This window comes from Zingiber officinale, chromosome 6B, assembly GCF_018446385.1.
Source record: "Zingiber officinale cultivar Zhangliang chromosome 6B, Zo_v1.1, whole genome shotgun sequence".
NCBI classification, from domain to species: Eukaryota; Viridiplantae; Streptophyta; class Magnoliopsida; order Zingiberales; family Zingiberaceae; genus Zingiber; species Zingiber officinale.
The window spans coordinates 4,873,441-4,945,529 of NC_055996.1; the positions used below are offsets into that span (position 1 = coordinate 4,873,441).

At 35.5% G+C, this 72,089-nt stretch overlaps 1 protein-coding gene and 4 long non-coding RNA genes across 7 annotated transcripts; all 5 read right to left on the reverse strand.

Annotated features, from left to right (window-relative positions):
* Window positions 1-4,666: 4,666 nt before the first annotated feature.
* LOC121991767 lies at window positions 4,667-5,515 on the reverse strand. Its single transcript, XR_006114716.1, has 2 exons — window positions 5,455-5,515; window positions 4,667-5,351 (listed from the first exon to the last, which is right to left on the reverse strand). It is a non-coding gene; the product is annotated as an uncharacterized LOC121991767 (long non-coding RNA).
* Window positions 5,516-9,369: 3,854 nt separating this feature from the next.
* On the reverse strand, window positions 9,370-27,124 carry LOC121990079 (calcium/calmodulin-dependent protein kinase type 1-like). Its single transcript, XM_042544322.1, has 9 exons — window positions 26,871-27,124; window positions 26,530-26,571; window positions 26,321-26,429; window positions 26,084-26,162; window positions 23,402-23,415; window positions 12,864-12,957; window positions 12,622-12,704; window positions 9,452-9,664; window positions 9,370-9,375 (listed from the first exon to the last, which is right to left on the reverse strand). The coding sequence occupies exons 1-9, from the start codon at window positions 26,999-27,001 to the stop codon at window positions 9,370-9,372; spliced, it is 771 nt and encodes a 256-aa protein (XP_042400256.1). The 5' UTR covers window positions 27,002-27,124.
* A 3,743-nt stretch (window positions 27,125-30,867) lies between these two features.
* Window positions 30,868-31,700, reverse strand: LOC121991762. The gene is made up of 2 exons (XR_006114712.1): window positions 31,638-31,700; window positions 30,868-31,534 (listed from the first exon to the last, which is right to left on the reverse strand). It is a non-coding gene; the product is annotated as an uncharacterized LOC121991762 (long non-coding RNA).
* Window positions 31,701-35,888: 4,188 nt separating this feature from the next.
* On the reverse strand, window positions 35,889-39,433 carry LOC121991768. Of its 3 annotated transcripts, none has more exons than XR_006114717.1 (7): window positions 38,706-39,433; window positions 37,955-38,532; window positions 37,824-37,861; window positions 37,145-37,737; window positions 36,918-37,034; window positions 36,669-36,767; window positions 35,889-35,944 (listed from the first exon to the last, which is right to left on the reverse strand). It is a non-coding gene; the product is annotated as an uncharacterized LOC121991768 (long non-coding RNA). The 3 variants fall into 3 exon arrangements; XR_006114719.1 differs by having other exon boundaries at window positions 35,912-35,944; window positions 36,679-36,767; XR_006114718.1 differs by lacking the exon at window positions 35,889-35,944 and having other exon boundaries at window positions 37,955-38,199; window positions 38,450-38,532.
* Window positions 39,434-53,746: 14,313 nt separating this feature from the next.
* On the reverse strand, window positions 53,747-54,564 carry LOC121991765. The gene is made up of 2 exons (XR_006114715.1): window positions 54,512-54,564; window positions 53,747-54,408 (listed from the first exon to the last, which is right to left on the reverse strand). It is a non-coding gene; the product is annotated as an uncharacterized LOC121991765 (long non-coding RNA).
* Between the last annotated feature and the right edge of the window lie 17,525 nt (window positions 54,565-72,089).

A 72,089-nucleotide genomic window follows, 5' to 3' on the forward strand; every position in this document is an offset into this window, starting at 1 on the left:
TTAGTGTGTTGTTCAATCGCCTTGGATTAACAATCATCTAGGTTGTAACCAAGTCAAATTGCTGAGTCTTTTCTCTTACTTTGTATTTCTGTTTTATTTTATTATTGTTGCTATTTTAGAGTTGAAAGCTTGAGGAGGGTATTTTTTATTTTTAAGGCAATTCACCCCTCCCCTCTTGCCGGCCCCGCTGCACCAACAAGTGGTATCAGAGTCAGACCGCCTCAGAAAGACTGACCACCGACTAAAGCATAAAGATCAAGACGATGGCCGGTGCAAATATTCATCCCCCGAAATTCGACGGAGACTTCGCTACATGAAAACGCCGAATGAAGGTATTTTTTAAAACATATTTTGATATTTTTTTAACAATGAAATATGGTTTTACAGTTTCAAAAGACAAAGAAGAATATTAGTGGACAAAGAAGGAGCAAGTCGTTTTCGTGGCCAACGAAAAGGCCAAGTTCCATCTGCTTAGCGTTTTGCCGCCCCAGTAGGTAAGTTGGATCAGAAGCTATAACTCCGCTAAAGACCTTTGGGGAAAATTCCTGGAGCTCCAAGAAGGCACTTTAGAAGCGAAGTTAGCAAGGCAGGGCATCCTCCGAACTCAGCTGACAAATCTCCGGATGAACAACAGCGAAAAGGTAGCAGAACTCCAAGCCAGAATAAAGGAGCTGATAACTCAATTGAACAACCTCGGAGAATTGGTAACAAACCGAGACTCGACCCGGTATGAGCTCAACGCCTTCCCAAGAACTCCAGAATGAGCGTCCTTAGTAGATGCATACTACATCTCTAAGGACTTTGAGGTAAATACGCTAGAAAATTTATTTCTACCTTCGAACTTCACGAATCTCAAATTGCAGAACCTAAACAAATAGAGAGGTCAAATCTCAATGTTGCCCTACAAGCCGAGATGGATGATCCCGACTCTGAAGCGTCAATCGATGAAACTAAAGCGGTGTTATTGGTTAGAAAGTTAAATAAGTTTTTTAAGACAAATAAATTTAGATCTTAGTCGAGAAAATACCAACGCAACAAAAGGACCGTCTGTTGCTACAATTGCAATGACGAAGGGCACAACAAGGATGACTGCTAAAAATAAAGAAAAGGGACAAGGAAAAGTCTCAAAGATCGACGTCCTCTAAACACAAGAGTCTGAAGGCTACATGGGATGAATCATCATCCTCCGAATTTGAAGTCGAAGCCTATGCTGGACTTGCTCTAACAGCAATCCATCAAGAAGAAGATGAGACAAGCTCAGAAATGAGCATAGATAAAGGGGGAGGATCATCAGAAGAAGAAAGCTACGATGAAGGGGGAGCATCAGAAATTGAGGTAAGTAAGGTATATGCTCTAACTCCCAAGCAGTCCTTTTAGCTCATTAAAGTGCTTACTAAAGATCTAGTTAAATTAGAAAATGAAAATGGCGAGTTAAAATTAAACTTAACAAAGACATGTCCTCTAGAAATGTAGGATAATCTAAAATTAAGGAATGAAAAATTGAAAATTGAAATTGAAAATTGAAATTGAAAAATTGAAAATTGATGCATGCTTTAAACTAAACAAATTTCAAAAATCAAAACTTAGAATTTATGGAAAGTTGAATTGGTACATTAGAAAACATCATGGATAACTCAGAAAAATTCTCAGAAATTATGTTCCCCCTAAGTTTTAGATTAATCTAGTATGAAGGAACCTATACTGGGTTCCAAAATCTTTTCTAGATTAAATTTTTGTAAGTTAACGCTTTCAACAAGAAAAATTAAACAACTAATTTCTTTATAAGCATTGTCTAAGAAAGTGGTTGTTGCTCCAATAACCAAGAAGGCCTAGTGTCTTACCACTGCCTGGAAGTCAAAATATTGAAATAAAATATTTAATTAACTTACTCATAAAGCATGAAAATAAAAATTAGATAATGCTTTAACAAGTTTTTTTAAACATTTTTGGAAATTTCTCAAAAATATTTTGTTTAAATTTCATAAAGGTTAGAGTTGTTCTTAACTTAGAATTTATTTTGAAAAATTTCTACCCTGTTTTTTGCTGTTACCAAAGGGGGAGAGATAGGGAACAAGTTTAGGGGGAGTTTTAAAAGAGTTAATATTTAAAAAAAATTACTTAGTGTTGTAAATTCTTTATTGTAATCTTTATGCTTAAAGTGTTAGATTAGTAATTTTCTTTAAATTACTACTTGTCTGTTTTTTTCCCTAACTTGAACCTGGGTTGATGCACATCAAAAAGGGGGAGATTGTTGTTCCCCCGCGGTTGTTTTGATGTGATCAACCAAGTTAGGTTAGGTCATGTTTGTTATTGATCCCTGTGTCTAAGTGTGCAGAAGTTTAGGAGCGCAGGAAGTCAAATGGAGAACGCAACTAGCGAGAAGGACGACACGGGAAGGAAGCCGACGGGCTCGGTGCGTCCGAAGGACGAAAGAGCTGCAAAAGAGTACACCGGTGGAAGAGAAGGACGTGCACGACGTTCGAGGGATGAGAATCCGGGATGGAAGCTTGCTTGAAGAGAAGGCCGAAAATTGGGTTCGGGTGAGCCATATTTCGGTTGGCTGCAATCACCCAAGCAATCGGAACTTCGAAAGCTAAAGAGAAGATGAAGAAATGCTGGAAAAGCAGCTAGAGGCATCCTCAACAGTCTTTGGAGGCGCCTCTGCCCTCAACAGCATTGAGGGCGCCCTCAATAGCATTGAGGGTGCCCTCAATGCGCTTGAGGACGCCCTCAACTGGGTCAATTTGGCCGTTGGCAAGCGGATAAAGTTTTATCCGCTTATCCCCTTGGAGGCGCCCTCAACCCCTTTGGAGGCGCCCTCAAGCCTCGAGATAGGATTTCCAGGAGCTATATAAAGGCCCATGGAGCTAGGAATTACTCAATCAACTCTTGTACTAATTTCCTAGCAACTCTTGAGCTCTTTAAGTGTGTAAAAGGCTTCTCCGCCATCATAGAAGGAGATTCTTAGTGTGCTTGCTGTTCTACCGCCTTGGATTAACAACCATCTAGGTTGTAACTAAGTCAAATTACTGAGTCTTTTCTCTTACTTTGTATTTCTGTTTTATTTTATTATTTTTGCTATTTTAGAGTTTAAAACTTGAGGAGAGTATTTTTTTTATTTTTAGGCAATTCACCCCTCCCCACTTGTCAGCCTCGCTGTAGCAACACAAGTATTTGGTCAATCGAGGTCACTCCTCTCCTCCAAGACTTTTTCGAGAGCAGATATCCTGGACTACTTTTTTGTGGTCCAAGGGATGGACCACTCATATTCGCGGCCATGATCCGGCTGCAATTGGTTGCGATCCCTTCCTAGGTTCACCGTCCCCACCAGGTTATAGTATGGTTCGGAGCTGGCGGCCGGAGGACGCCCGGTGGTCACCCTTGCTCGATGCCCAGCAATCTGACCACTTGTCCACACCAGTGGCCTCCGAGCGGCCTCCAGCCGCTCGCTCCGAACTAAACTATAATCTGGTGGGGACAGTGAACCCAGAAATGGATCGCAACCAATTGCGGCCGAATCGCGACCACGATCCGACCGCAAATATGAGTGGTCCTTCCCTTAGACTCCAAAAAGTTATCCAGGAGATCCTGCCTCGACTTTTTCACCACATAGGGTTAATTATCTAGGATTTTCATCAAGCATCTTACTACCTTTTGACTTAATTGGACTTTTCATCATTTAGGATTCATTCCTCCGGGATTTTCGTCAAGCATCTGATCACCATTGACTTGTTTGGACATTTCTCTTAGAGTTCACTTCTATTGGAGCCCCACCTCCTTCGTTCAAGGCCACTATTCCACCCATATGGCTTGATTTGGATTATAACTCTAATACCACTTGTTAAAACAAAGAATTTACAGATCTCAGTAGTATAATATTATCTACTTTAAGCCTAAGTCTTTATAGATTTATTTTTGGACTCTATCTCAAAAAATATCATATCAATAAAAATATCTTTCATGTTATAAATTTATCATCTTTTTTATATATTTCTAATATAAAATTTTGATTTGATTGTATTCCCAATACTTTATTCCTTTAGCATTTTTTTTCAACAATATGCTTAACTATTATAGCACGAAACCTTGTGTCCCCACGGAAATATCTAATTGGCTAGAGGGTGACAGACTTACTATAATGAGATTAGGGATCAATTTTTGACGGACGCATATCATCGGAGAAAAAAACTCCTCCCATCCCCTATCCACTTAGATGGTCAATTATAAACTGATTCTATAATTTATCTCCCGTTATGTAATCTGAGATTAAACTATGAGTAATATTTGAGATGAATATAATCATCTATAATATAAAAGTGAAAGTAGTTAATTTATAAGTCTTCGAACATTCCTCCATTAATATTTTATGCTTAAAAAAAAACCTCAGTAAATTATGTAATAACAAGAAGAATACAACTACCTTTCTTCCTGTCATTTGTCTCTTGGACCAATTCTTTCCATAAATCTCGTTGATACAAATTTGTATATGGGTCTATTTCTGTCATTTGTAGAATCCTTATTTCACCCTAAGAAAAAATCTAAAATATTATAAATTGATGTAAGGTTGTTGAAATTAGAATGATCTGACATTTAATTAATCAAAAACCTGGGATGAAATAATGATGTTGATTGTTTATGATCTCTTTCACAGAGTTGACTCGACCCATTTGCAAAATAAAATAGTCCACGTACAAATATTACATTAACCAATAGTCAAGGAAATTACAACGACTTTAAGATAGAAACACAAATAATAAACTAATTAATTACAAACCCTACCAACAAACAACATATATAATATATGTTTACTTTTACAAATCCAAATTGCATGCAACTTCTACGTACTGAAACTACTCTTTCTACTGTCTCTCAAATCCCATGCAACTTCTTCAATGTCCTCCTTTAATTTATTACTTGCATTCCCTTTATATCTCCTGTAGTTATGTGAGCGGGAGCAGGAGCAGGAGCGGGAGAGGGAGCGGAGGGGAGGGGTTGGGAGGGGGAGGGGGAGGGGGAGGGGGAGGGGAGGGGGTGGCAGGGGGAGGGGGTTTGATTATAGATTCTTAACTGATTATATGTTAAGAGTCTCCATTCTCTCCAATTGCCACATATGGTTTTGATATGAAAGAGTTTATTGAATACAATGACTCGACCTTGACTAATATCAACTGCATAGTCTTTGAAAATTTCCTGATATTCAGCTTCTAAATCAAATGTATTACTCATGTTAGATACTTTGATTTAGGTGTTGAATTCGCAACCAATGAATTCACTTTATCAGCGGCTCTGATGGCATTTAATTTGGTCCACGATGATCTTGTTCTGATATCACGGTGACCTATCCCGAAGCTCTGTTCATTATATTTCAACATAATATAGTAGTAGTTAAAGAAAAACAAGCTAGTAGAGAAGTACTTAACTGTTCTCTGAATACATACTTAAAAGCTGACTTACTTGTAGGATGAGATTTGATGATCTGTGGATCCTTTTGGGATTGTTGGGGCTACTCCTTTCTCTGGATATTTGCCTTCTTTTATAGCTGAGAGGCCGAGACTCAATTATTGGAGTCTTACGTAAGTGCTTACGTTTTGTTCTCTTCATTAATGAAGTCATCACCAATTCGTTGGCTGACGTCAAAAAGAAACTAGAGGATGTCAATTCGTATGTATCGGATCAGATTGGATCGAGTAGAATTTTTTTAACCAAATCTGAATCGGATCTGAACTTAAATTTAACCTGAAACTTTTAAATTCTAATCTGAATCCGACCAACCTAAATCCAACCCGGATAATCTGAAAATTCAATTCAAAACGACTTTATTTTTTTTACTATTTTTCTTATAATTCTTCACTTTTATCCCAATAATCCATCATTACCATACTAACATTGATATTAATATACATTAAAAAATCTTAATTTTCAAAATCAAATTCGATTTAACCATAAAAATCAAATAAACCCTATATTTGGAACAATCTGGGTAAATCCGAATCCGATTTGACCCAACTCAAAAATTTTCAACCCGAAAATCTTCTAACCCAAATCCAAAAATGCCTTATCCGAATTTGATTTTTTTCGAATGGATTCGAATTGGATCGTCGGAACAAATTCATTTTTGACACCCCTAAAGAAAACATAACTTCAAAACTGATTTCTAAGACCGAAATAAAATTGATTTTAGATTTATATTATTTTAATAAAATATAATATTTTAAAAAACTTAAGACAGAATTTAAAATATAATTTGAATTAGTATGACTTTGTTTGAAAAAATCAGTTTAAAATATAATGAAATTTTAAGGTAAAAAAAATTATTTCAAATTTATATAAATTAGAGATAAAATTTCTATGAAATATAATAAAATTGTACTACTTTTTTTGTTAAAAATATCATTTAAAATATAATAAAAATTTTTAGACAAAAAAAAATCGGTCAATAAATTAAGAAAATTAAAGACCTATTTGATACAACTTTATAATTTTATTTTAATATTAATAAAATATATAAATTTTTAAAAAGTACTATTGTAAAATATATAGAGGGAAAATTATATATGAATTAAAAATATATAAATTTATATTATTTTTATCAAAACAAATTGTGTTTAATGAATTTTTATATATTTTTTAATATTAAGTTGTAAAATGATTCAACTTATTGTAAAGAATAATAAAACCTAAAATATAATTTAACATCAAATCCATAATACATTTGATTTTTTTTCTTCTTTTTCATGCATGCATTTCCATGCTTCATTTGGCCCTGCCCGCCGCGACCTCATTTGGGCTAAAGATTTCCACCACTCCACGCCCTCCTCTAGCTTTGCTATCTCTACCTACTTTGCTGTCTCTGGACTCATCTCTATCTACTCTAAGATAGTGTTTGGTTAAATGATGGGAATGATTATGGGTATATGTTTGATAGTAAGGTAAAATGAGAATGAGAATGAGAATGGAAATAAAACCCACCTAGTTATATGCGTTTTGTTGATTTCCATAAATCTAAAAATCATTCCAAATTGTCATTCCCAAACCCACAATCCAAACACTATCTTTTACTATCATTCCATTCCCTCATTCCTAAACCCATCAACCAAACACCCCTAAGTGTGTTGTTAAAGCCTGCTCTGTCTTCCTCTCTGATCTATTCAATGCCGCTAGGGGCGAATGCAACGGGTGGCAGGCCTGGGCTGTAGCCTAGGCCTGATTTCGCCCATTCTCTACTAAGTAATATAGTAAAAAAAATTATTATGCCCTGGCCTGATTCGTTAACCTACCTGCCACCCCTTACATCTGTGATCTGCCCATGTTGGCACGACGAGGTACACCGGCAATACACAAGATCTTCTCTTTTCCCCCTTTGATCTCCTCTTTTCCCATACGCGACAGCTCTTTCTCTGTTCTTCGCATGACACCACATTTCTTTCTCACGTCGCAAGCCGCCGCTCGCACAAGATCTTTTGTGTTTTCCAGCAACGAAACGAAGCCACCATTCATCTTTTAGGCTTGTGTATGCCCTAATCCTCTATTGTTTCTCCCTCTTTGTCTAACAATTAGGATAAGGGTTCTATGATAGAATTCTAGGTTTTCCATATCTTATTTCTATTTTGTTTTTTTGTCTAGTATTAAGAATGGTAATATGGTATGTATATCAGTATTTGAGTAGTATTATACAGAAAAATTATGTAAACATTAGAGGGCTATTAGGCGAACCTTCAGGAATTCTACCCAATCCTATAAATATCAAATTACCTACATTATATAATGAATAATGATCAAGGATATTTCCTCATAGCTGTTGTATCTCAAGCAGGTACTGGATACTCTAAAACTAAGCTAGTTTCACTCAGAAATTCAAATGAAATTGTCAAATTGACACTGTGAGTTTCGAAGTTTTTTTATTATTCTCATCTGATTTAGGAATTAGAACTTCATTTCTAAATTAATAAGCATGGTTAGAGATTGTTTCTGTACATGGGTAATACAAATCTATAGATTATATTTAATTGTTTATTCCTAATTAGATGGATATTTGTAGAATTTAGAATTAATGATGTAAGACTATTTAGTATTTACAGAATTATCAAAAAAATTTCTTGAAGCTTCAATCTTCTTAAAATTGTATTAGTTATTTCTAATTTTGTTTGAGATTATGTAATTATTAACAATATAATTAGTTTGCTTATTAGGGGTTCTTTTTGCATATTCAAAATGGAAAATCATCAACCTGTTATGAAAAAGGGGAAAACTTTGTTATCTTTTTTTCAAACAAAAAAAGACCAATCTGAAGGTCCCGCAATTCCTAATGATGTCCCCCCCTTTGGTAGCACATCTTCTAAATTCATAGAGTCTTCACCTTCAAATCTTGTCACAGAACTATCTGTTTCTATTGAACGTGATCCGGAAAAGAGGAAACAAATATGTGAAAATCTAATAAATGAACGAGACCAAGTTCGACGATCTTACCTAAATGTTGGACCATATCAACCGAAACTTTTAACATATCAACGAACACAATTTGGTAAGCAGACACGTAGATTCCAAGAACATTGGTATAATAAGTTTTGGTGGTTGGAATACTCTTCTTCAACAGATAAGACCTATTGCTTTTATTGCTTTCTTTTTCTTACCAATCCTACTCAACCAAATCTTTCATCATTGGCCATCGATGGATTTAACAGTTGGAAGAGGGTATGTAATGGAGATAAATGTGCATTTCTTACTCATGTTGGTACCTCATCTTCATCACATCATAATACATCTTAGAAAAGGGTCGAAGGTTTAATGAAACCATCTCAGTATATTGACAAAGTAATGCTTGCTATATCGAGTGAGGAAGTTAAAAAAAATCATCTATGTCTTAAGACACAATTACAAGTGTTCGGTGGCTTACACTTCAAGGTTATTCTTTCAAGGGGCATAACGAATCATCTAAGTAATTGAATCGAGGGAATTTTCTTGAAATGTTGGTTGCTTTTGGACGTCTTAATAAAGAAGTTGGGGATGTATTGAGTAGTGCTGCAAGAAATAATATATGTTGGTACCCCAAGGTAATTTTGATGTGATCAAATAAGTTATGTTAGGTCATGTTGTATTTAAGCCTGTGTCTTAGTATGGAAGAACTTATGAGCATAGGAAGTTGAGCAAAAGATGCAGCTAGCGAGAAGGACGACATGGGAGAGAGTTGACGGGCTCGGCGCATCTGAGGGACGAGGTGTTGTGGAAGAGTACACCGACGGGCGAGAAGGAAGCGTGCGGTGTTTCCATGGAGCGAGAAGTTGGAGTGGAAGATTGCTAAGGTCACCTTGATAATTGTGTCAAGATGAGATCATTTATGTAATGATCAGAGTAATTGAACTCACCATTTGCTTAAGGCTAGAATGGAATTCATATGTTGAATTCAGGATTAGACATTAGGTATGTCTAGATCAAAATCTGTTTTAGGTTTGACTAGAGAATCCCATAATTCTTTGGCGTTGTCGTAGGGGCCGACTTGATTCAATTCCTCCATTGTAAGCCTGCACTGAATGGTGCTGATCGCCTTGTAGTTCAGTTGCACCTTCTTGATCATTGGGGGAGTCCAATCTTCAGGTTCAAGAGGTGTTCCATCTTTCGTCGGGGGAGTGTAGCCTTTCAGGATTGTGAACCAAAGCTCGATGTTGGACTTCAAATAACACTCCATTCTATTCTTCCAATAACTGAAATTTTCTCCTTTGAATAGTGGAGGTCGAACAGTGTTGTATCCTTCTTGGTAAGAGTTCGACATCTTTGCAAGAAAAAATTAAAAGAGAAATGTTTCCAAGAATTTTGTCTTGGGATTAGTAGTGCTTGAAAAATAGAGATAAAAAATATTCTAAAAGAAAAGAAAAAAGAAAGAGTTTTAAAATGCTTTGAAAAACGGTTAAGAAATTCAGAGCTAACGAGCCTCTGATACCAATTTATAGATTGAATGCGAGCGATAGAGGGGGGGTGAATATCACTTCTTTTAAAACTTTTCTTTTACTTTGTAAATCAGAATCGTACAACGGAAATAAGAAAAGGGACAAAGTCGTTTTACTTCATTCGGAGCCTAGCTCGACTCCTACTCGAAGGCCCGCGGTCCTTGACCGCACCAATGGGCAATCACTAAAACTCTTCTTTCCAAAATCCTTTGGAAAGAAGCAGATCGTACAAGTACAAGGATAAAAGATAGTAACAACCCTACTATCTTTTAAGAATTTAAGAATAATTCAAAATATACCGACAATTGTACGCGTAGGTTGAAGCTCGGTCGACACTTCCGGACGGAGTATCTTTGCAGAGCTGATGACTTGTAGCACAATTCGTACACAGAGAGAAGATTTTGAGATGATCAGAAGTTCTGTATAGCCTCAGTCTGCGAGCCTCATTATATAGGTGTACTGGTGGTTCGGTCAATCGATCCCACTGTTCGGTCGACCGATTCCACTGTTCGGTCGACCAAACCAGCTCCCATTCTTCCCAGGCTAGAGTCTGACGCTGGCTCGATATCTGGCATTAATTGACCTTTAAGGGTTCGGTCGACCAATCCATCTCTTCGATCGACCGATCATCTTCCTTCCCTCACTACAACAAAAACCCTCATAGACATCGATTTTCCACCGGTGTCTATTTCATTTTCGACCGATGTCTATGAAGCCGATGTTAAAAGTCTACCATTTTAGACATTGGGTTAAAACCGGTGTAGTATCACTTAACGACACCGGTCTTCGAATCGGTTATTAACCGGTGTAGTATCACTTAACGACACCGTTTCATCAACGGTGTAAAATCGATGTAATATTGTATGTTAATAACACCAGTTTTGGCAGCGGTAAATGACCGATGTAATATTAGTTAATAACACCGGTTTTGCAGCGGTGGAAAACCGATGTAATATGTATATTTTTTAACAGCACAAATTTGATTTCCGAAACAATGAAAAACTGACAATAATAAAAAAAATACACAAATATTCACAAATTATACAAATATTTTTCATTCAACAATATCCATAAAATACACAAATATTCACAAATTATATAAATAATCTTCTTACAAGAGTATCCATAAAATACCCAAACATTCTTTTTACATCAAAAGCTAGCTAATAGATATCAAAATCAAGGTAGAACATTCTTTTAACACATCAAGGTAGAACCGCACTTCAAATGTAATCTAGCATGCATTCAGCCCACTCGAACCGCACTTCATCAATTTCAACTCTGGAGTACTTGAGATTTGTAAACTGTAAAAACACATAAATCCACCATATGTTAAATAACTAAAATAAATGTGTACATGTATCAAATAAAATAGAATACTGAGTTTTTAAAGGCTGCTGTGGAAGATAACGAATATAACATAGAATCTAAAACTTTCATATATGACACTTAGTATATGCTGCTTAAAATATAACATAGATAATTTGCTCCTTCTAATTCAAGTGTACAGATTGATAAGAACCGACAGCATCATACAACAACTTACTAGGCATGATAATGGTTGAACAAAGAAATATAACTACACAACAAATCCAGTGAAGGAAGCATGAAGAACAAAGGTACCTCTGATGAAGAGATATACTATTTATTGTACTACCTCTGATGTCATCTTGGTATCCTGAATATCCTGCACTAATCCCCCTATTTTCTCTGATTTCTGCTACCAACCACAGCAGCAAGGAATGCGGCAAGAAGGCAGCTGCCTCCTTAGTTCAGCACCCAAAACAGCAAGTTAGAGCTTCCTTTTGGGTCCATTCAATCCTCTAGTAAGTAGAAACTATTTTCCCTTTGGTTTATGATGGATTTGGAGTGTCTTGACCTAAGATATAATCCTCTTGTAGCCCTCTATATTAAAGGCCAGCATACATGGAATATTCAGCATGTTCTTCTGAAGTCATAACAGGGTAGGTAAACTTTACTTGTAGTTTTTATTCATTTGCTTCATGTAGGAGTAGATTCTAGTAAATTCCCACACATTTAATGTTTAATGATCGGCTAGGGATAAGATTAGGGATCAACCTGATCATTTCCTCACTATGATTCAGTGTGTTTCTTTTTTGCGATTTCTATATAAATTCCATAAAATTATGGTTTAGTAAGTAATGAAGTCCTGTTGGGAGAAATTTTTCTTGCTAGTGAATTGATACAACGGTTACCGTTGAGCTGGGTGATTTTTCATCTTTTTTTATTTAAGGCTGAATTTGGATTCAGAAAAGGGTTAATCAGATAGATTGATGTAACAAGTGCTAGATTTCATATACCATTACTTGTTAGACTCTATATAATATTGATAACATTTTTATACCATGATCCTGGTTGTTATCACATTGATAAACTGATTATTCTTGTAATATAAATTTTATAAAATTCAGTTGCATAAAATTATTTAAATGAATATGTAATCAATGTCATATTATTGATAACTTGATGAATGGAGAACAAAATAAAAGTGGAAAATTAAATACAAGACAATTTTCCCTATAGCCATGTGACTAATTTAATTAATCAGTACTTATCTACGACTTACAGTAAGTACTTAATCAGTACAATTTTAAAGATGAAAGGTAATCGGGGTTAGAAGATCACTATCCTGATCTTATGAACCTCTCCATATTATTACCTGCCTAGTAATGTAACTCGATGTAGGACTAAGGGCCAAGAACTCCACAAGGCCTGCAACTTCTTCCAGTCGTACATACCTCCCTGGAGAGAATATTAAATAGTAAACACACTTTTTTTTTCATCTCACGGATATGCAGAAACCATTCTGTATTTAAATCTAGCAAGTGTATTTTCCATACTTGTGAAGGTGATATGATAGTTCGGTATATCCAAGGAATGAATATTTCAAAATATACACACCCATTGGAATAGTTTCCAAAATCTTTTTCTCGATATCTTCTCCTAGTTTAGCTGTCATATCAGATGCAATGAACCCCGACACAATAGCATTCACCTGTTAATTATCACCAAGTTAGAATTCACCTGTTAAATATCACCAATTTAGAATGCACCTGATAATTACAACAAACATAATTCAGCGTGCAACTTTACAAAGTTATGGATTTTGTATTGGCTACTTCAAGTTTCATAACACATATTTCCATACAAAGTTTTTGAACTTTCATTTGCAAATATGACACTGGAATTAAGATAAATTTCAACTGACAGGTGAACAATTTAATTTTTATATCCATTAGAAAAAAAAACAAATACTTGCATTTAATATAATATTTTTTATTTTAAAGATTTAACTGATATTAAATCTTTAATATGATATATGGAAATCATGGAAGCAGAATCTAAGTGTGCTATATAAAGATTTATACAAAATTAAAGGAATTTTCATTTTTGCCCATATAGCTTTATTGCTTTTATAAAATTGGCCCCTTAGCTTGATTGTGCTTTTACAAAATTGGCCCCTTAATATGATATATGCTTGATTGTGATAAGGAAATGTCCCCTAGCTTTATAGCTTTATTGCTTTTAGACCAAACACTTGATTGGTCTAGGTAGTATTTGAACCAAAGGGAACATTGATCTTAGCTAATGCTAAGGATCAACAAAATAAAAGAACAATCACATCAAATGATTTCCCATTTTTTCTTTCTCTAGAAATCAAACTGAGAAATCTTTTTCTATCCATTTCCTCCAAATTATTTTCTAGCTCTTCCGGTAGCATTTTCCCTTCCTTGTAATAATCAATTTTAATGATATGGTTTAATTAGAAGCAACATTTTGACAACTCAATAACAAGATTTACTTCTGGAAATCCACAATGTCTGTGCTAATAACAAATGACTAATCATAAATACGATTTTTACCAAGCCAACAGCTCATATAGATATAAATCCTTCAGGTTAAATATTATGTTTATTGACTTAGCTAATTAGTAACCAATTGCTAAAAATATATATATAAAGAGAATACCCTTTTCTTCTTCATCATAATTTTTGCTGCTGCCTGCAGGAGAAATGTCATCATGGTGAAATAAGTATTCATCATAAAAGATTGCAAGATAATAAGATATGAAAATGCATGCATGTGTGCAAAGGAAGACACCAGTAAGATTCAGGTCAACGATTTCCTGTCATTGTGATTTTTTCATTCTCATCAACAGTGTGTCTCGTGTAATACCTGTAAATATTTGGTCTTCGTTAGCTTACATTACAACAACACAAGATGAACATAAGTATAATTCCAGACAACTGCATTGTTAACTAAAATGTCAACTGTTCCCCAAGCATCTACTACCTAGAAAAATTGCACATGCAATAAAATAAGTCAAAGATGAAATTGTAAGAAGCCAGATCTATGTAATCTTCATTACTAACAGTTTTGACCATGGATTCCACATCCTCTTCTTTTGAAACATCTCCTCCATAAGTGAGACTTGACCTCCTGAAGCCTCAATCTGCATAAATCATTTTAAGTTAACTCCTTGTCTAGGATTTGCCAACATAGAAAATAATGCAAACGAACAAACTGACATCATTTTTTTACAAAATGCCATAAAACTAGGTCACTTGAAGGTTTATGAAGATTGTATTTAGGCAATAGCTTAATGACTGTATAGCTGTCCTTAATCACAGAAAGAAATGATGCGTCCACATAAAACACCATCATCCATAAAGCAGAAAAAAAAAATCTGGCACAACAAAGACACAAAAAAACACAAAGTAAAACTTCGGAAAGGATAGGCTAGATTCGATGGCACTAAAAGGAAGGGAGACCCTGAGGTCAAGAATGAACTAGCGGAAATGGAACCAAAGAGTTCGTGTTTCTTACCCATTTGACCTCCTTCCGTATCTCCTTCCGGTAGGCATCAGTGGGGTTCATCACCTTTTCCCCTTTGGTTGTCTTCATCTTGCCTCCCTCCGCCGCTACTACTCTGAGATCCGACGACAACAAAACCCTAGAAAGCAAGACCAACTCGTCACCTTTCCTTTCTTGAAATGCGAAGAAGGGCTCCTCTTCTCACCCAAAGGGAGGAGGTGGAGGAGATGCGGTGTGGTTGGATGGAGCGGTAGGGGCGTCGTGCGTCGATCCCGATCGGGAGAGGAAGGGGCATCGATCTAGAAAGGGGAAGAGGGAGATGAGGCTGAGAGAGATGGTTGGACGATTGGCGGAGAGGAGGAGGATGGTGGTGGCGTCGCGACAGTATATGGTGGTGGCGGTAGCAAACGGTGGAGTAGGTTTGGTGTGGACGACGCGATATAGGTTTAGGTTTGGAGGGAAGAGTGAAGTGTTGCAAATTTTGGCTAAGTATTGGTGGAAAAGTTATATTATTTTATTTTGGTGCATAGACATCAGGTTTTAAAAAACCGATGTAAAAATTGGTGTCTATTAACGAAAAAAAGGTGCTCATAGACATCGCCTAAAAAACCTATGTCTATGAGTGAAAATCTGCGCTCATAGACACCGGTTTTTGGAAAAACCGGTGTAAAATACTCAAAGTCATCGATTTTTTGCTTAAAACCGTTGTTGTTCCACCGATGTCTATGAGGGTTTTTGTTGTAGTGCCTGTTCGTCTTGATTTGCTGAGATCAACATTTATTGAACCTTTAATGTTGATTTGATCGGTCGACTGATCTCCGTGTTCGGTTGACCAATCTGCTTCTTATCCTTTGCTGCTGATCGATGTTGGCAGTGCTGAGTCATTAAGGTTCAGTCGATCGATCTTACTGTTCGGTCGACCGATCAATGTCTGATCGGACTCGTGCTCTGTTCTGGTCTGATTTGATTACTGCGCTAATTTTGCTTTGTTCGATCGACCGATCCAGTGGTTCGATCGACTGATCCAGTCGGGCCTGTAACACAGTTTTAAGCAAAACATCCTGTAAAATAAAGATTAGCACAGTAATATTAAATGCATGAAAGACAGTAGAACTGTCTTGATCTTAACTTGGAAACCTCTCCGGTTTCTTCAGTTGGATCAGCGACCTAAAGTTGTTCCTTTCGGGAACCCGCCCTCACAGTCGCTCTTCCAGTTTGCTTACCTCAACCTACCTGCCAAACTTTGATCCTCCAAATCTAGTTTGGACTTTTCACTGAGCCTTGATCGGCTTCCCAGGACTTTTCTCTTGATCTTCGGGTATCCAGACCTCTCGATCACACTACCAAGCTTCAGGTCCCCTCGACCTACTTGGACTTGCACTTGGGTTCCACGATCTGCTAAGATTTCTCCTGCCTAGCCTCCAACTAGGTCTTTCCCAGTTGAGTAAACATCCTGCACACTCAGTTAACTTGTTAGATCATAACAAGACTTAACTTGAACCTTTGACAATATCAAAACATAGGTTTGATTCTGGTGCAACTTGCACAAACACAATAGAAAGGGGAAGAGGGTGATCAGTGTGTGCACAGTGGAGGTGACGGCGACAAAGGAGAACATCCGGATCAAAGGGATTTGGCTCATGAAACTCGAAAGACTTTCTAGTTTCATTCGTGATCGCTCTTCCGATGTAAAGTTGTAACCAAGTTCGTCTCAGGAGATCACTGTGAGTCGTTACATGTTTTAATCTTGTTAGTCGACCTGTCTAGGCGTCTCCTGCACATTTGATCAAATATCAGATCACAATGAATCTAACTTAACCTAATTTATCATTCATCAAAACTTGAGTTAGATTGTTAGTGCTAATCGCACCAACAGGGGCATCCCTTCCCCTTTGTCTTCCTCACTCAGCTTATATAATGACGCGTCCAAGAACAATCGAAAGGGGAAGAGGGTGATCAGTGTGTGTATAGTGAAGGTGACGGCGGCAAAGGAGAACATCCGGACGAAAGGGATTTGGCTCATGAAACTTGAAAGGCTTTCCAGTTTCATTCTTGATCGCTCTTTCGATGTAAAGTGTTAGGATCGATGATCGCGGCTAGAGAGGGGGGGTGTGAATAGCTGCCCCAAATCATTCGTTTCTTTCTACAAATCAAGGTTAGCGCAGCGGAAATAAACAATAGAAACGACAATGGAGAATAGCAAACCTCAACTCGTCGATGTAACGAGGTTCGGAGATGAAACTCCTACTCCTCGGCGTGTCCGTAAGGTGGACGAAGCCTATCAATCCGTCGGTGGATGAGTCCCCGGAGAACCGGCTAATAAATACTCCTTGTGGGTGGAGAAACCTCGCCACAATGTTTTGCAAAAGCAATACAGGAGTAGAAAGCAGCAAGAAGCAAAATACAATACAAATGTATGAAACACCTTCGCTTACTTGCCTTCTCTTCGACTGGATGAAGCAGCAGCTTCAAGCGACGCCTACAACAGCAGGAACCTAGCCGAAAGGAAGCTCACGACGAGAGCTCAGCAAAGCTCTAGAGAAGAAACCAGGAAGAACTTGCAGAAGCAAGAAGTAACAGAGAGGAAGAAGAAGAGTTCCAGTCAGCAGCCCTCGATCTCTTCTTATAACCCCTGATATCCTGAGCCAACCTGCGAACCTGCAAGCAAAAAGACCAGAACACAGAAGCCCGAAATAACCTAGCCATTGAGTGACAACGGCTAGTCCTGGACCGATCAGGCTCCAACCTGATCGGTCCACACTGTCCCTGATCGGTCTTGGGGACCGATCAGGCTAAGCCTGGACCGATCAGGCTAAGCCGGGACCGATCAGGCTATGTCCTGATCGGTCCAGGAGGAGTCTGATCGGTCCCTTGGACCGATCAGCCTTTCTCCTTCTTCTCTTCTGTTTGCTTCCTGATCGGTCTTTAGACCGATCAGATAATCCACAGAAGCATTCTGTTTGATTACTGATCGGTCAACAGACCGATCAGCCGTATCACTGGATCGGTCCCCAGATCGATCTAGAGCTTTGTTTTTCCCAAGTCTCCCAAACCTTCCAAACCAACATCCGGTCAACCTTGAACTGTTGGTACATCATGCTTAGCATCCGGTCACTCCCTTGACCTGCTAAGACTCCCCACCAAGTGTCCGGTCAATCCCTTTGACCCACTTGAACTTTTCTCTTCGTGTCAAGTATCCGGTCACTCCCTTGACCTACTTGACCTTCTCAACACCAGATGTCTGATCACCCTTGATCCATCTGGATTTTCCCTTGCCCGGCTTCACTCACCAGGACTTTCACCTAGCTTCACTCACTAGGGTTTTCACCTGGCTTCACTCACCAGGATTTCCAATCTGCCCGGCTTCACTCACCAGGACTTTCCAACTGCCTGACTTCACTCACCAGGACTTTCTCACTGCCTGGCTTCACTCACCAGGACTTATCCATCTGCCTGGCTTCACTCACCAGGACTTTCCACATCCGGTCCAGAGAACGAGCTACCGAGCCCTCTCTGACCACAGTTCGGAGAACGAGCTACCGAGCCTTCTCCGACTTCCATCCGGTCCAGAGACCGAGCTCCCGAGCCCTCTCTAACCACAGTTCGGAGAACGAGCTACCGAGCCCTCTCCGACTTCCATCCGGTCCAGAGACCGAGCTCCCGAGCCCTCTCTAACCACAGTCCGGAGAACGAGCTACCGAGCCCTCTCCGACTTCCCATGTGCCAAGCTTCCATACTTGGACTTCTCCGTGCCAAGTCTCCATACTTGGACTTTTCCCGTGCCAAGCTCCCTGCTTGGACTTTTCACCATGCCAAACTCCCGGCTTGGACTTTTCCCGTGCCAAGCTCCCTGCTTGGACTTTTCCGAGTCAGGTCAACTCACCTCGGGTCAACTAGGTCAACCTTGACCACGGGTTGCACCCACAATCTCCCAAGCTTGTTCTCGTCAAACATCAAAATACAACTCGAGTCAAGTCAACTCGAGTCTGGTCAACCAGGTCAACCTTGACCTAAGGTTGCACCAACAATCTCCCATCATGTTCTCGTCAAACATCAAAATACAACTCGAGTCAGGTCAACTCGAGTCGGGTCAACCAGGTCAACCTTGACCTAAGGTTGCACCAACAATCTCCCCCTTTTTGATGTTTGACAAAACCCATAATCAAACCCATAATCAAGTTAGGTTAACCCGATAACCTAACTTAGGTTTTCTAATGTTCTTCCATGAACATTCTCTATTCTCCTCAAATCTACACTCTCCCCCTTTTTGACACACATCAAAAAGAGTGAATCAAGGTCAAGAGTTTCTTTCTAATGAAAGTCCCATACCTTTCATTGAATCTCTTAATTTCCCCCTTGATACTAAGGTCAACAATTAACTTAGTGATAATCCCATATCACTCAAGTCTTTAGGAGTAAAAACTCCCCCTAAAAGTCAACTCCCCCTTGACTAATAGGTAAAACTCCCCCTAAAGGTCAACTCCCCCTTGACCATTGCACCAACAATGTCTTGGAGAGTTTCAACCCTTTAGAAATTCAAAACACCAACTTCATTGCTGAAATTTCAGAAATTTCAGACAGCACAGTCGAAACTGGCACGCCCTGATCGGTCACCAGACCGATCAGGTCTTCCCTGGATCGGTCACAGTGACCGATCCATAACTTCCTGGACCGATCAGACTTCCTTCTGATCGGTCCACAACCTCTGATATCAGTTTCTGAATTTCTCTTCTCCCGAAATTCAGAAACCTCTAGAAAATCACAGAAAATTTCAAAAATTGTAAAATTTTGAGGATACATTCCTCATAACATATACTATCATGGAAAAATAGTTTTCTATGAAAATAGCTTCCATTTTTAAATCTTGATACAAAGTTCAAAAGTCTTTGAAATAGTTCAAAGTTAACTCATCTTTGTATCACTTTGTTCAATGATGAATGCTATCACTAGAAAAGCTTCATCAAGGTTTTTCAAATCAATTTTGAAATGATTTTAAACCATTTAATTTAGGACCACAATCTTTGGGCTAAATGTACATGACTTGTACATAAGCTTTCCCTATGATCCCCAATTTTGAATTAGGCTCATCTAGGCACAAGAACTATGCACCTTGATCCTAACTCATTATCCTAATATCTCACACACATCTATGGTGTATCAAACACATACAAGTCAATTTTGATGTGAGATATGGGTTTAGGTTATCTTAGGCTAAGGTCTCATGCATTTTCTAAACATCAATTTGATCTCCATATCAAATTGTGTTTTTAACCTTAAATCAATTTCATTGATTATAAATGCAAGAAATGATGACATGACATAAAATGATATCATACATAATAACATGTGCCAATGTCATGATGTCATGGCATAAAGTAAGAAACTTAAATAAACCATGACATTTAACTAACCTAAGCATTATCATGACATTTCAAATGATCATAAATTAAATATGATGTGATGACATGGCAAACAATACATGGCAAATAGCATATAAAGGTATAGAAAATACTTAATTCTAGCCTTAGTTGCCATTTTTGATAATTTTGATCATTTTGCCATAAATTCTATATTCCTAAGTGCAATAGACCTAAAATCATATCCTCAAGACTTTTAGATCACTATGTGCCAACTAGATTGACTCTAGAAAACTCCTCAAATGAGATTGGCACATCCTAATCACCTTAGGAATAATTTTCCATTTCATTTTCAAGGCTTGATTACACCTTGAAAATTCCTAAAGTGCCACCTTTTGCCATGATTAGGTTAACTACCTATTCAAGTAAGGTTGGCACACCCTAACTCATCTAGCGTGATGAAATCACGCTCCTAGGAACCCAATACCTATTTGAGCTCATTGGGTTCACTAAGTATTCACTAGGGATGACTTCCCTAGCAACCCTTCTAATGACCCTCCTAGGCTTTGACGCCTTGGTCATTTGGGACTCATCAAGATCAACTCTAGGGGTGACTCCCCTTGTGACCTTGGTGATGGTCTTCCTAGCCCTAGATTTTGTTCCATAATCGAATGGAACATTGTGATAAGTGGGCTTGACCATTTGGGACTTAGGTTTGTGACCCAAACCTTTCATGTCCTTGGACTTGGGTTTTTGACCCTTAGACCCTAGAGTTGACTTCTCGAAATTTTTAAGGGTCTTTTCTAAAGTGTTAAGTCTTGACCTCAAGACTTGATTCTCCTTCTCTAATACCTCAATTTTTAATTTTTCATTTTTCTTTGAGGTATTCCTAGGCATGTGTCTAGTTGTTTTGGGATTCCTACCTAGGTTTTCCTTAGCCTTAGATGGGTTAATTCTAGGGTTGGCTTTCCTAGTGTTATCCTTATCTAGGCTCACATGTTTGGCACCTAAGCATGTGTATCGATTTCTAATGTTATCATGCTTACCATTATTAACAATAGCAATAAGGCTACTAGCATGTGTTCTATTTGAATTGCAAAAATGAGCCTTAGAGATTACCTTAGGATTTGCCTTAGCTCCCCCTATCGATGTGCTCGTCTTCTTGCCCTTGTGAGGTTGCCTCCCCCTCGGACATTGGCTCCGATAATGTCCCCTTCGCTTGCATTGAAAGCACACCACGTGCTCTTTGCCTTTGCGTATCGGGACTCCGGCTTTCTTGACCTTTGGCGCCGGTGGAGACTTTCTAATCCTCTTTGGACACTTACTCTTGTAGTACCCAAATTCCCTACACTCAAAGCACATTATGTGTAATTTGCTAGAAATTAAAATGCTTGAGTTACCTAGGTTTGAGGATGGATGAAAGCTCTCTTCTTCATCCCTTCCGGAGGTAGACGCTTCTTCTTCTTGCTCCGAACTTGAAGAAGAACTCTCCTCCTCTTCTTCTTTAGATGTTGAGTGGCCCTCAACTTCTAAATCCATTCCTCCATGAAGTGAACTCCTTGGCTCACTTGACTCCTCTTCATGGCTTGAAGTGGAGTTCCCCTCATGGAACTTAACCAAGTTGTTCCACAACTCCTTGGCATTGTTATATCCACCTATCCTACACAAAACATCATTAGGTAAAGAAAATTCAAAAATTTTCAATACCTCATCGTTGACTAGGGATTGGTGGACTTGTTCCTTGGTCCACTCCTTCTTCTCTAGGGTTTCTCCTTTCTTGTCCATCGGAGGCTTGAACCCTAATTGAACACAACTCCAATTTTCATGATCTCATACTAATGGAGATATCTTCCATCTTATAAATTCATGATCTTTTCCATATATTTTTAACGTGGTACTTTGATTATATTCCCAACAATCCTCCCCTCAAACGAAAGACCATCATTATTATTATGATATGGGTCTCCCCTCAAGCATCCAATCACTATTGGCCTTCTCTTAGTCTCCCCTCAAGTATCTCGTCAAGTGAGGTCACTCCTCTCCTCTAAGACTTTTTCACCATATAGGGTTAACTACCTAGGATATATTTTCATCAAGCATCCGACTAGCTTTGACTTATTTGGACTTTTCATCATTTAGGATTCACTCCTCCGGGATTTTCGTCAAGCATCTGATCACCATTGACTTGTTGGACTTTTCTCTTAGGGTGTGTTTGGTTGAGGATTATTCTTGATAACCTTGGTTATCCATTCAAGGTTATCAACAAAAACCTTGTTTGGTTTAGGTAATCGATGCACTACAACAAAAACTCTCATAGACATCGATTTTCCACCGCTGTCTATTACATTTTCGACTGATGTCTATGAAGGCGATGTAAAAGGTCTGCCATTTTAGACATCGGGTTAAAACCGGTGTAGTATCACTTAACGACATCGGTTTTCGAATCAGTTATTAATCGGTGTAGTATCACTTAACGACACCGTTTCATCAACGGTGTAAAACCGATGTAATATTATATGTTAATAACACCAGGTTTGGCTTTGGTATACAACTGATGTAATATTAGTTAATGACACCGGTTTTACAGCGGTGGAAAACCAATGTAATATCAACATTTTTTAACAACACAAATTCGATCTCCGAAATAGTAAAAAATCGACAATATTCAAGAAAATACACAAATATTCATAAATTACACAAATATTCTTCATTCAACAGTATCCATAAAATACACAAATATTCACAAATTACATAAATATTCTTCTTACAATAGTATCCATAAAATATATAAACATTTTTTTTACATCAAAAGCTAATAGATATTGTACACATCAAAGTAGAACATCGTGAGTCAAAAATCAAGCTGAGGCTACATTAAATTATGAGAATCAGAATCTGTTCAACTTGATATACTGCTCCATTCTTTTTGCGCCTTTCATTTCCCTAATCTCACCACTTTTCAGCTTCAAATGCCTTGTTTTCTGAGTTAAAACATCCACTATTCTAATCTGTCAAACAAAAGTATCATTTGGTCTACTTAACTACAGCAAAGAACAAAAACAGAAGAATTATACATGCTACAGAAGTCCTAGAATATTACCATCAGAAAAAAAAATTGACATGGGACAATATACGCAATTTACATTCCATGCAAATACATGCATCATCCAAAGTTTTCAAAAATCAAATACCTTTCCTACTCAAATGTAATCTAGCATGCATTCAGCCCACTTGAACCGCACTTCATCAATTTCAGCTCTGGAGTACTTGAGATTTGTAAACTGTAAAAATACATAAATAATATATTAGTAAATCAAGACAAAAAAAAAATCATAGTTGAAAAAAAGCAGTAAGAGCACTAGGTAACAAGATGACTAATTGGAATGCTTAAAAAGAGAAAAATTCATCAATTATCTCAACCACATCATATAGTGATAGATCTATCATTCCTGGGGACTTAATATAATCCAAACCAAAAATTTTAATCTAACTACATAAACAACAATTTTAATCTTTCAAATTTAATTCATTAGTAGTTGACCCAAATGCCATAACTGTTTATCACTAAGAGTATATGAAAAGTAAATAATTTCACTTTTAGTTTGCAAATAATAAATTCACTTTTATCACTAAGAGTACATGGAAAGTAAATAAATTCCTCAGCAGCAATAAAGATGAGTAACATCAATTCATTTATATGATTTCCAATGATACAATAACATCAAAACAAGTTTTTATTTCAAGGAGAAAATAGCTAAAATGCTAACTAGTCAACATGAATTTCACTGGAATGTTAAATTGTTGAGTTACAATTCAAAAGGAAGATACAATCACTAGAATGTAAAGTATCACTAGGAGAGGATCGTTAGTACCTGAGCTAGCTCCTTAACGGTGATGGCTCGGTTCCCCTCCCGCTCGAAGTGCTCAAAAGTCGTACTTGTCATTTGTTCCCACCCATCCAAGGCCTCGAGGTGATGGGGACTAATTGCAGCAGCACAAAATTCTTCAAAGTCCATGTTTCTGTATGAGAGTGGCTCCAACTGGAGATGATATTATTTACAAGCATGAGTTTTAGAAAAGGTATACACCAGCAAATGAGAGATATTGTAGGTCCTTCGGAGGTTAAAAAAAATGTTTTTGATATGAGAAGGTGAAGAAGTGTTTACTTGTCATAAAAAAATTACTTTAAGCTTATATGAGTACTCAAATAGGTCAAAATGCAGCATATAAATTTTGTAGTAATGGTAATGGTGGAGGCATACAAAAGAAACTTAGCAACTGCAAAAAAAAAAATGGCAGCAGGAATGGATGCCTCGCCACATTTAAGATATCAATAACCTTACTCTCCTTCATTGCCTCGGTTGCATTTTGCAATAGGGCCTGCACAAGGATAGACATAGAAGTAAATGACAGAGTAAAGTATGCAACTGAACAATCACATTTTGGATATTGGCAAACAAATTCGACTAGACTGACCATTCGAAAGTTGTCGAACGATATGTGACCTTCTCCGTTTGGTGCTAGCAGCTTAAACTGTGATCTTAGATAGAACAGTTGATCCTCTGTTAGGGCTTTGGATAGCGGCTGAAAAGTGCGATGCAATAAAAAAATATTAAACAAGTAAGATAGAGTATACAACAATTGTATAAGTTCTGCATGTTGCTGCAAGACAGACTTCGAGGTTTTGATGAATTGAATATGATGGGTGCAAAATTGTTTGCCTGGGAACCGCTGTTTGTATGTTTGTTGTACTACTGCCTTAAGATATGATAAGATTAGGTTCAGCAAATCAGCAATTAAATTTTAAATGATTTTTATTTTTTTTTAAATTATTAGGTTGGAGAAAGCCTCAAGTAGTAAAGACCAACACAGCTTAATCATGATAATGATTTATCAAGAATACCAAGTCTACAAGATTTGAAATTTAAGCACACATTTATCGGGTTTGTAGAGTAGTAGATCTAAGATATCCATATTGGGTTTGCCTTCTAAGTCATCTATTGCTATATCAATTTTTGAACCTTTAGTTCTTAGTTTAAAGGCACCATACATTGTAGATCTCTTAACGTTCAAGACACATAGATCTAACACTTGCCTGCATTATTCATTGAGTTGAAATTTTGTCTTCTAATATTGTTAAATATTTCTATCTTGTTTTCATGTTAAACCTGGTATTTAATCCTTCCCCAATCTACATTAGCATTGCTTAAGTTTGTTGTGAAAATTCCATCTCATGCACTAACCCATATCAACTGAGGATATTTGGGTTATCAATGTATGGATAATTGAGAGCAATTATCAGGTCGAAATAATTTCTTAGTAACAGTGGATGCTATAACTTGTCACAAAATAATTTGACATATGATTCAAGAATGATGTGAACAAACAAGTAACTACTGTATAAAATTCTACAAATCCAAAGCCAACTAAAGAATAATTGAAAAGACCTGCTAGAAAAATCTGAAACAATTTCAATTGGCATCTTGAGGTGATCAAACTCAAAAATGTCTTCCAAGTAGCCAAGTTAAATATGAGTGCCACGCAATGTTGACAATTATTAGTTTGTAACCCTTCCCACTTTTCTCTTTCCAATCTAATATTACTTATATCCTACTCAAGATTATTATTAATTACTTCTCATCATTTGTCGCTGTACTTTGATAGATTTATGTTAATGCAACAATTCTTACATGATGCTTTCATAAAAAATAAAAGCTAAAAAAAGAGGACTCTATTCCATTACAGTAAAAATATGTAAAATACCTAAAATATAATGCAGAAAATGATAGGTTGAATGGCACATTCAAAAACTCCAGTGGCAAAGGAAACTCACAACAAATGGTACCAGAGAAAACAACAAAAGGAACCCATAACAAAATAGGATAACATTTTCATGTTTAACATCACCAAAAAGCAATCAACTAGACCATGCCACTAAACAATGCTCACCTGGTTTAACAAAATCGGAAAGGCCAAAATCAATCAACTTCATCTGAGCATTTTCATCTCTGGTGGTGAAAAGAAAATTATGTTGTTAAATACAAGGAAGAAATATTAACAGCGCTGAAAAATATATGTTGAAAAAGAAATGAACAGCAGAATACCCAAAGTTGCTCCTGTAAAATAAGAGATCTAAAGTAATATCATGTCTGCATAAATTGAATCAAAGTTCTCTATGATACAAACCTCTGGCTTTAAATCACGATGCACAACACCTTGAAGATGACAAAAGGCGATTACACTCAGTATTTGAATAACTATAGCTTTAGCATCCTCCTCTGAGTACCTTCCACCTCTTGAGAACACAAGGGAAAAAAAGCAATCAAAAGTTATTAATTTTCAAATTCAAATAATCAAATAGATATAAATTATGGCCAATAAAATCATTTTTTTACCTGGATAAAATTCTTTCTAATAATTCTCCACCTTCACATAATCTGGGAAAGAGAAAAACATATTGTTGAGTTCCAAATTAACAGAAGTACTACATAATTTTTTTAAAAAAAAAAATTGCTGCCCATCATCTTAGAAGTGTTCATTTTAAAATTTGTATGTAAAAATATTATCATATTTCCTTAGTGCAGGATACAAAGTGGAAAGCAAAGAGGCATATTAGTAGGATACTACATGCAAAAAGTTTTGGATATATCAACTCTATCTTGTGACATGGAACAAATATCAGATGTAGAAACACTGTTACTCATTGTTAAGCTAACTAGAGTTAATTAAGACATACTCCATGACTACGTAGACGTTAAGTGCATCCTCACATGCATCATAAAATTTGACAAGATTATTATGGTTGGACAAGGCTTTGAGGATTTTGACCTCTCTACGAACGTCTTCAATTGATATTGGTGGTGTCATCTGTAAAAACAAGAAAGAACCTGTGAAGTTTCAAAACACCCATTACAATGTTAAAATGCAGTGCCCATGAAATCATGTTTACATAAAAAGTCAAATTTGCAGTCACCCTAACATCAAGATCAAATGCACCTAAACCTTAGTTCATAGACAACCCATCAAACTACCGGAAGTCATTACAAGGTATGAATGGCTAAGTTGTCAATTAGTGAATAAGGAATCATGTTCCAGAATTGAAGGTTCACTGAATGAAGTAAAAAAGCTATATAAAAAGTCCATCAAAGTATATACCAGCCAACATGATAAGAATAACAACCAAATGTGCTCAATTCAACAAACATAAATTGAATGTTTAGTCTTTTCTTAGTTTGTTTCTGAGAAACACATGCAAACTATGATAAAGATTTGGAAAGTGCCTCTCATGAAATTCATTCTGAGAAACCAGGGTGCTTGTTCCATGCAAATATAAATGCTAGCTCATCTTAGTATTCATATCAGTGGGAAAAACTCGTATCAGATGTAGTGAATGGAATATAATGTCTATCATTCATAATACATTATGTTCTCTGCAGTTTCTCCAGCTACTGGTTTGTTAGCTAGCCTTATTCAATATAGGACTCTTCAATGAAGTAATTTACAAAGAAGTGAAAAATTGCACCCAACTCCAACCTTCAGATGCTTAAATTAGAGTCTAAAACTGCAACTTTGAAGAACACAAGACAAAAAATGTTATATATTTCTGTGTGAGCTAATAATTGAGACATAGTTTATTTATATGTTGGAGAGAAGTTACCCGCTAGACATTTATTCGTACTAGTGTAAGGAACCAGTTTGAAATTAACTATAATTTATGAAAACGAAGCTAATAATCAAGAGCTTCTTTGTACCCAAACAACCAATTGTTTGCTGACTTGTAAATTAAAGGAACGAAAATGCAAACGGAAATGGCAGATTTTAGGGAAGAAAAGAGATTTCTAACCATCAACACAATCAAAGGGTAGATTTTAGGGAAGTAATCCCTTTTCTCTTAAAACAAAACATTGATAGAAAAACAAAAAATCAAAGCAAAAGCAACTCGTTTTGAGGGGGAGAAATCCCCTCTTTTTTTCCTGCCTACAAGAAACACTGTGTAGAAATCATAAATCGCTTCCACGAAACCCTTATTTTTTTTCCCTTATGGAGAGCAACATTTGTACAAGAATATAAGGGAAAGTAGATCGTAACCAAGAGTGGAGGAGGAGGAAGAAAGGAGAAGTGAGCAGCTGTTGCGAAGTGGTGGCTCTCTCCTCTTCAATTTGAGGGCGATCGCCGACGAAGAACAAATGCGAGACGATCAAGCTCTTTTCTAGCCATTGTTCCTCCTCAGGAAACGAGAAATATGTGTTAGAGAGCACCGCAACAAAAGCAACGAGTGTCCTGAAGAGCGAGAAAATGAACCCTTCGCCGATGCTCCGCTGCTGTCGCCAACTTGCCCTTTTAACAGCGAGCATTTCTATAAAATGAAGGGCTCCTCTTCTCACCCAAAGGGAAGAGTTGGAGGAGATACGGTGTGGTTGGACGGAGAAGCAAAGCCGTCGTGGTCTGTTGATCCTAATCGGGAGAGGAAGGGGCGTCGATCTAGGAATGGGAAGAGGGATATGAGGCTGAGAGAGATGGTGGACGGCGCGATATAGGTTTAGGTTTGGAGGAAAGATTGAAGTGTTGCAAATTTCAGCTAAGTGTTGGTGGGAAAATTAAATTATTTAATTTTATCATAGACACCGAGTTTTAAAAATCGCTGTTAAAATTAGTGTCTATTAACAAAAAAAAAGACGCTCATATACATCAGCTTAAAAAACCGATGTCTATGAGCGAAAATCTGCGCTTATAGACACCGGTTTTTGGAAAAACCAGTCTAAAATACTCAAAGATATCAGTTTTTGCTTAAAACCGATGTTGTTCTACCGATATCTATGAGGATTTTTCTTGTAGTGATGATTCTCGAGTAATGTTCCATGTCCGACACGTCAACAAAAGGGGCATGTAACCAAGAATCGAAAAACCTTGGGAAACTAAGGTTTTTCTTGATTCCGGGGTTAATGAATTTTTTTACCCAAAATACCCTTGGATAAGAGAAAAACGTGATAAAAAGAAAAACAAAAGGGAAAAAATAAAAAATATTAAAAATAAAATATAAAATATAAAAAACATATAAAAACATAAAAAAATATAAAAAATCGTAAAAAAAAAAATAATAATAAAAAATTGTAAAAAACATAAAAAATAAAAAACATTTAAAATAGAAAAAACATAAAAAAAATTAAAAATAAAAAAAAAGGGAAAACATAAAAACATAAAAAATGTAAAAAACATTAAAAAAAAATAGAAAAAACATTTAAATTTTAAAAAATAAAAATAAAAAAAGGAGAAAAATAGAAAAAACGTAAAAATTTAAAAAAAATTAAAAAAAGTTAAAAACATAAAAAATTAAAAAAGTAAAAAATAATAAAAAAATTTAAAAAACATAAAAAATAATAGAAATAGAACAATGTAAAAAAACATAAAAAGCTTAAAAAACAAAAAAATTTAAAAAATCAAAAAATAAAAAACATCAAAAAAAATAAAAAAATAAAAAAATAAAGAAAAACGTGAAAAAGGGAAAAAATAATTTAGAGTTTAAATAATAATAATAATAATAATAATAATAATAATAATAATAATAATATTATTATTATTATTATTATTATTATTATTATTATTATTATTATGTATAGTAGGTTTTGTAATTGTGGGTAATATAGTAAAATATTAAACTAGGTTTTTCATTAAAACCTTCAGACAAATAAATTATCGTTGCATTGCCTAGGTTGAACCAAACAATATTTGGTTATGTTTTATTCCCCATGATCTTGGTTATGTGATTACTTGATAATCACATAACTAAGGTTATACATGATAACTTGAACCAAACGCACTCTTAGAGTTCACTTCTCTTGGAGCCCCACCTCCTTCGTTCAAAAGCACTATTCCACCCATATGGCTTGATTTAGACTATGACTCTAATATCACTTGTTAAAACAAAGAATTTACATATCTCAGTAGTATAATATTATCCACTTTAAGCCTAAGTGGATTTATTTTTGGACTCTATCTCAAAAAACATCATATCAATAAAAATATCTTTCATGTTATAAACTTATCATCTTTTTTATATATTTCTAATATAAAACTTTGATTTGATTGTATTTCCAATACTTTATTCCTTTAACAAATTTTTTCAATAATATGTTCAACTATTATAGCATGAAACCTTGTGTCCCCACGGGAATATCTAATTGGTCAGAGGGTGGCAGACTTACTATAATGAGATTAGAGATCAATTTCTGACGGATGCATACTACCGGAGAAAAAAACTCCTCCCATCCCCTATCGACTTAGATGATCAATTATAAACTGATTCTATAATTTATCTCCCGTTAAGTAATCTGAGATTAAACTATAAGTAATATTTGAGATGAATATAATCATCTATACTATAAAAGTGAAAGTAGTTAATTTACAAGTCTTCGAACATTCCTCCATTAATGTTTTATGCTTAAAAAAAACCTCAGTAAATTATGTAATAACAAGAAGAATATAACTACCTTTCTTCCTGTCATTTGTCTCTTGGACCAATTCTTTCCATAAATCTCGTTGATACAAATTTGTATATGGTTCTATTTCTGTCATTTGTAGAATCCTTATTTCACCCTAAGAAAAAATCTAAAATATTATAAATTGATGTAAGGTTGTTGAAATTAGAATGATCTGACATTAAATTAATCAAAACCCAGGGATGAAATTATGATGTTGACTGTTTATGATCTCTTTCACAGAGTTGACTCGACCCATTTGCAAAATAAAATAGTCCACGTACAAATATTACATTAACCAATAGTCAAGGAAATTACAACGACTTTAAGATAGAAACACAAATAATAAACTAATTAATTACAAACCCTACCAACAAACAACATATATAATATATGTTTACTTTTACAAATCCAAATTGCATGCAACTTCTACGTACTCAAACTACTCTTTCTACTGTCTCTCAAATCCCATGCAACTTCTTCAATGTCCTCCTTTAATTTATTACTTGCATTCCCTTTATATCTCCTGTAGTTATGTGAGCGGGAGCAGGAGCAGGAGCGGGAGCGGGAGCGGAGGGGAGGGGTTGGGAGGGGGAGGGGGGGGGGGGGGGGGGGGGGGGGGGTTGATTATAGATTCTTAACTGATTATATGTTAAGAGTCTCCATTCTCTAAAATTGCCACATATGGTTTTGATATGAAAGAGTTTATTGAATACAATGACTCGATCTTGACTAATATCAACTGCATAGTCTTTGAATATTTCCTGATATTCAGCTTCTAAATCAAATGTATTACTCATGTTAGATACTTTGATTTAGGTGTTGAATTCGCAACCAATGAATTCACTTTATCAGCGGCTCTGATGGCATTTAATTTGGTCCACGACGATCTTGTTCTGATATCACGGTGATCTATCCCGAAGCTCTGTTCATTATATTTCAACATAATATAGTAGTAGTTAAAGAAAAACAAGCTAGTAGAGAAGTACTTAACTGTTCTCTGAATACATACTTAAAAGCTGACTTACTTGTAGGATGAGATTTGATGATCTGTGGATCCTTGTGGGATTGTTGGGGCTACTCCTTTCTCTGGATATTTGCCTTCTTTTATAGCTGAGAGGCCGAGACTCAATTATTGGAGTCTTACGTAAGTGCTTACGTTTTGTTCTCTTCATTAATGAAGTCATCACCAATTCGTTGGCTGACGTCAAAAAAAAATTGAGGATATCAATTCGTATGTATCGATTCAGATTGGATCGAGTAGAATTTTTTTAACCAAATCCGAATTGGATCTGAACTTAAATTTAACCCGAAACTTTTAAATTCAATTCCGAATCCGACCAACCTAAACCCGACCCGGATAATTCGAAAATTCAATTCAAAACGAATTAATTTTTTTTACTATTTTTCTTATAATTCTTCACTTTTATCCCAATACTCCATCATTACCATACTTACATTGATATTAATATACATTAAAACATTTTAATTTTTAAAATAAAATTCGATTTAACCATAAAAATCGAATAAACCCTATATTTGGATCAATCTGGGTAAATCCGAACCCGATTTGACCCAACTCGAAAATTTTCAACCCGAAAATCTTCTAACCCAAATCCGACCAAATCCAAAAATACCTAATCGGAATTTGATTTTTTTTCGAATCGATTCGAATTGGATTGTCGGATCAAATTGAGTTTTACACTCCTAAAGAAAACATAATTTCAAAATTGATTTCTAAGACCGAAATAAAATTGATTTTATATTTATATTATTTTAATAAAATATAATATTTTAAAAAACTTAAGACAGAATTTGAATTATAATTTGAATTAGTATGACTTTCTTTGAAAAAATCAATTTAAAATATAATGAAGTTTTAAGGTAAAAAAATTATTTTAAATTTATATAAATTAGAGATAAAATTACTATGAAATATAATAAAATTGTACTATTTTTTTAAAAAAATATCATTTAAAATATAATATAATTTTTTAGACAAAAAAAATGGTCAATAAATTAAGAAAATTAGAGACCTAATTGATACAAATTTATAATTTTATTTTAATATTAATAAAATATATAAATTTTTAAAAAAGTACTATTGTAAAATATATAGAGGGAAAATTATATATGAATTAAAAATATATAAATTTATATTATTTTTATCAAAAAAAATTTGAGTTTAATGAATTTTTATATATTTTTTAATATTAAGTTGTAAAATGATTTCACTTATGGTAAAGTATAATAAAACGTAAAATATAATTTAACATCAAATTCATCGTACATTTGATTTTTTTTTTCTTTTTCATATATGCATTTCCCTGCTTCAGCATTGACTCATCTATTTAAGGTACGTTTGGTTCAAGTTATAACATATAACCTTAGGTATGTGATTACCAAGTAATCACATAACCAAGGTTATAGGGAATGAAACTTAGGGTGTGTTTGGTTCAAGTTATCATGTATAACCTTGGTTATGTGATTACCAGGTAATCACATAACCAAGGTTATGGGGAATAAAACATAACCAAATGTTGTTTGGTTCAACCTAGGTAATGCAACAAAAATTTGTTTGTTTGAATGTTTTAATGAATACCTTAGTTTAATATTTTACCATATTACCCTCAGTTACAAAATCAACTATACATAATATTATTATTTATTTTTTTATGTTTTTTTACTTTTCTTTTTCTTGTATATTTTTTTTACTTTTTTATGTGTTTTTTTTTATTTTTTAATTTTTTATATTTTTTATATTATTCATATTTATATATTTTTATTTTTTTTACATTTTTAAAATTTTAATTTTAATTTTTATTTATTTATTTATTTTATTTTTTAATTTTTTAATTTTAATTTTTAATTTTTTTTAAATTTTTATAATTTTTTTAAAAAAATTTAAATTTTAAAATTTTTTAACAAAATTTTTAAATTTTTTAACAAAATTTTTAAATTTTTTAAAAATTTTTAAAATTTTTTTTAAAATTTTATTGTTTTAAAAAAATTATAAATTTTTATTTTTTAAAAATTTATATTTTTTATTTTTTAAATTTATATTTTTTTTTAAAAAATATTTTTTTAAAATTATTTATTTTTAAATTTTTTTAAACATTTTTTTTTACATTTTTTAATATTTTTTTACATTTTTTCTCTTTTTTCCATATTTTTTCTTATCGAAGGGTATTTTTGGTATAAAAAATTCGTTAACCCCGGAATCAAGAAAAACCTTAGTTTTCTAAGGTTTTCCGATTCCTGGCTGCATGACCCTTTTGCTGATGTGTCGGGCATGGAACATTACTCGGGAATCATCGAATACCTAAACCAAACAAGGTTTTTGTTGATAACCTTGGATGGATAACCAAGGTTATCAAGAATAACCCCGAACCAAACGCACCCTTAATCATTGGTTGTTTGGTTCAATTTAAGTAATCCAGTAAAATCTCGTTTGTTTGGAGGTTTTAGTACATAACCTAATGTGATATTTTACCATATTACCCTTGATTTAATAATGATAATATTATATTATTAAAAGTTATATATATATATAACTAATTTTTTTATTATTTTATGTGTTTTTATTTTTAGATAGTTTTAATTATATATATAAATTTTTATGTAAAAGGTATTAATGCTCGGATAATACATGATATTGAATAGAATTGGATTCAGTTATTTTATTTTATTTTTTCAGTTATTTAATAATATTAGATAGTGATAAAAAAAAAGAGGTAGAGATTAAAAGAATGAGAACCATAAAAAAAAAATATTGATTAAAAATAATTTGTTGACCGTAAAGGGATGGTAAATTAGGAGGAGAAAAAAAAGTCGCACGAGAAAGACATAAAAATAAAATTAAAGAAATGAGTGGAAAAGAAAAAAAAAATCAACAAATTTTAACACACGTTTCACTAAAATCATGTTTATTTATCAGTGAATGCTAAGGTGTTGGATTGGGCACCAAGGTTATGTGCATTTGATCTGGTCGATTAGATCACAGGAATAAAAGCTAATAAGTAACAAATAAAACCTTATGAAAAATAGACAATGTAAACAAACGCAATTTTATGACAAAGCGAGCTCTTTTTTGGTAATTCCATGGTTTCTGAATTTTAATTCACAGGTAAACAAAAGGAAAGAGCAAGAAAGAATTCAACCAGCTAGCTTTAGTTCAAAATGGGTGGGAACAATTCCTGCGAAGAAGGGATACATCAACACCTGGGCGACAACCTTAATTGGTTCAATCAGCTTTCCTGCCTCGACTGCTTTTCAAGCAACAAAATCAGCAATGTTCGTACCACATCTCACACCAGGAAGAACACACCTGTTCCAAAATTGTCAGGCAAACCTTAGGTCAACTTATGTAAATTGATACCAATAACACAAGCTGTAAATGGAACAAAAAACAATGAAAAATTTGTAATTATGATGAAAACCAACAGATGAATTCAGGCACATGATAGCATAGACAATCATCAAGTGGACCCAGAACTTCAAAGTGGTATACAGTGACTGCAGGTGAGCACAGGAAGCAACTCTAGAGAAAGCACCACAGACCACTATAGAATCTAAAATGTTCGAATTAGTGGACAATGATAATACAAAAATCAGGAAATCATAGACTAACAGTAAGATACTTAATCATAAGATTGAAGCGCATGTGCAATTCTTAACTTTTTCAGAACTCAGTGGTTCCACATTACGAAAGAAAACAGATGGAATGGCAGATAGGAAAAAAATGACGAAAATGGGGCAGAATGGTTAGGCATGCACTATAACAAAAACCTTCATAGACATCGGTTTTCCACCGGTGTCTATTTCATTTTCGACCGATGTCTATGAAGCCGATGTTAAAAGTCTGTCATTTTAGACATCGGGTTAAAACCGGTGTAGTATCACTTAACGACACCGTTTCATCAACGGTGTAAAACCGATGTAATATTGTATGTTAATAACACCAGTTTTGGCAGCGGTAAATGACCGATGTAATATTAGTTAATAACACTGGTTTTGTAGCGGTGGAAAACCGATGTAATATGTATATTTTTTTACAGCACAAATTTGATTTCCGAAACAATGAAAAACCGACAATAACAAAAAAAAAAACACAAATATTCACAAATTATATAAATAATCTTCTTACAACAATATCCATAAAATACCCAAACATTCTTTTTACATCAAAAGCTAGCTAATAGATATCAAAATCAAGGTAGAACATTCTTTTAACACATCAAGGTAGAACCACACTTCAAATGTAATCTAGCATGCATTCAGCCCACTTGAACCGCACTTCATCAATTTCAACTCTGGAGTACTTGAGATTTGTAAACTGTAAAAACACATAAATAATATATTAGTAAATCAGGATCAAAAATCATAGTTGAAAAAGTAGTAAGAGCACCAGGTAACAAGATGACTAATTTGAATGCTTAAAAGGAGACACATTCATCATTTATCTCAACCACATCATATAGTGATAGATTTATCATTCCTGTGAACTTAATATATTTCAAACCAGAAATTATTGCAACAAAATTTTCTCATAGTTGCAATTTAATTAATCAGTACTTGATAGAGGTTCAATCTTTTCATATTCAGAATATCATTCAAACATCCTGGTGTAGCAACAATGATATCAGCTCCACGATCCAACTCTCTTAATTGGGGTCCTTTTTAATTAATTAGTACTTGAGAAGTGCCAATGAACGTATTCTTGGTACTTCTTTTTGAAAATTGAAAAAAGAGATTTCCAACCTCTCACTATAATGATATGACTAAAGATTTTATGTTTTTGTGAAACATGAGTAAAAGAGGGTGGAATTGGAATAACACTTGTTTAATTATGCACAAACAGCTAAGAATTTTGAATTTAAGTAATAGCAATAAAGTTAAACTAGATAACTTGGACAACGTATGATTTGAACACATTAGAAACAATTCAAAGAAATGTCAATCAATCAAAAAAAATTAAACCAGTAAAAATCTAGCAAATATGTGCATAATTTTGAAACATAGATAATGAAAGACATTATAACTAGGGAGTCAAAGCTTACCAAAAATTACCATCATTCTTGTTGAGAATTAATGACAGACAACTCTTCTTCGTACTCCATTGCGTGTAATGAGCATTCCCTTTCAATTAATAAAAATTCCTGAAAAATATATGCCAAATTAATTTCTTTTGTCGCATGTTTTGTTGGGGAGCTGGCAGTGATACTCAAGAACAGTTCAAATCAATTTTCACGGTGTAGAACTCAAACTATGATGATTTGTTCATTCACGTAGAATGCGGAGGGTAATACCTGTAACTGGTGATGACTAAACAAATGAAGGATTCCATATTCCGAAGAAGCAACTAATTCTACAAGTGCATCACGATGATCTTTTAAATTGCCCGTTTTAGCAAGAGAAACTGACACCTATTGGTGAACAAAAAAGGACCAATAAAGATTTGTAACACCATGGTGTATGTCAAGGAACACAGATAGCACAGAAATATAAAAGTATCGAGGTTGAGATTCTAATTAACCTGCATACAACGAAGAATAATTTATGGTAGCCAACACCTACAATTAAGCCCTTTCACTATGTAATTAGTAGGGTTTATCAATAGATCTTCCTTGAAATACCAAGCATCAAGCCGAAATATCTCCATTCTCACTCCAGGTTGAAACCAGTTAAGCTCACCTGATAGATAAATTATTGACCTTCTCACAAGAAAATAACAACAGTGCATATTTAGTGGATTATGATACCAATACCTTTGAAACCAGCAGCCATGATAGTGGCAAGAAGTCCACCATCATTAGCTTCATGAAGTTACCAAAATAAAGTAAATAGTCATATATATAAATCATAAATAAAGTTACCAAACTAAAAATTCTCATTGTCAACCCAAATCTCATCACAATCTCCACGAATACTCTCTATTTGTAGTGAATTGAAGGGTCTCCCAACTTAGCATCAGTGATGTATTCAAAATACTCTCTATTTGTCCTCGACCACAATGACAATTCTAAGAAATGCAATGTTGAATATCAATTACATGAACAATTACCTATTGGTCAAGACAAGACACTTTGAGAGATTGCTTCGGAATTGAGTGGCAACAAGGGACACAGCCTAAAAAAAAGTTCCGACTAAGTATAAAGTTAATAATAACATCTTGTGGAGTTTGATTGTTTACTATTCTTAAGGTTTTTTCTCACCTAGAGAGCTCTGGAGCAAATGTGTTAGCTTAGAGTTCCTGCAAAATACATCTCTCCTTTAGTACAATGAAAAATTCAAACTAGTTTAGATAGTAAAATAGAAGCATATGACTATGAGCATTAGAAGGAACCTATATGGAATATGTGGGTTCTTGGAGGCAAGAGCAGAGATCACATCTCCCAAAGCTGATAGAGACTTATTGATGAATTGATGTATAGTAGGCTTGGTGTCTGAAGGCAGTGACTCCATTCCCATTAATCAAGCCACAACACTGGGTCTATTATGCTGATCCTTTGTTCTGTGGAGCCTTTCAACAGCAATCAATTTTTTGGTGTGAGATTGTTGGCAAATGTCCTCTTTATAGTAACTTGAGCACTGAAATCATGTGAATATAAAAAGGGAATCAATTTTTGTTCTCGGTTCTTGTTAAATCCCCACAAGAAGATTCACATAAATCAACGAAGACAAATCTCAAGTACCAAATCAAGAACATAACCAGAAGCATGTACGTTCAGATATACACAAATGATAGTAATTTTGGCTCTCTTATTGCTAAATCAGTGAAATGCTTGCCTAAAGAAGCCATGAATACTCTGAAGAACAATTCTTAAACCCAACAACTTACTTGAATGTCTTCATGAACCAGTTGAAAATTATGATAAGTATTCATAGGAGGAACCTCTAAGCTATTTCTAGGAGGTTCAAGACCTGTGAAGGCAGTAAGATCAGGAATTATGATAGTAAAATATGACCGAAGGAATCTTCAATAATTTAACTCGAGCAACAAAGTTGAAGGTTTGTATATGTTTTCTTGAGTTCTAACTTAAAAGAAAGTTAGAGGTCCATGTACATTATTTACATCTTGCAAGATGCAATCTCACCACTATTGTGTCGATTGAGTGCCAGCAACTTACGGGAGGAGCTGGTTTGACCGAAATCGAAGAACTGCAATACTCCTACCATCTTCTACTGATGCTCCCTTCAACACATTATCAAAATTTTCTCATGATCAACTCTTAACTTGCAAGATAGTCAAATTAAGATGATACTAAAAAAAACTCTGGCAATTTGCAAATGAGTGATAGTACTAATACTGTTTTTGCATTTCAGAGGTAACAGTAGTGGCAAAACATGAAAGGGAGTTATATTATTTCAGGCAAGCTTTGAGCTGTTGGCCAACCACTCGTAGCAAAATGCCAGCTTTTGAATAGCAGTTCTTCATATTTTTTTTCAAAAACAAAAAAAAGCATTATTTCCATAGTTTTATGTTACAAATCCTTCTCTCAAGATCGAAAGCAAACACCTTGACTGCACTCGTATGGGGCGAGCGCCGAGCAAACTCCCAATCTGAAACCCTAGAAATGGCTCGAGTTGCAGAAGATTCCACTGGTGACAACAACACCTGGAAAGCAGCTGCCTACTCTCCTTTTCCATTAAATAGTACTCAGATGCATTTCTATTAAACATTATTCTGGGACAAAGTTAATCTATAAAAGATTTTTGAAAAGTTTGGAATAGATAAAGTAGGGAAAATAAAAGGCAGATTTAGCAGAAGGAATATTTGGAATGCCACACCAATACACTCACCACGATCATTGAAGGCAGGACCACCACTATTTCCTGCAAAACAAGTACGTTTCTTTGACAACATTAAAATGCTTTTACAAGAATATATCTGTACCTTGCCAGAGAAAGTGGTGCAATAACATCCAACTATCTAAAAAATAAAATGCTATCTTTCTAGCAAGGAAATTAGGTTGAGTTACCAACCAGGGTTTATTGCAGCATCAATCTGAATACCAAGCAGATCAGAGGATCCATGAGCATACTAACTTGAAACAGAAGCAAAAAAAAGAGTGATTAATATTAAAAAACTCATTTAGACACCATGTTCTAAAATTTTCAACCAACTTAAAATTGATAACACTTAAGTCAGCAATTTATCATCTATAAAACAATCTCAGCAAGAATATAAAATTCACCAAAAAAATACTAAAATCTTATGATCACAATTTGATGAAATCAAACCTCAATTCATGATACCACACCCTTTGTCACAGAGATTGTATCTCCACCAAGTGGATATCCTACAACAGTTACTGAATCCTGTGTATCATATAACTTGTTAGTTTGATGAATTATGGAAGAACAACTAGATTAAATAACCCTATACAAAAGAGAGCCTTAGAAAATGTGAAGTGCTTTAACTTTGTGAAGCACTTTTGGGGGGGGGGGGGGGGTACATGGACCGGCTGACAAGGGCCCTCAGATCGTCCGCCTTCTGCGGCAGCAGCAGCTCGCACACGTCTCTCTTCTCTTTTGCAGACATCACCCTCAACTGCTCCGGCGACATGCAGATTCCAGCGGTGAGAATCGCCACGCGCTCCACCGACTCCGCCTCCATCTCCGCCAGGTGGAACGCCACGAACCCGCCGTAGCTGATCCCCATCACGGAGTACCAGGCGACACCGAGGAGGCGCATCGCCTCCGCGACGCACCGCGCCTGGTATCCCACGGAACGGTCGGCGCAAGAGGAACGGGATCTGCCGAAGAAGAGGAGGTCCGGGATATAGTAGATAACATGGAGTGTGGTGTCACACTCAGAATATCATGTTGTCAGTTCTTTATAAATTATAAACAGTTGCTCACGACTAAGATGGAAAGGAACAAACCATCAGAATAGTCGTAGTATAATTAAGTATTAGTTTATCTTGACTAATAAATTACACTGATACATTTTAAGTGTATTGAGTAGGACCATTTAGGTAAGTTCTTTTTGTACTGACTTAGTAAAAGAACTAGACCTTAGTTATTATGGAAGTGTGTGCTCTTAATCCTAATATAATAACAAACACATATATTTAATGTTTATTTCTTTAACCTATCAAAGGGTGAGGTTTAGCTCGATAAATCAATATGCCCGATAAGTTGGGAAATGATATTACTTATAGTGTGTATTGTTGATTATAGAAGGAATCTGTGTCCTAGTTATCTAGGTTGAGAATGTCCCCAAGAGGATCTCATATGGATTGCCATGTTAAACTCTGCAGGTGGACTTAGTCCGACATGACAATAAAGTTGAGTGATACTACTCTTGGAGCTAGATATTAATTAAGTGAGTTGTCAGTAACTTACTTAATTAGTGGACATTTGTTATCTTAACCACAGGGAGTCTAACACACTCATAATAAGAAGGAGCTCATAATGTAATTTGAGGATTGGTGCGGTAGTGCGGTAATAACTCTCTAGTGGAATGAGTTATTATCGATGAACTTGAGTTGTGTGTTCGGGGCGAGCACGGGATACTCAAGCTCATCGGAAGGCCAAAACCAATTTCTCCTCTAGGTCCCTGTCGTAGCCTCATTATAGCCTCAAGTCCATCCAAATGTAAGGCTGTTCTTGGTGTTCAAGAAGTGGGTCGGTCCAATGCTTGGTGACCAAGCAAGGGGCCGACCACATCCTCTTTATAGGGGTCGGCCCTTTGCTTGGTGACCAAGCATGAAAGGGCCGACCACAATATTCAAACAAGGAGGGTTGTTTTTGAATTTTTAAAATCTTCTCTTTGTAGAAAACTATAAGTTTTAAAAGAGAGTTTTTAATTTTAAAAAAACTTTCCTTATTTGAATTTGGCCACATGTTTTAATAGAGAGTTTTAAAAGTTTTAAAACTTTCCTTTTTTAACCATCCTCATGGTTTAAAAAAAAAAGGAAGATAAGTTTTAAAATTAAAATTTTCTATCATCATGTTAAAAAAGGAAATTTTACAAGAGAAGTTTTAAATTTTAAAACAAGTTTTAATTTTTAGAACTTTCCTTTTTTAACTCCTACTTTGGGAAAGAGAGCTTGTAAATTTTATAAGAAGATTTCTTCTTGTAAATTTTTTTAAAAAATATATATTTCCTTATTCCTCTTGATGAGATGGTCGGCCACCTTGCTTGGTGCCCAAGCAAGTGGCCGACCATAATTAAAAATATAAAATCATCACAAAAATTAATTTTGGTGATTGATTCAATCAAGAGGATAGAAAAGGAAAAATTAAAAAGGAAAAGGAAAAACTCTTGGATGATTTTATTTTTTGTAAAAAAAATTCATTTATTTGCCTTGGGCAAGTAATATAAAAGAAGGGGTGAGGGGGCTTCATGAGACACAATTTTTATTCTCTTGCTTGGAGATCATCAAGTGGCTGGCCCTCCCTCTCTTCTCTCTTTTCCCTTTTGCTCTCTTCTCCTTGGTAGTGTTGGTGGCCGGATTTTAGAAGAAGAGGAGGAAGCTATTGGGTGGTGTTCATCTTGGAGGATCGTCGCCCACACGACGTCCAAGGCGAGGCAAGGAATACGACAGAAGATCTCGAGGTCATTAGCTTACAAAGAGAAGATATAACTAGTAGTTTTCTTCCGCATCATACTAGTTATTTTCTTTGTAAGAATTCTAAATACAAGAGGCAATTAGATCTAGTTTTTCGAATTTATTTTTCGAGTTTGTGTTTTTTTTTTCGAATTTGTGATTTGATTGTTCTTTTTGGTTAACCTAAAGTTATTTAAGGAAATTAAATATTAGCTTTCCTTAAAAGGCTTTGCCTAGGCGGTGGTGGTTGCTCCCATATCCAAGAAGGCCATGTGCCTCGCCATGCAGTCCTAGAAGCCAATTTTGGAAATTAATATTTAATGAAATTAATAACTTAGGTATATTTGAATCAATAGTGTTAAGTTTCGGTTGCGATTCAAATCTAACCATTAAGAACAGATAACTTAAATTTGGAATCAATGATGTTAAGTTCCGTCTGCGATTCCTAATTTAACTTCTAAAGAACACAATAGGTTATTTAAGGAAAGGTTCGACACTTGTACAAAAAATTTTGTACAGTGGAACCGGTACGTATTCCTAGGATTAACCAACACTATAAATATTCATCCCAAACAAAATCATAGTAGAAGTATCTCTCAAGCACTATCAATTTCTTAAAGATATTAAAGATCTAGCTTGGAAATTCATCCAAGCTCCAATAAGAATGGCAAGGGACCAGAATGGCTGCCCAAACTGAAGAAATGTTAAGCACTATTAAAGTTCAATCCAATAACATCCAAGTTCAATCCAAAAAAAAAAGATTCATTCAAGTTGAATTCAAACAAAAATAAAAAGATACATCCAAGTTCAATCCTAAGTATATCAAAATATAAGTACCAAGAACCTAATTCAAATATTTAATTTATTTTGGATGGATCTCATTAAGCTGCTTTATCACATAATTTCTTCTAATCGTGCCATATCAGCCTATCATGTAAATAGGACAATGAACCAAACAGTAAATTAGCAAGGTGGAAAATCCCAACTTCTAATGAAACTGGAAAATTAATAATATTGAATAGAAACCTATAAATTTTGTTTCAAATAAGAATTCTATTTGCAGGTTGGACTTACAATAGGACATTAATCATTTTTGCAAGTTAAACCAAACATTAAACTAGCACGATAGAAAAATCAAAAATATGAGGTAGAACAAAAGAGTTAAAGTTCCAACAAAACTAATAATACAAAACATAAACCTCTCTATTAGTTTTTGGCTTTCAAAACTAATATCATACAAAATTGTTGAAACGGACAGATAAGATGATGAATAATAGTTTTAAATATAACAAAACATAATGCAAACTTATCATAAATGAGCGCCATTTGAAATTTAATGTAAAATGATCAATATTTGCTCTTTTTATTTATTTTCATACCATTTTGACTTTGTTGCTAGAACAATCCTACTACGACAAATATAAATGTTTTGACCATTTAATCTCAATAATAATGGCAACTTTTGACAACTCATAACAATTTATCATTTAACATTATACGTTACCCAACCCATCAAATCTGTACAAAAGAAAACTTGCATTAACCAAGACAATATGTCAAATTAAAATATGCTTCATATGTCAATCTAGCAAAGCTGGTTTAGTGAAATCATGTTAATTTCATGTAGCTAATTTTACAATTATATTTTAATTGTGAATGATCTTTGTTCACCTATTGTTGATCAACTAAGGAAGCACAATGATTTGAGTTTTCCATTTTTCCTTGGATGAAGTACCATGAAGCTAGCAAACCTACTTTAAGATGTCACTCCATGCAAACGCAGGTTGACGATCATACCTTTTTCAAGAAGAGGAGTGGGAAATGTTCGCGACTGGGACACCTTCCGAGGGGGAAGCCGTTAGCTCTTCGCGAAGGGGGAAAGAGTTCGCGAGTGGGGTAGCCTTCGCGACAGCGAACGCTGTTAGATCACCGCAAGATCGCCGCAAGGAGGATCGTCGCAAGGAGGTTCGCCGCACGGAGGATCGCCGCGCTAGGGTTTTTGTGAGTCGGGAACACACGAACACGGGGTGGGAGGTTTTCGCTTGGGTTTCCTAGCGTCGGTGGCAGATTGATATTTGGTAAATTTGTAGGGTTATTTTTGTCACAATGGGTAAAAATTAGAGGCTAATTTTGTCTAAAAAAAATCGTTAACCCCATAATCAAGAAAAATCTCGCTTTTCTAAGATTTTCCGATTCCGGGTTGGATGCCCAAATTGCTGACGTGTCAGACATGCATTATGACTTGGGAATCGTTGATTACCTAAACCAAACAAAGGTTTTGTTGATAACCTTGGATAGATAACCAAGGCTATAATTTGAAATAGTATGACTTTCCTTGAAAAAATCTGTTTAAAATATAATGAAATTTTAAGGTAAAAAATATCTCAAATTTATATAAATTAGAGATAAAATTACTATGAAATATAATAAAATTGTACTATTTTTCGTGTTAAAAATATCATTTAAAATATAATAAAAAATTGTAGACAAAAAATCGGTCAATAAATTAATAAAATTAAAGACCTAATTGATACAAATTTATAATTCGATTTTAATATTAATAAAATATATAAATTTTTAAAAAGCACTATTGTAAAATATATAGAGGGAAAATTATATATGAGTTAAAAATATATAAATTTATATTATTTTTATCAAAAAATTTGAGTTTAATGAATTTTTATATATATTTTTAATATTAAGTTGTAAAATGATTCCACTTATTGTAAAGTATAATAAAACGTAAAATATAATTTAACATCAAATTCATAATACATTTGATTTTTTTTCGTTTTCATGCATGCATTTCCCTGCTTCAGCATTGACTAATCTCTTTCTACTCTAAGTGTGCTGTCAAAGCCTGCTCTGTCTTCCTCTCCGATCTATTCAATGCCGCCAGGGGCGAATGCAACGGGTGGCAGGCCTGGGCTGTAGCCCAGGCCTGATTTGGCCCATTCTCTACTAAGTAGTATAGTAAAAAAAATTATTATGTCCAGGCCTGATTCGTTAACCTACCTGCCACCCCTTACATCCGTGATCTGCTTATGTTGGCACGACGAGGTACATCGGCTATACACAAGATCTCCTCTTTTCCCCCGTCAATTATCCTCTTTTCCCCCTTCGATCTCCTCTTTTCCAATATGCGACAACTCCTCTGTTCTTCGCACGACGGCACATTTCTTTCTCACGTCGCAAGCCGCCGCTCGCTCAAGATCTGCTGTGTTTTCCAGCAACGAGACGAAGCCACCATTCATCTTTTGGGTTTGTGTATGCCCTAATCCTCTAATATTTCTCCCTCTTTGTCTAATAATTAGGATAAGAGTTCTATGATAGAATTCTAGGTTTTCCAAATCTTATTTCTATTTTGTTTTTTTTGTCTAGTATTAAGAATGGTAATATGGTATGTATTTTAGAATTTGAGTAGTATTATACAGAAAAATTATGTAAACAATAGAGGGCTATTAGGCTAACCTTCAGGAATTATACCCAGTCCTATAAATATCAAATTACCCATATTATATAATGAATATTGATCAAGGATAATACCTTATAGTTGCTATATCTCATGCAGGTACTGTATCTCTAAAACTAAACTTGTTTCACTCAGAAATTCAAATGAAATTGTCAAATTGACATTGTGAGTTTCGAAGTTTTTTCATTATTCTTATCTGATTTAGGAATTAGGACATCACTTCTAAATTAATAAGCATGGTTAGAGATTATTTCTGTATGTGGGTAATATAAATCTATAGATTATATTTAATTGTTTATTCCTAATTAGATGAATATTTGTAGAATTTAGAATTAATGATGTATGACTATTTAGTATTTACAGAATTATTAAAATGTTTGGTTGAAGTTTCCATCTTCTTAAAATTGTATTAGTTATTTCTTGTTTTGTTTGAGATTATGTAATTATTAACAATACAATTGGTTTTCTTAATAGGGGTTATTTTTGCAGATTGAAAATGGAAAATCATAACCTGTTATGAAAAAGGGGAAAACTTTATATCTTTTTATTCAAAAAAAAAAAAAGACCAATCTGAAAGTCCCTCAATTCCTAATGATGTCCCCCCTTCAGTAGCACATCTTCTGAATTCATAGAGTCTTCACCTTCTAATTCTGTCACAGAACTATCTATTTCTATTGAACGTGATATGGCAAAGAGGAAACAAATATGTGAATATCCAATAAATGAACGAAATCAAGTTTGACGAGCTTACCTAAATGTTGGACCATATCAACCGAAACTTTTGACATATCAACGAACATAATTTGGTAAGGCACGTAGATTCCAAGAACATTGGTATAATAAGTTTTGATGGTTGGAATACTCTTCTTCAACTGATAAGGCATAATGCATTTATTGCTTTCTTTTTCTTACCGATCATACTCAACCAAATCTTTCATCATTGGCCATCGATGGATTTAACAGTTGGAAGAGGGTATGTGATGAAGATAAATGTGCATTTCTTACTCATATTGGTACCTCATCTTCATCACATCATAATACATCTTAGATAAAGGCCGAAGGTTTAATGAAACCATCTCAGCATATTGACAAAGTAATGCTTGTTGTATCAAGTGAGGAAGTTCAAAAAAATCATCTGCGTCTTAAAACTACAATTACAAGTGTTCGATTGCTTGCACTTAAAGGTTGTTCTTGTTAGGATCGATGATCGCGGCTAGAGAGGGGGGGTGTGAATAGCCGACCCCAAATTCTCGTTTCTTCCTACGAATTAGGTTAGCGCAGCGAAAATAAACACAAGAAATGAAAACAAGAAGATCAAACCTTAACGCGTCGAGGGAATTTTCTTGAAATGTTGGATGCTTTTGGACATCTTAATAAAGAAGTTGGGGATGTATTGAGTAGTGTTGTAAGAAATAATATATGTTGGTACCCCAAGATAATTTTGATGTGATTAAATAAGTTAGGTTAGGCCCTGTTGTGTTTAACCATATGTCTAAGTGTGCAGGAACTTATAAGTACAGGAAATCGATCAAAAGACCTAACTAGCGAGAAGGACGACATGGGAGAGAGCTGACGGGTTCGGTGCGTTTGTGCGACGAGCTATTGCGGAAGAGTACACCGGCAGACGAGAAGGAAGCGTGCAGTGTTTCCATGGGGCGAGAAGGCAGAGTGAAAGATTGCTAAGGTCGTCTTGATAATTGTGTCAAGATGAGATCATTTATGTAATGATCAAAGTAAATGAACTCACCATTTGCTTAAGGCTAGAACGGAATTTATATGTTGAATTCAGGATTAGACATTAGGTATGTCTAGATCGAAATCTATACGATATTAAATTTTTTTAAAAAAACATGCGCTCTTTTTAGTAAAGAGAATAACATCATAGCATGTGATTCATACGACATATGCTATAGCGACAAGAAGGGTAGTAAGAGAATGAATCCCTACTTCTCTACTAAGTGAGACCCTTGAGATTATAAGTTAATCATAATCTTATCATAAGTGACTATTTAGCTGTCTACTTGAAGTTCTGTTCTTCTGCTACTTAAGTATGTTTCCTATTGGCTATGGGTGATTCCGTCTATTGAACATAAGTAGGAAAGTGACTGATTAGAATGAATAGATTCTAGCTAAAAAGGAAGATTAAGATTAATTTACATATATGACATTTATTCATTGGTACCAGTTACATTTTTAGTTCAGTACATAAAATGTAATTGTGAATAATTGTATTGATTGGATATGTTGAACATGCTCTTGACATAATAGTCATTATGAAGGATTAGAGATGTTCATATTGATATAAATAATTTAATCTGGGATAAAGGCAAGTTTTGATGTCTCTGATTGGTTCTATAGAGCAAATGAATGCACAGTGTGCTTGCTATCGCACGAACCATTTTTCCTAATATATGAAATAGATGTTCTTATTTGGTCTTTGTGACTAATTAATTGATGCTCTAGTCTTTGTGACCTGATCATCATAAAGTCTATATGACTTATTTGGTCTTTGTGACCAATTAATGTTTTGCTTTAGCCTTGTGACATGATCATCTTATAGTCTATGTGGCTTACATGGTCTTTGTGACCATATAACCGTTATGGATTGACTTGGATGAGTGGAAGATATTGGACGTTGAGGAGATGAAGGGGTGTCACTTCCCTTTCGTCTCCCTCATTGCTACAAACGTCAAGGAGATGAAGGGGCATCCCTTCCCCTTTGTTTTCATCACTCAGCTAATATAATGATGCATCCAAGAACAATCGAAAGGGGAAGAGGGTGATCAGTGTGTGCACAGTGGAGGTGACGGCGGCAAAGGAGAACATCCAGACGAAAGGGATTTGACTCATGAAACTCGAAAGGCTTTCCAGTTTCATTCGTGATCGCTCTTCCAACGTAAAGTAGTGACCAAGTTCGTATCAGGAGATCACTGTGGGTTATTACATGTTTTAATCTTGTGATTCATGCATATTATGGAAACACTATCATGGATATCTAACGAACGAAGAATTATATGGCACAGAGAAAGAAGACAAATTGAAGGAATCAAGGTAGAAGAATCTCCTCTTTGAAATCTCTCCTTACATAAAAACAACTCTTCTTGAAATCTTTTTCTCAAGAATGCTCAATATCTCAACCACTTGCTTGAGAATACACTCTTGCTCAAGCTCAACCTTTCTTATATGGGGAGCTTTTTCTCAAGTAACAAGTAAACTTTCTTGAATAACAAGAAACCCATGTGGCTTGATACAAGCATTTTTTAACAACAAAAAACACATGTGGCTTGAACAACAAACAAGGAAGAAGGAAACCTTCTTGAGCAACTAGTCAAGATTTGAGTAACAAGTTTTAGCGATTTCTTAAGCAACAATTTTTCGTAATTTCTTGAGCAACAAGTCTTAATCAACGACTTGAGAAACAAGTCTTCTTGATTTCTTGAGCACCAAATCTTCATCAAAAACTTGAGCAATAAAGAGATGCGTAAAAAAATACTAGCTAGTCCTCGTGCAACTGATCAGTCCACTACGATCAGTAGTATTCACACATCAATGAGTTAGTGTAATCCAGACCCTGGATTTCCACATCAATAACTATGTCCTAGTTTAAATGTCACTCAACTCGGACTAATGTCTCATTCACATCAGACTCTATTATTTCCATCCACTACTTTATGTTAAAATAAAAAGAATTCACATATTTTCATAATAGTATGATATGGTCCACTTTGAGCCTAAACCCTCATGAATTTATTTTTAGGTTCTACCCAAAAGATCTCATACTAATGGAGATATCTTTCATCTTATAAACTTGTGATCTTTTCCATATATTTCAATGTGGTACTTTGATTATATTTCCAATAATCCTCCCCTCAAACAAAATATCATCATTATTATCATGGTCCGGGGTCTTCCCTCAAGCATCCAATCACTATTGTCCTGCTCTTAGCCTTCCCTCAAGTTGTTATTCCCCGTGGTTATTTTAATGTGACCAACCAAGTTAGGTTAGGTTCTGTTTGTTATCAATCCCTGTGTATAAGTGTGTAGGATCTTAGGAGCGCAGGAAGTCGAGCGGAAGACGCAGTTAGCGAGAAGGACGACACGGGAAGGGAGCCGACAAGCTCGTGCATCCAAAGGACGAAAGAGCTGCGGAAGAGTACATCGGTGGACGAAAAGAATATGTGCGACATTCGAGGGACAAGAAGCTAGAATGGAAGCCTGCTCGAGGAGAAGGCCGGAAATTGGGTTCGGGTGAGCCCTATTTCGGTTGGCCGCAATCACCCAAGCAATCGGAACTTTGGAAGCTAAAGAGAAGATGAAGAAATGTTGGAAAAGCAGCTGGAGGCACCCTCAACAGTCGTTGGAGGCGCCTCTGCCCTCATCAGCTTGAGGGTGCCCTCAATGTTGTTGAGGGCGCCCTCAACTGGGTCAATTTGGACGTTGGCAAGCGGATAAAGTTTTATCCGCTTATCACCTTGGAGGCGCCTTCAACCCTTTTGGAGGCACCCTCAACACTCGAAATAAGATTTCCAGGAGCTATATAAAGGCCCCTGGAGCTAGGAATTAATCAATCAACTCTTGCACTAATTTGCTAGCAACTCTTGAGCTCTTTAAGTGTGTAAAAGGTTTCTCCACCTTCAGAGAAGAAGATTCTTAGTGTGCTGTTCAACCGCCTTGGATTAACAACCATCTAGGTTGTAACCAATTCAAATTGTTGAGTTTTTTCTCTTACTTTGTATTTCTGTTTTATTTTATTATTGTTGCTATTTTAGAGTTGAAAGCTTGAGGAGGGTATTTTTTATTTTTCAAGCAATTCGCCCCTCCCTTCTTGCCGGCCCTGCTGCACCAACAAGTGGTATAAGAGTCAGACTGCCTCAGAAGGACTGACCGCCGACTAAAGCATAAAGATCAAGACGATTGTCGGTGCAAATATTCATCCCCTGAAATTCGACGGAGACTTCGCTACATGGAAACACCGAATAGAGGTATTTTTTAAAATATATTTTGATATTCTTTTAACAATGAAATATGGTTTTACAGTTCCAAAGACAAAGAAGAATATCAGTGGACAAAGAAGGAGCAAGTCGATTTCGTGGCCAACGGAAAGGTCAAGTTCCAATGCAACAAAAGAACCGTCTGTTGCTACAATTGCAATGACGAAGGGCACATCAAGGATGACTGCCTAAAAATAAAGAAAAGGGACAAGGAAAAGTCTCAAAGATCAACGTCCTCTAAACACAAGAGTTTGAAGGCTACATGGGATGAATCATCATCCTCCGAATCTGAAGTCGAAGCCTATGCTGGACTTGCTCTAACAGCAATTCATCTAGAAGAAGATGAGACCAGCTCAGAAATGAGCATAGATGAAGGGGGAGGATCATCAAAAGAAGAAAGTTGCGATGAAGGGGAAGCATCAAAAATTGAGGAAAGTAAGGTATATGCTCTAACTCCCAAACAGTCCTTTCAGTTCATTAAAGTGCTTACTAAAGATTTAGTTAAATTAGAAAAGGAAAATGACGAGTTAAAATTAAACTTAGCAAATACATGCCCTCTAGAAATGTACGATAATCTAAAATTAGAGAATGAAAAATTGAAAATTGAAAATTGAAATTGAAAATTGAAATTGAAAATTTGAAAACTGATGTATGCTTAAAACCAAACAAATTTCAAAAATCAAAACTTATAATTTATGGAAAGTTGAATTGGTACATTAGAAAACATCATGGATAGCTTAGAAAAATTCTCAGAAATTATGTTCCCCCTAAGTTTTAGATTAATCCTGTAGTAATGAACTTATACAGGGTTCCAAAATCTTTTCTAGATTAGATTTTTGTAAGTTAACGCTTTCAACAAGAAAAATTAAAAAGCTAATTTCTTTATAAGGCATTGTCTAAGAAAGTGGTTGTTGCTCCAATAACTAAGAAGGTCTAGTGCCTTACCACTGTCTAAAAGTCAAAATATTGAAATAAAATATTTATTTAACTTATTGATAAAGCATGAAAATAAAAATTAGATAATGCTTTAACAAGTTTTTTTAAATATTTTTGGAAATTTCTCAAAAATATTGTGTTTAAATTGCCTAAAGGTTAGAGTTTTCTTAACTTAGAATTTATTTTGAAAAATTTCTACCCCGTTTTTTGTTGTGATCAAAGGGGGAGAGATAGGGAACAAGTTTAGGGGGAGTTTTAAAGGAGTTAATATTTTTTAAAAAAATTACTTAGTTTTGCAAATTTTTTATTGCAATCTTTATGCTTAAAGTGTTAGATTAGTAATTTATTTAAATTTCCAGAAGCTATATAAAGGCCCATGGAGCTAGGAATTACTCAATCAACTCTTGTACTAATTTCCTAACAACTCTTGAGCTCTTTAAGTATATAAAAGGTTTCTCCGCCTTCATACAAGGAGATTCTTAGTGTGCTTGCTGTTCTACCGCCTTGGATTAACAACCATCTAGGTTGTAACCAAGTTAAATTGCTAAGTCTTTTCTCTTACTTTGTATTTCTGTTTTATTTTATTATTTTTGCTATTTTAGAGTCAAAAACTTGAGGAGAGTATTTTTTATTTTTAGACAATTCACCCCTCCCCACTTGTCAGTCTCGCTGTAGCAACACAAGTATTTGGTCAATCGAGGTCACTCCTCTCCTCTAAGACTTTTTCGAGATCAGATATCTTGGACTACTTTTTTGTGGTCCAAGGGATGGACCACTCATATTCGCGGCCACGATCCGGCTGCAATTGGTTGCGATCCCTTCCTAGGTTCACCGTCCCCACCAGGTTATAGTATGGTTCGGAGCTGGCGGCCGGAGGACGTCCGGTGGTCATCCTTGCTCGGTGCCCGGCAATATGACCACTTGTCCACCACCAGTGGCCTCCAAGCGGCCTCCAGCCGCTCGCTCCGAGCTAAACTATAATCTGGTGGGGACAGTGAACCCAGAAATGGATTGCAACCAATTGCGGCCGAATCGCGGCCACGATCCGACAACAAATATAAGTGGTCCATCCCTTAGACCCCAAAAAGTTATCTAGAAGATCCTGCCTCGACTTTTTCACCACAGAGGGTTAATTACCTAGGATTTTCATCAAGCATCTTACTACCTTTTGACTTAATTGGACTTTTCATCATTTAGGATTCATTCCTCCGGGATTTTCGTCAAGCATCTGATCACCATTGACTTGTTTGGACATTTCTCTTAGAGTTCACTTCTCTTGGAGCTCCACCTCCTTCGTTCAAGTCCACTATTCCACCCATATGATTTGATTTGGATTATGACTCTAATACCATTTGTTAAAACAAAGAATTTACATATCTCAGTAGTATAATATTATCAACTTTAAGCTTAAGTCTTTATGGATTTATTTTTGGACTCTATCTCAAAAAACATGATATCAATAAAAATATCTTTCATGTTATAAACTTATCATCTTTTTTATATATTTCTAATATAAAATTTTGATTTGATTGTATTCCCAATATTTTATTCCTTTAGCATTTTTTTTCAACAATATGCGTAACTATTATAGCACGAAACCTTGTGTCCCCACAGAAATATCTAATTGGCTAGAGGGTGATAGACTTACTATAATGAGATTAGGGATCAATTTCTGACGGACGCATATTATCGGAGAAAAAAACTCCTCCCATCCCCTATCCACTTAGATGGTCAATTATAAACTGATTTTATAATTTATCTCCCGTTATGTAATCTGAGATTAAACTATGAATAATATTTGAGATGAATATAATCATCTATAATATATAAGTGAAAGTAGTTAATTTATAAGTCTTCGAACATTCCTCCATTAATATTTTATGCTTAAAAAAAACCTCAGAAAATTATGTAATAACAAGAAGAATACAACTACCTTTCTTCTTGTCATTTGTCTCTTGGACCATTTGTTTCCAGAAATCTTGTTGATACAAATTTGTATATGGGTCTATTTCTGTCATTTGCAGAATCCTAATTTCACCCCAAAAAAAATCTAAAATATTATAAATTGATGTAAGGTTGTTGAAATTAGAATGATCTGACATTTAATTAATCAAAAACCTGGGATGAAATTATGATGTTGATTGTTGACTGGACCCAGAGTTGACTGTTGACTCGACCCATTTGCAAAATAAAATAGTCCACGTACAAATATTACATTAACCAATAGTCAAGGAAATTACAACGACTTTAAGATAGAAACACAAATAATAAACTAATTAATTACAAACCCTACCAACAAACAACATATATAATATATGTTTACTTTTACAAATCCAAATTGCATGCAACTTCTACGTACTGAAACTACTCTTTCTACTGTCTCTCAAATCCCATGCAACTTCTTCAATGTCCTCCTTTAATTTATTATTTGCATTCCCTTTACATCTCCTGTAGTTATATGAGCGGGAGCAGGAGCGGGAGCGGGAGCGGAGGGGGGGGGGGGGGGGGGGGGGGGGGAGGGGGGGGAGGGGGGAGGGGGTTTGATTATAGATTCTTAACTGATTATATGTTAAGAGTCTCCATTCTCTCCAATTGCCACATATGGTTTTGATATGAAAGAGTTTATTGAATACAATGACTCGATCTTGACTAATATCAACTGCATAGTCTTTGAATATTTCCTGATATTCAGCTTCTAAATCAAATGTATTACTCATGTTAGATACTTTGATTTAGGTGTTGAATTCGCAACCAATGAATTCACTTTATCAGCGGCTCTGATGGCATTTAATTTGGTCCACGACGATCTTGTTCTGATATCACGGTGATCTATCCCGAATCTCTGTTCATTATATTTCAACATAATATAGTAGTAGTTAAAGAAAAACAAGCTAGTAGAGAAGTACTTAACTGTTCTCTGAATACATACTTAAAAGCTGACTTACTTGTAGGATGAGATTTGATGATCTGTGGATCCTTTTGGGATTGTTGGGGCTACTCCTTTCTCTGGATATTTGCCTTCTTTTATAGCTGAGAGGCCGAGACTCAATTATTGGAGTCTTACGTAAGTGCTTACGTTTTGTTCTCTTCATTGATGAAGTCATCACCAATTCGTTGGCTGACGTCAAAAAGAAAATTGAGGATGTCAATTCGTATGTATCGGATCAGATTGCATCGGGTAGAATTTATTTAACCAAATCCGAATCGGATCTGAACTTAAATTTAACCCTAAACTTTTAAGTTCAAATCCGAATCTGACCAACCTAAACCCGACCCGGATAATCCAAAAATTCAATTCAAAATGAATTTATTTTTTTTACTATTTTTCTTATAATTCTTCCCTTTTATCACAATACTCCATCGTCACCATACTAACATTGATATTAATATACATTAAAATATTTTAATTTTTAAAATAAAATTTGATTTAACCATAAAAATCGAATAAACCCTATATTTGGATCAATCTGGGTAAACCTGAACCCGATTTGACCCAACTCGAAAATTTCCAACCCGAAAATCTTCTAACCCAAATACGACCAAATCCAAAAATGCCTAATCCGAATTTGATTTTTTTTTTAATCAATTCGAATTGGATCGTCGGATCAAATTCATTTTTGACACCTCTAAAGAAAACATAACTTCAAAACTGATTTCTAAGACCGAAATAAAATTGATTTTAGATTTATATTATTTTAATAAAATATAATATTTTAAAAAACTTAAGACAGAATTTAAAATATAATTTGAATTAGTATGACTTTCTTTGAAAAAATCAATTTAAAATATAATGAAATTTTAAGGTAAAAAAAGTTATTTCAAATTTATATAAAATAGAGATAAGATTTCTATGAAATATAATAAAATTGTACTATTTTTTTTGTTAAAAATATCATTTAAAATATAATAAAAATTTTTAGACAAAAAAAATGGTCAATAAATTAAGAAAATTAGAGACCTAATTGATACAAATTTATAATTTTATTTTAATATTAATAAAATATATAAATTTTTTAAAAAGTACTATTGTCAAATATATAGAGGGAAAATTATATATGAATTAAAAATATATAAATTTATATTATTTTTATCAAAAAAAATTTGAGTTTAATGAATTTTTATATATTTTTTAATATTAAGTTGTAAAGTGATTCCACTTATTGTAAAGTATAATAAAACGTAAAATATAATTTAACATCAAATTCATCATACATTTGATTTTTTTTCTTTTTCATATATGCATTTCCCTGCTTCAGCATTGACTCATATATTTAAGGTACATTTAGTTCAAGTTATAACATATAACCTTAGGTATGTGATTACCAAGTAATCACATAACCAAAGTTATAGGGAATGAAACATAATCATTGGTTGTTTGGTTCAATTTAGGTAATCCAGTAAACTCTCGTTTGTTTGGAGGTTTTAGTACATAACCTAATATGATATTTTACCATATTATCCTTGATTTAATAATGATTATATTATATTATTAAAAGTTGTATATATATAACTAATTTTTTTTATTATTTTATGTGTTTTTATTTTAGATAGTTTTAATTAAATATATAAGTTTTTATGTAAAAGGTATTAATGCTCGGATAATACATGATATTGAATAGAATTGGATTCAGTTATTTTATTTTACTTTTTCAGTTATTTAATAATATTAGATAGTGATAAAAAAAAGAGGTAGAGATTAAAAGAATGAGAAACATAAAAAAAATATTGATTAAAAATAATTTGTTGACCGTAAAGGGATGGTAAATTAGGAGGAGAAAAAAAAGTCGCACGAGAAAGACATAAAAATAAAATTAAAGAAATGAGTGAAAAAGAAAAAAAATTCAACAAATTTTAACACACGTTTCACTAAAATCATGTTTATTTATCAGTGAATGCTAAGGTGTTGGATTGGGCACCAAGGTTATGTGCATTTGATCTGGTCGATTAGATCAGGAATAAAAGTAACAAATAAAACCTTATGAAAAATAGACAATGTAAACAAACGCAATTTTATGACAAAGCGAGCTCTTTTTTGGTAATTCCATGGTTTCTGAATTTTAATTCACAGGTAAACAAAAGGAAAGAGCAAGAAAGAATTCAACCCGCTAGCTTTAGTTCAAAATGGGTGGGAACAGTTCCTGCAAAGAAGGGATACATCAACACCTGGGCGACAATCTTAACCGATTCAATCAGCTTTACTGCATCGACTGCATTTCGAGCAACAAAATCAACAATGTTCGCACCAAAACTCACACCAAGAAGAACACACCTATTCCAAAAATGTCAGTCAAACCTTAGGTCAACTTATGTAAATTGATACCAATAACACAAGATGTAAATGGAACCAAAAACAATGAAAAAATTGTAATTATGATGATGACCAACAGATGAATTCAGGCACATGATAGCAAAGGCAATCATCATAAAAATTAAAGTGGACCCAGAACTTCAAAGTGATATACAGTGATTGCAGGTGAGCACTAGAAGCAACTCTAGAAAAAGCACCACGGAACACTATAGAATCTAAAATGTTCAAATTAGTGGACAATGATAACACAAAAATTAGGAAATCATAGACTAACAGTAAGATACTTAATCATAAGATTGAAACGCATGTTTAATTCTTAACTTTTTCAGAACTAAGTGGCTCCACATTACGAAAGAAAACAGATGGAATGACAGATAGGAAAAAAATGACGAAAATGGGGCAGTATGGTTAGGCATGGTGGTGAGTAAAAACAATAAACAATAATTAGTAACACGCCTTAAATTGATTTCAGGGATGCCATTAATTTGACAAATCATTTAACTCACCCAATTTCATGATTCTACCACCAGAAAGTTTTACCAAAATATTAATCCAATAATCATGAATAATTAAAGTATCAATTAGCTTATAATAATAAAACAATATGAATTGGACAAATATAGTTGAAAAGAGATTAGAAATTTAATTCCCTCAATGTTTGCTTATGAACAACTTCAAAAAGAAAAAATAATCCTAATTATTTCTCAACACCAAGATATTAAAGATCAAATATTAAAACTGTATCCTATAAATATTCATCCCAAACAAAATCATAGTAGAAGTATCTCTCAAGCACTATCAATTTCTTAAAGATATTAAAGATCTAGCTTGGAAATTCATCCAAGCTCCAAAAAGAATGGCAAGGGACCAGAATGGCTGCCCAAACTGAAGAAATGTTAAGCACTATTAAATTTCAATCCAATAACATCCAAGTTCAATCCAATAACATCCAAGCTCAATCAAAAAAAAAGATTCATCCAAGTTGAATCCAAACAAAAAGATACATCCAAGTTCAATCCTAAGTATATCAAAATATAAGTACCAAGAACCTAATTCAAATATTTAATTTATTTTAGATGAATCTCATTAAGCTGCTTTATCACATAATTTTTTCTAATCGAGCCATATCAGCCTATCATGTAAATAGGACAATGAACCAAACAGTAAATTAGCAAGGTGGAAAATCTCAACTTCTAATAAAACTGAAAAACTAATAATACTGAATAGAAACCTACAAATTTTGTTTCGAACAAGAATTCTATTTGCAAGTTGGACTTACAATATAGGACATTAATCATTTTTGCAAGTTAAACCAAACAAAAATATAAAGAGTTAAAAATATGAGGTAGAACAAAAGAGTTAAAGTTCCAACAAAACTAATAATACAAAACATAAACTTCTATTATAGTTTTTGGCTTTCAAAACTAATATCATACAAAATTCTTGAAACGAACAGATAAGATGATGAATAATAGTTTTAAATATAATAAAACATAATGCAAACTTATCATGAATGAGCGTCATTTGAAATTTAATGTAAAATGATCAATATTTGCTCTTTTTATTTATTTTCATACCATTTTGACTTTGTTGATCGAACAATCCTACTACGACAAATACAAATGTTTTCACCATTTAATCTCAATAATAATGGCAACTTTTGACAACTCATAATAATTTATCATTTAACATTATACATTACCCAACCCGTCAAATCTGTACAAAAGAAAACTTGAATTAACGAAGACAATATGTCAAATTAAAATATGCTTCATATGTCAATCTAGAAAAATTGGTTTAGTGAAATCATGTTAATTTCATGTAGCTAATTTTACAATTATATTTTAATTGTGAATGATCTATGTTCACCTTTTGTTGATCAACTAAGGAAGCACAATGATCTGAGTTTTCCATTTTTCCTTGGATGAAGTACCATGAAGCTAGCAAACCTACTTTAAGATGTCTCTCCATGCAAACGCAGGTTGAAGATCATACCTTTTTCAAGAAGAGAAGTGGGGAATGTTCGCGACTAGGACGCCTTCCGAGGGGGAAGCCGCTAGCTCTTCGCGAAGGGGGGAAAGAGTTTGCGACTTCGCGACAGGGAAGAACGCTGCTAGATCACCGCAAGATCGCCGCAAGGAGGATCGCCGCAAGGAGGTTCGCCGCATGGAGGATCGCTGCAAGGAGGATCTCCGCGCTAGGGTTTCTGTGAGTCGGGAACATGTGAACACGGGGTGGGTGGTTTTCGCTTGGGTTTTCTAGCGTTGGTGGCAGATTGATATTTGGTAAACTTGTAGGGGTATTTTTGTCACAATGGGTAAAAATTAGAGGCTAATTTTGTCTACAAAAATCGTTAACCCCAGAATCAAGAAAAATCTAACTTTTCTGAGATTTTTCGATTCCGGTTTGGATGCCCAAATTACTGATGTGTCAGACATGCATTATGACTTGGGAATCGTTGATTACCTAAACCAAACAAAGGTTTTATTGATAACCTTGGATAGATAACCAAGGCTATAATTTAAGATAGTATGACTTTCCTTGAAAAAATCTGTTTAAAATATAATGAAATTTTAAGGTAAAAAAAATTTCAAATTTATATAAATTAGAGATAAAATTACTATGAAATATAATAAAATTGTACCATTTTTCGTGTTAAAAATATCATTTAAAATATAATAAAATTTTTTAGACAAAATATCGGTCAATAAATTAATAAAATTAGAGACCTAATTGATACAAATTTATAATTTTATTTTTATATTAATAAAATATATAAATTTTTAAAAAGCACTATTGTAAAATATATAGAAGGAAAATTATATATGAATTAAAATTATATAAATTTATGTTATTTTTATCAAAAAAATTGAGTTTAATGAATTTTTATATATTTTTTAATATTAAGTTGTAAAATGATTCCACTTATTGTAAAGTATAATACAACGTAAAATATAATTTAACATCAAATTCATAATACATTTGATTTTTTTTCTTGTTCATGCATGCATTTCCCTGCTTCAGCATTGACTCATCTCTGTTTACTCTAAGTGTGCTGTCAAAGCCTGCTCTATCTTCCTCTCCGATCTATTAAATGCCGCCAGGGGCGAATGCAACAGGTGGCAAGCTTGGGTTGTAGCCCAGGCCTGATTTGGCCTATTCTCTACTAAGTAGTATAGTAAACAAAAATTATTATGTCCAGGCCTAATTCTTTAACCTACCTGCCACCCCTTACATCCATGATCTGCCTATGTTGGCACGACGAGGTATACCAGCTATACACAAGATCTCCTCTTTTCCCCCATCAATCATCTTCCCCCTTCGATATCCACTTTTCCCATACGCGACAGCTCCTCTGTTCTTCGCACGACGGCACATTTTTTTCTCACATCGCAAGCCGCCGCTCGCACAAGATCTGCTGTGTTTTCCAGCAACGAGACGAATCCACCATTCATCTTTTGGGTTTGTGTATGACCTAATCCTCTAATGTTTCTCTCTCTTTGTCTAACAATTATGATAAGAGTTCTATGATAGAATTCTAGGTTTTCCATATCTTATTTCTATTTTGTTTTTTTGTCTAGTATTAAGAATGGTAATATGGTATGTATTTTAGTATTTGAGTAGTATTATACAGAAAAATTATGTAAACATTAGAGGGCTATTAGGTGAACCTTCAGAAATTCTACCCAGTCCTATAAATATCAATTACCCATATTATATAATGAATAATGATCAAGGCTAATTCCTTATAACTGTTATATCTCATGCAGGTACTGGATATTCTAAAACTAAGCTTGTTTCACTCAAAAATTCAAATGAAATTATCAAATTGACACTGTGAGTTTCGAAGTTTTTTCAGTATTCTCATCTGATTTAGGAATTAGGACATCACTTCTAAATTAATAAGCATGGTTAGAGATTGTTTCTGGATGTGGGTAATATAAATCTATAGATTATGTTTAATTGTTTATTCCTAATTAGATGAATATATGTAGAATTTAGAATTAATGATGTATGACTATTAAGTATTTACAGAATTATTAAAATGTTTGGTTGAAGTTTCCACCTTTTTAAAATTGTATTAGTTATTTCTAGTTTTGTTTAAGATTATGTAATTATTAACAATATAATTGGTTTGCTTAATAGGGGTTATTTTTGCAGATTGAAAATGGAAAATCATAACCTGTTATGAAAAAGGGGAAAACTTTATATCATTTTTTTTTTTTAAAAAAAAAGACCAATCTGAAAGTCCCTCAATTCCAAATGATGTCACCCCCTTCGGTAGCACATCTTCTGAATTCATAGAGTCTTCACCTTCTAATTCTGTCACAGAACTATCTATTTCTATTGAACGTGATATGGGAAAGAGGAAACCAATATGTGAATATCCAATAAATGAACGAGATCAAGTTCGACGAGCTTACCTAAATGTTGGACCATATCAACCGAAACTTTTGACATATCAACGAACACAATTTGGTAAGCAGACATGTATATTCCAAGAACATTGGTATAATAAGTTTTGATGGTTGGAATGCTCTTCTTCATCTGATAAGGCATAATGCTTTTATTGCTTTCTTTTTCTTACCGATCCTACTCAACCAAATCTTTCATCATTGGCCATCGATGGATTTAACAGTTGGAAGAGGGTATGTAATGAAGATAAATGTGCATTTCTTACTCATATTGGTACCTCATCTTCATCACATCATAATACATCTTAGATAAAGGTCGAAGGTTTCATGAAACCATCTCAGCATATTGACAAAGTAAAGCTTGTTGTATCAAGTGAGGAAGTTCAAAAAAATCATCTGCGTCTTAAAACCACAATTACAAGTGTTCGGTTGCTTGCACTTAAAGGTTGTTCTTTCAGGGGGCATAACGAATCATCTAAGTAATTGAATCGAGGGAATTTTCTTGAAATGTTGGATGCTTTTGGACGTCTTAATAAAGAAGTTGGGGATGTATTGAGTAGTATTGTAAGAAATAATATATGTTGGTACCCCCAAGGTAATTTTGATGTGATTAACTAAGTTAGGTTAGATCCTGTTGTGTTTAACCATATATCTAAGTGTGCAGGAACTTATAAGTACTGGAAATCAATCAAAAGACCCAGCTAGCGAGAAGGACGACATGGGAGAGAGCCGACGGGCTTGGTGCGTTTGAGCGACGAAGTACTGCGGAAAAGTACATCGACAGACAAGAAGGAAGCGTGTAGTGTTTCCATGGGGCGAGAAGCTAGAGTGAAAGATTGCTAAGGTCGTCAAGATAATTGTGTCAAGATGAGATCATATATGTAATCATCAAAGTAAATGAACTCACCATTTGCTTAAGGCTAGAACGGAATTTATATGTTGAATTCTGGATTAGACATTAGGTATGTCTAGATCGAAATCTGTACGATGTTAAATTTTAAAAAAAAATATGCGCTCTTTTTAGTAAAGAGAATAACATCGTAACATGTGATTCATACCACATATGCTATAGCGACAAGAAGGGTAGTAAGAGAATGGATCCCTGCTTCTCTACTATGTGAGACCCTTGATATTAAGTTAATCTTAATCTTATCCTAAGTGACTATTTAACTGTCTACTTGAGTTCTGTTCTTCTGCTACTTTAGTATGTTTCCTATTGGCTATGGATGATTCGGTCTATGGAGCATAACTAGGAAAGTGACTGATTATAATGAATAGATTCTAGCTAAAAAAGAAGATTAAGATTAATTTACATATGTGGCATTTATTCACTAGTATCGGTTACATTTTTAGTTCAATACATAAAATGTGATTGTGAATAATTGTATTGATTAGAGATGTTGAACATACTCTTGACATAATAGTCATTATTAATAGTCATTATGAAGAATTAGAGATGTTCATATTGATGTAAATAATTTAATCTGGAGTAAAGGCAAGTTTTGATATCTCTGATTAGTTCTATAGAGCAAACGAATGCTCAGTGTGCTTGCTATCGCACAAATCATTTTTCCTAATATATGGTGTAAAATACGGTGCCCAAATAAGGATTTAAATAATAAGGTTATTTGACCAATAATCTTATTAGAATTTTTAGAAATTTTTCTAAAATTAATCGGAGCTTGTATGACGTATTTAGAGGGGATGCATTAATGGGCCCGATAAAAACCTGTTTGAATATCCCAATTAAGTGGGAGTTGATTGAGAAATTAATCTAAGGCTTAATCAAAAATACCTAAGTTTATAAATTCCTTTCTCTTATTATTCCCGTGCCCTAGCTCCCTCACTCGCCGAACTCCATCTTCCCCAAACCCATCACCGACACCGTCGCCCTCCCTGTCCTCGTCCTCGCCCGAGCACCACACAATCGACGATTTCTTCTCCCTCAAGCCACAGCAGCCGCCGATCCTCTCCTCTCCCCTCTCCGAGCTGTGCCCTAGCTAATCCAGCAGGTAGTTTCCCTTGTAGCTATGGATTAGGTGATTTTGGTTGGTTAATGGTTAGTAGCAAGTTTGGTTGTCATCTATGCTTCTTTGTAGGATTCGTTCGATTTCAGTTTTGGTTTCAGAAATATTATTGTTTTTCTTTTGGTGGATTGCTTTGCCTTTGCTGGGCTCTGATTCATCGAAATGGATTTGGGAAGTTGGCTCATTAATTACGTTTTTCTCTCATTGCTTCTCTGATGATTTCGATTGGTTGATCGGTCTTGGATGAAGGGGGCGGATTTGATGAAATTTCTATTTTCCCAAGCTGGTTGTGATGTAGTGGACAAATTTAATGGGTTAAAGGGAGGTTTTAATGGTTTCTGTTCGTGCAAATTTTTGTTTGGTTGTGATTATTGGCATTAAAGCTATGTGAACATTTTGGGTTTGATAGTAGATGAAGAAGGTGAGGATTTGGAATAGCTTTATGATCGGATTGTGACTTATTTGTAGGGAATTAGAATTTGTATTATTTTGGTAGTTGCTCTTCTAAAGTTACCTAATGAAACTAAGCTTGTATATGTACGGTTAGCAATACCAAATGAATTACCTTATGAATGTCAGTAGAAAACTATGCATGATGTGAGTAGCTAAACTATAATATTGGTTACAGAATTCTGATTCGAGATGGGCACTTCGACGTGAGAATTGATTTAGTTGGATCTACAATAAAGGCGGGTACTTCTTGCTTTGTTTCTTTTAATACTTTGACCTTGGTGCATGAACTATTTTGGATAAGAATTTTTTTTTTTTACCTTGACTCCACTCTTATTTTTCCTGCGCTTGATACTTCCACGTAATCTTTGAGAAAATTCGTTTCCATATCTATACAGTCTCTTCTTGTTGTCATGATCCATAGCAGATACTAAATATCATATTTGTATGCCTTAACTGTTGTTTGTTTATGTACGATATTGAGCATGCTGGCTTCATGTAGCATACCTGTTTCTGCTTATATATATGTGATGACTGTTGCATTGTTCGCATCATGTCATCGCACGCATCGCCGTCTCCGCCACTCGAGAGTGGTAGGCGGAGTCGATGCCTCGTCTGTCGTCCCGCGCTCCCACGCTGGGTAGTGGTAGGCGGGTTGTGAGCGAGGACCCCTTATTTGTGTAGCTAGTTAGCTCGCAAAGATCTATCCATCCGGCCACTTGGAGCGGCCTTTGGGTGATACAATTGTCATTGATCCTCTCGACCATACTGAGGTCGTGTGCGAGAGGTGGGCGGGTGACCATCCGTGCATACGTTGTTGTTATTATATTTGTTTTGGCTGTTATTTATTTCTTACTTACTACTGTTGTTCGTATATCTGATGTGCTTGTGTTGAGATATATTCTCGTGGCGATGTTTAGTCTGGAAATTTGTATATACCTTGCTTATTACCTCTGTAGTTATGAGCGATCTTGTATAGAACCGGTTCTAACCTACTATACCTAGCCTAGGATATGGTTTGGTATGAGCATTTGTTTTGATTCTATTTTAGTATATGTTATTTCCTTTTATGATATACTGGCCCAATTTCTATTTCAGACATTATATTACGCACTATCTTTCTTTACCAAGTTCCATACTCACCACCGCAAAATGGTTTTCTTCGGTAATGTAGATGAGTCGTGAATGCTTGGAGAGATGTCACGATCCCACGTCACACTCGAGGATAGTTTTTTCTTGTTTTGTTTTAGTATTGTTTGGATGGTATGTTGATTTTGTGTATTTTGCTTTTCAATGAGTCGATGTGAATTTTTGGAGTCTAGTCTGGTGGTTGCAGACATTTTTGTTAGTGTCGTTGTTAGTTTTACGTTCGCATTATTTTAGTGTCTTCCGCTGTGCATGTTTCCAGTCGTGTGGGTTGTTGTTAACTGTGTGGTTGTTTTTTTCATTCATTTATGTCCAGCCAGGTTGGCTGTGTATATTAATTGCGTGGTTATATTATTTCTATTGTGTATATATTCCAACCGAGTGTGGCTGATATATATTTTGTATGTAGTAATGTTTCATATTGTCACTCGTACAGGGGAGATGTTGTCAGATTTTTGTCTGGCATGGACTCCTTTGGGGGCGTGACAATTTATTTGGTATCAGAGCGGTTTCGATCTTGGTTTGCTTTATGATTTTTTAGAGTTAATTCTGTGTTCTGGGTTTTATTATTTTGAGATTTCGATTTGGCTTCGACCCCTTGATGTGACTCTTGAGTTTTGGGGACCAGGCAGCGGCAGGACATCTCCGAGCTATAGGATGTAAGTGGTCTACTCCTAAATCATTTTCCTTACATACTTATTATTAACAGGAATGGCACGAAAAGGGTCGACTGCTATGCATCACCGTGGACAAGGTCGACCACGAAAACAACCCACGGTATCGATGGGTCCCGAACCTACTGGCCAAGAGACGGAGTTTACAGGAAACCCGAATGAGGTTGATTCAGGTAGCAGAGATCGGAATCCTCCAACCTCTACTAGGGAGCATGAGTTACGGACGCCGGGGGTACCACCTTCTATACCTGCTCCAGACACTACTGGTTGGGTGATGGATAGAGCCTGAATACCCTTGTTGGCGAAGTCTGTGAAAGATCGAACTACTCTGTTTCATGGGGGTGCTGACCCTTGGGCGGCTCGTAGCTGGTTGACGAACTTGGAGGGCACATTTTGGTACATGAAGTGTACAGATGAAGAGAAGGTGGAGTTGGCTGCATATCATCTTCGGGATCAAGCCGTCACTTGGTGGAACATGCAGAAGACGATCTTTAGGGATCAACACATCACGTGGCAGATGTACCGAGAGGCATTTGAGAGACAGTATTTCCCGGTTACATTTTGTCTAGCCCGTCGTCAGGAGTTTCTGAACCTCAAGCAAGGCGACCGTTCCGTGATGGAGTATAATGCAGAATTCAGTAGATTGGCTGAGTTTTGTCCTCATCTGGTGGCTCAGGATTATGATCGGATGCATCAGTTTACTCAGGGACTGGCGGCATACATACGACTCAAGATGTCCGAATTTCCCGGTAGTTCCTATCGAGAGGTCTTAGATTGGGCGTTATTCATTGAGATGACTCAGCAACAGGTGAATTTGGAAAAAAAAGTAATAATAAACAAGTGACACAGAAGAAGGAGAAAAGAGGCCAGAGCTCACAGGTTACCTCTGGAGGGTCCTCTCCACCTCAGAAGACAAGGCGAACCTCGGATGGGGGTTCTTGTTCCCCTCAGCGAGATTGGAAGAATGATAGTAGAGGGACCAGATGTTTCCAGTGCGGCTCGAAAAGTCACCTCAAACACAATTGTCCATTGGACCACTCGATATGCTTTTATTGTAAGCTTCCGGGCCATGAGAGTCGGGATTGTACTCTGAAGGCTCAGTTGGAGACTACTAAAGTTACATCTCAGGGAGATCGACCCACTCAGCCATGGCAGCAGAGAGGACTTCAGAGGACTCGGAGTGATTCACGTCAACAGCGACAGCTAAGCTCCCAAGGGCAGATATATTATATCCAGAGCCAGGAGGATCCAGTGATACCAGCGACCACACAGTTCTCTGCCGCAGAGTCTCCTCGTCAGACATATCCTGTGCAGCACGACCTTTCCCCTCCATTTCAGCCTTACCCGGCCTTTCAACCCCAGCCACAGTTTCAGTACCAGCATCAGCAGCCGGTTATCGCACCTCCGAATCACCTCAGACTGTTCCAGCGATGCCACCACCGAGCTCAGATGTGGGGCATGCTTATGTAGCCATACGGGAAAAGGTGCAGCGGGCCGAGGGATCGGCCTTCCGAGGTAAGGTCTCAGTTTATATTTTTATTGCACCCTTATTGATAGGTACGGGTAGTTCTTATCCAGTTATATTTATAGTATATCCGAGTAGAATCGGTAGACTACCCGTGCACCGAACACATGGATTAGTGGTGTCCTTACCATTCTTGATATTTGGTCGGAGTAGCGTACGAGTATGTTGCTTGGTTGTTATCTTTGGATGAGGAATCCCTAAGTTTGGTGGTAAATTTGGGGACCAAATTTTTATTAGTGGGGAAGAATGTAAAATACGGTGCCCAAATAAGGATTTAAATAATAAGGTTATTTGACAAATAATCTTATTGGAATTTTTAGAATTTTTAAGAAATTTTTCTAGAATTAATCGGAGCTTGTATGACGTATTTAGAGGGGATGCATTAATGGGCCCGATAAAAACCTGTTTGAATATCCAAATTAAGTGGGAGTTGATTGAGAAATTAATCTAAAGCTTAATAAAAATACCTAAGTTTATAAATTCCTTTCTCTTATTATTAACGTGCCCTAGCTCCCTCACCCGCCGAACTCCATCTTCCCCAAACCCATCGCCGACACCGTCACCCTCGCTATCCTCGTCCTCGCCCGAGCACCACACAATCGGCGATTTCTTCTCCCTCAAGCCACAACAGCCGTCGATCCTCTCCCCTCCCCTCTCCGAGTTGTGCCCTAGCTAATCCAGCAGGTAGTTTCCCTTGTAGCTATGGATTAGGTGATTTTGGTTGGTTAATGGTTAGTAGCAAGTTTGGTTGCCATCTATGCTTCTTTGTAGGATTCGTTCGATTTCGGTTTTGGTTTTAGAAATATTATTGTTTTTCTTTTGGTGGATTGCTTTGCCTTTGCTGGGCTCTGATTCATCGAAATGGATTTGGGAAGTTGGCTCATTAATTACGTTTTTCTCTCATTGCTTCTCGGATGATTTCGATTGGTTGATCGGTCTTAGATGAAGGGGGCGGATTTGATGAAATTTCTATTTTCCCAAGCTGGTTGTGATGTAGTGGGCAAATTTAATGGGTTAAAGGGAGGTTTTAATGGTTTCTGTTCGTGCAAATTTTTGTTTGGTTGTGATTATTGGCATTAAAGCTATGTGAACATTTTGGGTTTGATAGTAGATGAAGAAGGTGAGGATTTGGAATAGCTTTATGATCGGATTGTGACTTATTTGTTGGGAATTAGAATTTGTATTATTTTGGTAGTTGCTCTTCTAAAGTTACCTAATGAAACTAAGCTTGTATATGTACGGTTAGCAATACCAAATGGATTACCTTATGAATGTCAGCAGAAGAACTATGCATGATGTGAGTAGCTAAACTATAATATTGGTTACAGAATTCTGATTCGAGATGGGCACTTCGACGTGAGAATTGATTTAGTTGGATCTACAATAAAGGCGAGTACTTCTTGCTTTGTTTCTTTTAATACTTTGACCTTGGTGCATGAACTATTTTGGATAAGAATTTTTTTTTTTTTTACCTTGACTCCACTCTTATTTTTCCTGCGCTTGATACTTCCACGCAATCTTTGAGAAAATTCGTTTCCATATCTATACAATCTATTCTTGTTGTCCATGATCCGTAGCAGATACTAGATATCATATTTGTATGCCTTAACTGTTGTTTGTTTATGTACGATATTGAGCATACTGGCTTCATGTAGCATACCTGTTTCTGCTTATATATATATGATTACTGTTGCATTGTTCGCATCATGTCATCGCATGCATGCCGCATCCTCGGCCACTCGAGAGAGTGGTCGCTGGAGTTGATGCCGCTTGTCCTGTCGTGCCGCACTCGGCCACGCGTAGGTAGTGGTAGCTGGAGTTGTGAGCAGCAGGGACCCCCTTCGCTGTGTAGCTAGTTAGCTACGCAGCATCTGTCCATCCGGTCACTTGCGGGAGTGGCGGCCTTTGGGTGATACAGTTGTCATTGATCCGGCCTCTCGACCATACAGGGGTCATGGTGCAGAGAGGTGGGCGGGGTGACCATCCGTGCATACGTTGTTGTTATTATATTTGTTTTGGCTGCTGCTGTTTATATATGCTGTTATTGCTTACTTACTGCTGTTGTTCGCATATGCTGATGTGCTTGTGTTGAGATATATTCTCGTGGCCGATGTTTAGTCATTGGAAATTTGTATATATCTTGTTTATTACCTCTGTAGTTATGAGCAGTACTGTAGCAGATTAGAACCAGTTCTAACCTACTATACCTAGCCTAGGATATGGTTTCAGGTATGAGCATTTGTTTTGATTTTATTTTAGTATATGTTATTTCCTTTTATGAGACTGTATACTCTTGGCCCAATTTCTATTTGTACATTATGTTCATGCACTATCTTTCTTTACCTGCTGAGTTCCAATACTCACCACCTCGCAAAATGATTTTCTTTCGCCAGGTAACAGGTAGATGAGTCATGGATGCTTGGAGAGATGTCGGCTGCCAGTCCCATGTCACACTCAAGGATAGTTTTTTCTTGTTTTGTTTTAGTATTGTTTGGATGGTATGTTGATTTTGTGTATTTTGCTTTTTAATGAGTCGATGTAAATTTTTGGAGTCTAGTCTGGTGGTTGCAGACATTTTTGTTAGTGCCGTTATTAATTTTACGTTCGCATTATTTTAGTGTCTTCCGCTGTGCATGTTTCCAGTCGTGTGGGTTGTTGTTAACTGTGTGGTTGTTTTTTTTATTCATTTATGTCCAGCCAGGTTGGCTGTGTATATTAATTGCGTGGTTATATTATTTCTATTGTGTATATATTCCAGCCGAGTGTGGCTGATGTATATTTTGTATGTAGTAATGTTTCATATTGTCACTCGTACAGGGGAGATGTTGTCGGATTTTTGTCTGGCATGGACTCCTTTGGGGGCGTGACATATGGAATAGATGTTCTTATTTGGTCTTTGTGACTAATTAATTGATGCTCTGGTCTTTGTGACCTGATCATCACAAAGTCTATATGACTTATTTGGTCTTTGTGACCAATTAATATTTTGCTTTAGCCTTGTGACATGATCATCTTATAGTCTATGTGGCTTACATGGTCTTCGTGACCATATAACCTTTATGGATTGACTTGGATGAGTGGAAGATATTGGACGTTGAGGAGATGAAGGGGCGTCACTTCCCTTTCGTCTCCCTCATTGCTGCAAACGTCAAAGAGATGAAGGGGCATCCCTTCCCCTTTGTTTTCCTCACTCAGCTTATATAATGATGCGCCAAAGAACAATCGAAAGGGGAAGAGGGTGATCAGTGTGTGCACAGTGGAGGTGACGGCGGCAAAGGAGAACATCCGGATGAAACGGATTTGGCTCATGAAACTCGAAAGGCTTTCCAGTTTCATTCGTGATCGCTCTTCCAACGTAAAGTAGTGACCAAGTTCGTCTCGGGAGATCACTGTGAGTTATTACATGTTTTAATCTTGTGATTCATGCATATTATGGCAACACTATCACGGATATCTAACGAACGAAGAATTATATGGCAGAGAGAAAGAAGACAAATTGAAGGAAGCAAGGTAGAAGAATCTCTTCTCTATGAAATCTCTCCTTACATAAGAACATCTCTTCTTGAAATCTTTTTCTCAAGAATGCTCAATATCTCAACCACTTGCTTGAGAATACACTCTTGCTCAAGCTCAACCCTTCTTATATGGGGAGCTTTTTCTCGAGTAACAAGTAAACTTTCTTGAATAACAAGAAACCCATGTGGCTTGATGCAAGCATTTTTTAACAACAAAAAACACATGTGACTTGAACAACAAACAAGGAAGAAGGAAACCTTCTTGAGCAACTAGTCAAGATTTGAGTAACAAGTTTTAGCGATTTCTTAAGCAACAATTTTTCGTAATTTCTTGAGCAACAAGTCTTAATCAACGACTTGAGAAACAAGTCTTCTTGATTTCTTGAGCACCAAATCTTCATCAAAGACTTGAGAAATAAAGAGATGTGTAAAAAAATACTAGCTCGTCCTCGTGCAACTGATCAGTCCACTACGATCAGTAGTATTCACACATCAATGAGTTAGTGTAATCTAGACCTTGGATTTCCACATCAACAACTATGTCCTAGTTTAAATGTCACTCAACTCGGACTAATGTCTCATTCACATCAGACTCTATTATTTCCATCCACTACTTTATGTTAAAATAAAAAGAATTCACATATTTTCATAATAGTATAATATGGTCCACTTTGGGCCTAAACTCTCATGGATTTATATTTAGGTTCTACCCAAAAAATCTCATACTAATGGAGATATCTTTCATCTTATAAACTCGTGATCTTTTCCATATATTTCAATGTGGTACTTTGATTATATTTCCAATAATCCTCCCCTCAAACAAAATATCATCATTATTATCATGGTCCGGGGTCTTCCCTCAAGCATCCAATCACTATTGTCATGCTCTTAGCCTTCCCTCAAGTTGTTGTTCCCCGTGGTTATTTTAATGTGATCAACCAAGTTAGGTTAGGTTCTGTTTGTTATCAATCCCTGTGTCTAAGTGTGCAGGACCTTAGGAGCGCAGGAAGTCGAGCGGAAGACGCAGTTAGCGAGAAGGACGACATGGGGAGGGAGCCAACGAGCTCGTGCATCCGAAGGATGAAAGAGCTGCAAAAGAGTACATCGGTGGACGAAAAGAAGATGCACGACATTCGAGGGACAAGAAGCTGGGATGGAAGCTTGCTCGAGAAGAAGGTCGGAAAATGAGTTTGGGTGAGCCTTATTTTGGTTGGCCGCAATCACCCAAGAAATCGGAACTTTGGAAGCTAAAGAGAAGATGAAGAAATGTTGGAAAAGCAGCTGGAGGCACCCTCAAGAGTCGTTGGAGGCGCCTCTGCCCTCATCAGCTTGAGGGCGCCCTCAACTGGGTCAATTTGGCCGTTGGCAAGCGGATAAACTCTTATCCTCTTATCGCTTTGGATGCACCCTCAACCCCTTTGGAGGAACCCTCAAGACTCGAGATAAGATTTCCAAGAGCTATA

Excerpts from the sequence above, each read along its gene's own strand:
- LOC121990079 (XM_042544322.1), bottom strand. The coding sequence starts at position 27,001 with ATGACACCACCAATATCAATTGAAGACGTTCGTAGAGAGGTCAAAATC. Across the intron at positions 26,163-26,320 it reads ATCGTGATTTAAAGCCAGAG|AATTTTCTTTTCACCACCAG; the intron begins GTTTGTATCATA and ends ATTTAACAACAT. Across the intron at positions 12,705-12,863 it reads TTTGGAAACTATTCCAATGG|GGAGGTATGTACGACTGGAA; the intron begins GTGTGTATATTT and ends TATTCTCTCCAG.